The following is a 72,089-nucleotide window of genomic DNA, read 5'->3' on the forward strand; positions in this document are numbered from 1 at the left end:
AAAACTTCATTGATATCATCTGGCTTAGTAACAGATATTCCTTCCATAGACTAAATAGCAGGAATTAGTGCAGACATTTCTCTTTGTTTGATATAGTTTTCCAGAAGCTTGCCTGCTTTTTCAAAATATTTCCGCCTGAACAATCCAAACTCCACCTTTTTAGATAGTAAATCCTTATACCTATTTAAATTGTTATTTATCTCCAACCTTCATGTCATCGTCTCTGATTCCCTCTTTTTGATTTCTCTTTCCAAAGTAGCCAGATCTTTAATGTTTTGTTGTTGTTGTTGTTGTTGTTTACTCTATAATGCATACTGAATAATATAAACCCTTAACTCAACCTTTAACGCTTCCCTAAATGTTCCTGCAGAGGGCGCATTCACCACATTCACCTCCTCATTTATTTTAATTTCAGTTCTCAAAGATCTCTGTAGATGGAAATAATTTAATCTCCATCTAAAAGTACTCTGCTTATACTGATGTGGAGAAATGTTCATCCATTACCAAGCATGAAATTATGATGAACCAATAGAGTAGTTAGAGAAAGAGACAAGAGATGTTCATATCAAATAATAATTTATTCTAGAGTACATGTGATGAGAAGCAGAAGAAAATGTATAATCTCTCCCATCCGGATTCAAAATCCTCAGAATTTCTACTAATCTAAACACTTTAGACATATTTATTAACTTTACACTAGCTTTTGACATATTACCTCTAATCAGACTACTCTGATCAAGCACTGTGTCCAACACCAAATTCAGATCACCATCTAAAACAATACCATACTGCCCAGCTGCATATAACACCCTCCAGATTGAAAAAGAATGCTGGATCGTCTCTATTTGTTGCATAAACATTGGCTAGTATGATATTCTGCTCCATCATTTCCCCAAGCAAAGCAAGAATTCTCCCCTCTGTATCCTTCAATTGCTAAATACGTTTCAATTGTAACTTACAATTTAGCAAATTATCAACCCCATACTATTGCTTTTACCCTCACTAGAGAATATTTCACCGTTGTAGCTTCTCTGCTTTCTTCTGTAACAGGTGATTTTCTTGAAGAAACACAACGTTACATTTTTCTGCCCTAAGTTGAGAAATAACCTTTAATTGGGTGACCTAACCCCTTGATATTCCATGTAGTGAGACGTAGTACTCGATAATTGCAATACCAACTTTTAAAAAAGTAATTAACTGTGCTTGAATGAGAACAGAGCGAATATTTATCCAAACATTGTCAATAAATGTCCTTTCAATCAACAACTTGACCTCCATGACTCGCATGCAGGTCCAAGGCAGCAAACCACTGATGCACATCGCCGCAAAATACTCATTGACAGTCAGTCAGTACTCAGTAGGCAGAACCTAGTATGCAATAGCCTACTCAAATAGGTGACATAACCAATATTAATCAACTACTTAAGCTGCAAAAAAAAAAAAAAATCTTACATTACTCAGACACATTCTTGCATATAAAATGGCTTGAGTTGTAATAATAAAATAAAACCAAAAGCAGATTAAACATGGATGATCAGTCCAGTCACTGCTCCATGGCAGAAACATATTTCAACACTTCTTTTAGGCAAATAAAACTTTTATATCATTAAATTGTCCCAAAAGAGCTGCAAGGATCCAATACACACACGTTTACTTTGGACTACACCGCTGCACTTCCTGCTGTGATGACGTCACTAGAACCGTTTGTTGACTAAAGCTCCGCCCACAAGAACACGCAAAATAGGGGGCGTGGTCTCGTTGCTCTCCCACGTAAAGAAGAGCGCGCATTCAGCACTTGCATCGCCCCGTTATGGTAAGAGGCGGGACCTTTCCGGGCAAAGTGCGCTAAGCTGCTGTCCAATCACAACACAATAAAGCTCATAAAAGTGCATCCATCCATTATAAAAGTGCTCCACTTCGAAGCTAATCGATGTGTTTGTAAAGTTTTAAATATCCAGAATCCTGGTGGACAGCATTCTGTATTCAATTTAAGCACTATTCGCACAGGATTAGTATTATCTAGGGTCCTCTGTGATTTAGACATTACTCCACATCTGAGTTTTGTGTGGCGCATTCGCACGGGATCAGCAAAGCCTGTGATTTAACTCAAATTTACTGACTTCTCCCGGATATGATGTCAAGACTTTGTTATAGATATAGCTGTATGAAATCATAAACAGGCATCGATATCGTTTTAATTATTTTATAGTAATAAATAAACATAACTTTGTTCAGTTAGAGAACAGGCGCCATGAACTGAGCTCAGACCGGCGGCAGGAGTCAGATTTCATTCATCACGAGTGAGAAGCTGACACACGGCGGATGATTCAATTTCAATGCTAAATGTAAAAGGGCCTATTTAAACGAGCTTGTCATTGTACTGTTCTGTTCTGTTTTTCATTAAAAATAGTATTGATGTTAATATTAAACACACCATTCAATCAGTTTACTCCCAAATTGATACTCATTCTAAACTGAAAGTGTAATCCGCGCGGGAATTCATAACGGTGCACATTATGAATGCAGGCTCCATTCTTCGTGAAAAATAAAGATAGAAAGTCTCACAGGGGAAAAAAACCCTTGCAAAAAGTATATATGATCGCACAGGACTACTATTATCACAGGACCTCGGTGTTCGGCGAAATATGGTAGGTAATTTGTGGGGGAATTTTTACTTTACAAATTATAGACATGGCCGATTCGCACAGGATTAAGATCACAGACATTTTCTGCAATTATTACAAATCCCCAGAGGTCCCCTAGATATTACTAGTCTTGTGCGAATAAAAACTGGGGAGATCGTACTTTCCTGTCATAAATATCCACACAAAAATGTATATAGTCAGTTACAACTTGATATGGTTCATCTCGATCCTCACTGGTGTCAATAAAGACGTTCCATGCTGTACAGTCAAAACATCCTATATAACAGCAGATAAACGACTAGCAACAGAAACATTATGAAATGCGTCCTTCTGGCTCTAATTGTTTTCAAATACCAAATAATAACAAATGCAGTGCCAGGATGTAGAAGCCTACTAGAAGTGACGGCTGGCAGGGCGGCCGCAGAACACGCATGCAGACGCTTCTACACACATTAGTGGAAGAATGGGTCGCTCTCAGGAGCTCAGTGAACTCAAGCGTGGGGCCGTGATAGGCTGACACCTGTGCAATAAGTCCATTCCTGACATTTCATCACTACTAAATATTCCACGCTCAACTGTTAGTGGGATTATAACAAAGTGGAAGCCATTGGGAACAACAGCAACTCAGCCACAAAGTGTTAGACCACGTGAAATCATAGAGGGGGGTTAGCACATGCTGAGGGTCACAGTGTTGCAGAAGTTGGCACTGCAGCCACAGAACATGCAGCAGGTGTGGCCAATGAGATTGTGCGAAGATTACCCAGAGCCACTTTTGTTCAAGGCGTACCAGGCAATGGCACAATCCTGGGTCTCTCCGGCAGCACAGCAGCTCCAGGATTGCCAAACAATGGAGCCGTTTCTGACCATCTTGGCAACACGGCAGTTCCAGGTTTGCCTAGGAATGATTTAAATAAATCTGTCTCTTCCGTGATACCCTGAAAATTTTGAATAATCCGATCTAATATGATTTCCGACCTGTAAGGTTGCCAGAATAATAATCTTACACGGTGTGTTAATAGGCCAGAGGAGAACTGGCACCCCGACTGAGTCTGGTTTCTCCCAAGGTTTATTTTTCTCCATCATGCCCCGATGGAGTTTTGGTTCCTTGCCACTGTCGCCTTTGGCTTGGCTTGCTCAGTTGGGGACACTAAAAATATGATTAAAGTTATTCAACTTATTATACAAATAAAATGTATGAATTAGGTCTTATTTAATTCTATAAACTATAATACTGATCTGCCAACATTGTCGCTATATGATAAATTAAAATAAGCTGATAACATCACTGTTTTCTCCAGTACGACTGCACAGCCAAATCTGATTTTGTCGCAATATTATCCTGTTTGACACTGTGAAGCTGCTTTGACACAATCGTGATTGTAAAAGCGCTATATAAATAAAGTTGATTGATTGATTGATTAGGAATGGTGTCATGTCTAGAGGACCAGGCAACCATGGACAGCAGCTTGGCATCACTGGAACTGGTCCAAATTCTGGAATACCCTTCCAAAACATTGCATCTCCATATTCTGGACCTCTAAGCTTCCTACTGGCCAGCGACAGTCGAGCTGAAGTCTTTGCTGACAGTTTCCTATTCTGGTTGGACACGGTAGAGATGGTTTGTGTAGCAGGCCACACACGGCTGTGCATTTTTCAGGCTGGGCATTTCCAGTTTACCTTTTCTGCTTCCTCTCTACAATGCGATTGATCCTGAAGCCTCACAGTCCTCTCCTCTCGCCTCTGGGGGTGGTCTATCAATCAGTATATGGGAATTATTAGGAGGCCATGATGGACAGAGGCTATTGGGCAAATTTGGCCAGGATAGCAGGGTTACACCCCTACTCTTTATTGAAGGACATCCTGGGATTATGAATGACTACAGAGACTCAAGACCTTGGTTTAATGTTTAATCCGAAGGATGGTTCTTGTTACAGTATAGTGTCCTTATCAATACTGCGGTATTAGGACCCACACAGACCACAGGGTGAGCGCCCCCTGCTGGCCTCAATAACACCTCTACCAGCAGCTACCTAGTTTTCCCATGAGGTCTTCCTTTCAGGTATTGACCAGTTTTATCCCTGCAAAGTGGAAGCAATTGGGAGCCACAGCAACTCTTTGGCCCTTTATTTTTTAGGGGTTGGGCTTTGCCCCTTAGTTTCAGTGAAAGGAACTCTTAATGCTTCACCAAGACATATTGGACAATTTCATGCTCCCAACTTTGTGGGATCAGTTTGTGGACGGCCCCTTCCTGTCCCAGCATGACTGCGCTCCAGTGAACAAAGCGTCGCTCCATAAAGACATGGATGAGGAGTTTGGTGTGGAGGAACTGGACTGGCCTGCACAGAGTCCTGAGCTCAACCCGATAGAACAGCTTTGGGATGAATTAGAGCGGAGACTGAGAGCCAGGCCTTCTCGTCCAACATCAGTGCCTGACCTCACAAATGAGCTTCTAGAAGAATGGGCAAAAGTCCCCATAAACACACTCCTAAACCTTGAGGAAATCCTTCCCAGAAGAGCTGGAGCTGCTAGAGCTGTAAAGGGTGGGCCGACTTCATATTAAACCCTACGGATTAAGAATTGTGTGGCAAATTGGACGAGCGAGAGACGTGGGAGGAGCGAGCGAGATCGGTGCGTGATTGAGAATGAGCGTCTCGAGTCCCCTCATGAGGGAGCCCGGGGGCATACAGTGTGTCAAAAAAGTATTTAGTCAGCCACCAATTGTGCAAGTTCTACCATTTACAAAGATGAGAGAGGCTTGTAATTTTCATCATAGGTACACTTAAACTACCGTATTTCCTCAAATTAAAGCCTGTAGTCAAATAAATGCCTGGGCCTCTGCTAGTGGCCGGGAGCGTGGTCAGAACGGAAAAAAAAAGTCCGGTCTCAAATAAAGGCCGGGGGGAAATGAGTGGATAATCTCCTAGATGCCGTTAATTTAATGCGAAACCATCCTGCTGCCACGCGCCCCGATGCGAGTCCTGCCAGTGGGACACACACTAATCCTGGTCTCTTCTATAGTAACCCTAAAGACTTTACAGGGATTGCTTTGTAAATTAAATTGAGAATGTAACGGATGCATGTGCCATTTTAAATGGGCTACTGTAGTCGATGAGAGATGCGACGTCTGTGAAAATGCCGTGTCAGGCAAATATCGATCTTCACTATGCGTGCATCTCAATCTGCTCCGTCAGTAGTCAGGGCACTGATCAGGGATCAGCCCATTGACTTACCGGTATGTCCTGATCAGTGTCCTGACTACTGAACTAGAGCTGATTAAGACGCACCTAATATTAGCCTCTTGTCTCTTTTATGTCTTAAGGGTGTCGCACCCAAGCCTCGAAGCTCAGCTCCGCTCAGCCCCGTCTCGCCTGTCTCCGCTGACTGCGTGCCGCGCTCCTCCCCAAACGGACGAGGCGTTTATACTCGCTGTGCTCGCCGTTGTGCTACTCTTTGAAACGACAGAGGGCGATTCGGAGTAATTGTTCTATAAGCCATCAGGAAAAAGTGTAGAGAAGAAGTGGGCTAATGTGCACAATTGATGATATTTATTTTAGTACATTTCACCAGAAACACACTACAAAAGAATCGTGTAAAACTCAGTAAACCTTGGCTTGATATTATTACTTGTGACAGGAGAACAAAATATGCACTAAATTAACAATCTCGTAAATATTTCCTAATTTCACTAAACTTTAATGTCGTGATTCATTTATTTATTTGCTTAAACCTGGATCTTTATTTAAAATGGCCTATTTCTGCTTTAGTAGCTCATTCAGTAAATATAAGCAGCTAATGTGCAAACTGGGGGCCGGTGTGATGAGACGTCAACTCGTTCATCTTCAAATGCGGAGCTGCGCGCGGAGTTACAAAAAAATGTGTATTATGTTGTTGTATGGGGATATTTTTGCAAATGTTTCTTAAAAAAATCAATCTTTAAAAAAAATTTTCACTGGAACGATCACTTTAAATTGAAAACGGTTTACATAAAGCAATTATATTTCAAACATATGGAATTAGAAATACAGGCCTGCCCCCAATAAAAGCCTGCTTCAAATAAACCCGGTTCCCATCGGCAGTTCAGGTAAATAAAGGCCCCGGTCTCTATTTGAGGAATTACGGTATGAGAGACAGAATGAGGAAAACAATCCAGAAAATCACATTGTCTGATTTTTAAAGAATTCATTAGCAAATTATAGTGGAAAATAAGCATTTGGTCAATAACAAAAGTTCACCTCAATACTTTGTTATACACCTTTTGTTGGCGATGATAGAGGTCAAACGTTTTTTGTAAGTCGTCAGTGTAAGTTTTTACACACGGGGTGAGATCTTGCGTGGAGCCCCAGATCGAGGGAGATTATCAGTGGTCTTGTGTCCATTGTTTGTTTTTCATTTTCTAATAACTGCTCCCACAGTTGATTTCTTCACCAAGCTGCTTACCTATTGCAGATTCAGTCTTCTCAGCCTGGTGCGGGTCTACAATTTAGTTTCTGGTGTCCTTTGACAGCTCTTTGGTCTTGGCCATAGTGGAGTTTAGAGTCTGACTGTTTGAGGTTGTGGACAGGTGTCTTTTATACTGATAACCAGTTCAAACAGGAGCCATTAATACAGGGAACGAGTGGAGGACAGAGGAGCCTCTTAAAGAAGAAGTTACAGGTCTGTGGGAGCCAGAAATCTTGTGTTTTTGTAAAGGTGAACAAATTTGCAAATACATTTTTTTTAAATCAGACAGGGATTTTTGGGATGTTTTTCCCTTCTTTCTGTCTCTGATAGTTGAAGTGTAGCTAAGATGAAAATGACAGGCCTCGCTCATCTTCTTAAGTTTGGAGAACTTGCACAATTGGTGGCTGACTAAATACTTTTTTTTAGAGCGATACCAGCAAAGGAGGAGAGGACCAGGCCTGGCCAGGTGTGTGTGTGTGTGTGTGTGTGTGTGTGTGTGTGTGTGTGTGTGTGTGTGTGTGTGTGTGTGTGTGTGTGTGTGTGTGTGTGTGTGTGTGTGTGTGTGTGTGTGTGTGTGTGTCAGTCATCCGCGAGGGGCTGCCTGTTTATTTATTTAATAAAGTTTGTTGAACATTCTCCATCTCCTTCTTCCCATAACAACGAACAGTATTAATAAAATGGCATGACATTAAAGTTCATGTGCATGTAAAGGCAGGCGTCCCAAAACTTTTAGAATAGTGGCAGTATAATGTAAGTATTTATACACTGATGAACCTCTAAATAAGCTAATGAGAGTGTGCATTGTAATTTAAAAGAATTACAAAAGTGGCAAAAGTGGCCATGGTTTAAGAAAAACTCTGAAAATGTGCCACTGTCACATGTCATGTTAGTTGTATTTTTTCACCTTGCCTTTCATTTCCTTCTTTCTGATGTTTTGTGCCATTTCAGGGACTGGTCTTCACTGGGCTCGATTCTTTCTTACGCTCGGCAGGAAACAGGATTTCCCTATGACCAAATTTCAGACCTCTGAAAGCTTGCACCTCTCATTTCCTTCTTGCTGAGCTTTATTTTCTCCAGAATTGCCATTGTGTCTCTGTTCGACCAAATCAGCATTTTTCACATTGGAGAGAAAAATAACAAGTGATGTTCAATGTTTCTCCCTTTAATAGCAACCATTGCACTTCAACACTAATTGCACAATTCTTTAAGCTGACTAGAATGGCTAAGAAATACGCCAAACACTTTATAAAACATATTGCTTGGCATCATTAGTTGAGCACCCCATGGGGTAAACACGAGCAGAGAGAACCAAATTGAGTGACATTTAGAAACTGACACTTGTCTCTGTCTGTGAAGTAACTAAACTAGCTAGATTGTACAGGTTTTTTAAGAAATAGTTGTTGAAGTGAGTCAAGTCAAGGTGTTTGACATACAGGTCCAGCTGTAAATGCAGGATAGGGATGCATATGCCACGGCATCACAGTGCTCATCCCCTTCATCCCCCAACACCCCCAGACGCATGACAGGATGCAGTAATCTAACGGGGAGAAAGGTGTATATAAGTCTCACACACTTCAAACACACACTGGGTTTCTGCATGCTTGGATTACTGGTTAAAGGACAAACATGACGAAATGTGCCGGCCCATCTTTTGTGTTGCTCTCTTTATTTGTTGCTTTAAAACCTTCAGTTCAAACAGGTATGTCACTGATTTAATGCTTATTAATGGGAATGTCACACTTCCCTAGAATTAAATTGCATTGTTATACTATTTAGTTGAGTAAATTCACATGCCAGTTATGCTAGTCGTTATTTTCTCTAATGTAGGATTATTCTGGGTCAAAAACAACCCAAGTGTAGTTGAAAATGGACAAACCCAGAAATTGGGTTGTTTTGGGGTCCATTCACTGGGTTCAAACAACCCAATTTCTGGGTTTGTCAATTTTCAGCCCAACTTGGGTTGTTTTTAACCCAGCATTTTTTAGAGTGTTATAGCAATATAATGCGTTTCAGACATATTCACGTATATTTTGTGGGATTTGTTTAGTCTCATTATGTTTATTGCGGATGTTTATGAAAAAATTCCTAGGATATTTACAGCTCTGGAGAAAATTAAGAGACCACTCAACATTGATTTCTCAACGTTAAGTGGTCTCTTCATTTTTTCCACAGCTACATAAATCAGCTGTTGCCATGCATGTGGATAGCATAAGTCAAATTAAATGGTCTGGGTGAATTTTCGAGTTTATATGATTCAAGTTTGAGTGACTTTTAGACCACAGAATCAGGACAGCCTCAAGATGTTGAGGCCTGATGTAGACACCGTGGAGGTCATTGAACCCTGATCATATCCTCCTAAAAAAAAGAAAAAAAAGTTTTGTGAATTTAGTATTTTTTTTAGAGCACAAGAAAAAAATGGCAAAAATAATATTTTATTAATATTTAATTTTTATTTTAAAACTTTTTATTTTAAATATTTTATTTTAAGAATATTTTATTCATATCTTATGCTATGTCCTTTATAGAGGACACCAGGACTCAATTCTTTTTCAAATGACAAATTACAGAATTGTTTTGAACCAAACTTTGTATAAAGATGATTCTCAATTATGTTATGAAAGATTTAACAGAATAATTTGATATACCATTTTGCAATATGTGGGTAAAATGGCCATAAGCGGGTTTTCCCATTATATACAGTACAACGGGGCCACGTATAATGTAAAGTGTGATAACGGCAGTAGTAATTGGCAAGATTTTGATAAAAATATCAATTTTTTCATAGGAATATTGAAACATAATTTCGTCCCCTATTCACTTGTTGTGTCTGATAATGATTTAACATGATTACAGTCTAAAGTGGACATGTATGAAATAAATCCCCTGTTTCTTATATTCAAGTCATATTTTGATTTGAAAACGATAAAATTTTCCTGAAATGTTGATCTATAATAAATGATAAAAAAAATTTCAGATTTAAATAATTGCAAAATATTATCATATTCCAGTAAGAGTGCTAAATTTGATGACTAAATTATTGTCCTGTTGTCCTGGTGGAACTTCTCTGAAAAGCCCTGAATGTGCTCTTTACAGGACATTCAGACTCAAAATTAAATGTCCACTACAGAGGACAAAAGCCTATTTTAGATATGAAATGATCCTCTGTATTCTTGTTTTCAGTTTTCTTGGAAAGAAAGATGTATAGACAACACAGTTTCTGTGGGCCTAATCTTTGCACCTGTTTGACTCATGTTTGATTAAGGTCTCCTCTGGTGAAGTAAAACCTACTAGGTGGCGCTGTCACACAATAAACTAGGGTCCTGAAACTCTGGTTCTGAGAGATGGAAATACTTTAGTGAGCAAACATTTTTACATTAATTACCCCAAATAACCACAATTTCTTCTCCTTAACGAGAAGTGTGTGGATGTGTCCCAGTTTTTGACACCAGATGATCTTGTGTGTTTATTGTCTGGGTGAAGGGCACACACGGGCCGTTTTTGAGGGATGTTCATTTCCTGAAGAAAATGTGAGTGGCAAAACTCGGGACCTGGTTGCTACTGTGATACAAAAAAGCCAGGTTTCCCAGATGGGAAGAGTTTGAGAATGGTGTAAATCTCTTTCGATGAGAGAGATCTGCTGGAAGAGGATGTGTTGTCTCTTACATCCTCTGATCCGGCAGCGAAGGCTCTACTGGTGCTTTGCACACGAGGGCTGAGATCTGCTGAAGGATTTGGACCAGGGTCAAATGCATTCCGCCAGCAAACCTGACGTGATCCCCTTTGGTTATGTCTTTGGTAACCAATTCCTCTGGAGCTGTTCTACAGAAGAGAAAGAGAATCAACCATGAGAGGGATGATGTGATGTGACAAATGCTTTGAAAAGTTCAATCAAATATCTGTGTTGCTGTCAATGTGAGTCTCTCAGAAATCAGAGTTTGTCAAGTGTAATTTGAACTAAGATTTGCATTTTATATGTAAACATTGCATTGGTGACGCTTTGCAATTGCCTTCTCAACCTAAGAGTTGGTGGGAAACAGTCTGAAGGGAGTTATTGCAAATAAGGGAGAGAAGGCCATATTTTAATGATCTGAGCGCATGTTCTAGAGCTCTTAGGGTGTCTCCGAATCCACTTTTGCTAGTTTAACGACGGGACAAACGGTCTGCGCTCTGGCTTAGAAATGTATATAATTTTCTCCCGCCCGCAAAATCCCGGGGGTAAACGTATTTACCGTATTTACGTTTTAAAATGTTTTTTTTTTTTTTAAATACATGCATATTCTGCCTGTTGAATATAAAAAAAAGAGGAAAATAAACAAAAGTTTCATTTTATTTGTGTTTAATTAAATGGATGAACACGAACAAGGAACTTAGAAATACAGTAAAAAAAAAAGTATGAAATGTAAATAAAAAAATACTCTCACCTAAAGGATTATTAGGAACAAACACTAATACTGTGTTTGACCCTTTCTCCTCCAGAACTGCCTTAACTCTGCGTGGCATTGATCAACAAGCTGCTGAAAGCATTCTTTAGAAATGTCGGCCCATATTGATAGGAGAGCATCTTGCAGTTGATGGAGATTTGTGGGATGCATATCCAGGGCACGAAGCTCCCGTTCCACCACATCCCAAAGATGCTCTATTGGGTTGAGATCTGGGGACTGTGGCGGCCATTTTAGTTCAGTCAACTCATTGTCATGTTCAAGAAACCAATCTGAAATGATTGGAGCTTTGTGACATGGTGCATTATCCTGCTGGAAGTAGCCATCAGAGGATGGGGACATGGTGGTCATAAAGGGATGGACATGGTCAGAAACAATGCTCAGGTAGGCCGTGGCATTTAAACGATGCCCAATTGGCACTAAGGGGCCTAAAGTGTGCCAAGAAAACATCCCCCACACCATTACACCACCACCACCAGCCTGCACAGTGGTAACAAGGCATGATGGATCCATGTTCTCATTCTGTTTACGCCAAATTCTGACTCTACCATCTGAATGTCTCAACAGAAATCGAGACTCATCAGACCAGGCTACATTTTTCCAGTCTTCAACCGTCCAATTTTGGTGAGCTTGTGCAGATTGTCGCCTCTTTTTCCTATTTGTAGTGGAGATGAGTGGTCCCCGGTGGTGTCTTCTGCTGCTGTAGCCCATCCGCCTCAAGGTTGTGTGTGTTGTGGCTTCACAAATGCTTTGCTGCATACCTCGGTTGTAATGAGTGGTTATTTCAGTCAAAGTTGCTCTTCTATCAGCTTGAATCAGTCGGCCCATTCTCCTCTGACCTCGAGCATCAACAAGGCATTTTCTCCCACAGGACTGCTGCATACTGGATGCTCTTCCCTTTTCACACCATTCTCTGTAAACCCTAGAAATGGTTGTGTGTGTAAATCCCAGTAACTGAGCAGATTGTGAAATACTCAGACCGGCCCGTCTGGCACCAACAACCATGCCACGCTCAAAACGGCTTAAATCACCTTTCTTTCCCATTCTGACATTCAGTTTGAAGTTCAGGAGATTGTCTTGACCAGGACCTATAATAATAATTAGGCTATAGTATAGCCTAATAAATTATATAATACAGTTTTTCTCGATTGCTTAAACACATTTCTTGAAACTTTGCCTCATATTCTCAAAACTATAAACACAAATCCATAACGTCTCACCCAGTTTCCCAAACAACCTATTTTCAGGTCAAAATGAAGCTCTAAGATCAAAACCATTCACTCTTGCTGAAAAACCAAACTTTGCCCTCAGACAAGACACACAAGCCCTCAAAATCACACACACTACAATATAGTCTAACACACTGGTGCAATAAATTCAAAACAACATTTCCAAAACTGGTAAGTTATGTTACTTGTGGTTCCCCTCCTCACAAACCTTTTCACATGATGAACAAAAGACACAACCAATGGATACATTGGCACATTTTTATTCATTCATTCATACTACACAGTACAAAAAAAAAAACAAAGCAAAAATTGTATTCCGCCTCAGCCTCCCGTCTTTGGTCTGGGTCAGGCCAGAGAATCTCATCCACATCACAGGCTATATTAGCCCTAGCCTGGCAGCGGGGGTAAAATCCTCTTGCATGCCTGATCCACCCCTGGCACGCATCTACTGACACATGGCCTGGGCGAGGTGAACAAGCATATAAGGTTCTTGATCATACACTTTCCACTAGTGTTGTAGTCAAGACCACCTAAACCGAGACCAAGACAAGACCAAGACTTTGAAGGGCCGAGACTGAGTCAAGACCAAGACCAAGACCAGTGCATGTCCCCACACTTATGATAAAATGTGAAATATGCATCTGATTGGCACTTCTCTCGTATGATCAACTAAACTGGCTCTAATTTCATCCGAGACTGCTTGTCTTCCTCCTCCTCCTCCTCCTCCTCCTCCTCGATAACAAAAGAGACCAGTAGTTTTGCATGTTCCTTTCTTTAATAACTTACTAATATCTGTAGCACTAAGAGTGCAGGTCTCTACTTCCATGCACTTATATAGGGATTAGTAAAGGAGTTATTTCAGACAAAGCATGAATGTACAAGCAGTGTTAAAAGTTAAACAGTGAAAAGTCCGGGTTGAGCTTTATATCATCACTCTTGGAACTCCAGACTAAATTAGCTTTTCAGTTCAGTTTAAATGTTTAGATCAGGTGTGTACACATTTGGTCCTGGAGGACCACTGTCCTGTAGAGTTTAGCTCCAACTCGCCTGGAAGTTTCTAGTATAACTTGATTAGCTGAATCAGGTGTGTTTGGTTGGGGTCGGAGCTGAAGTCTGCAGAACAGCGGATCTTTCCTGATCTGAAGTTAATATTGAAGTCCAGTATGGAATGTGTTGCCTTTGCCTGATCTAATTTTCCATACGTTCAGACACCAGCTCCTTCCTCATCTACAACGCGGACCACAACAGATGTGTGAATGCCGTGAGCACTACTGTCGTACAGACGGCACCATGTGACGTATCTTCTGAGGCTCAGCGTTTCCGATGGATTTCCTCATCACGGATTGTCAGCCTCTCTTTCAAACTCTGCCTGGGGACCCAGGATATCAAAGACTGGGTCAAGATCCTCCTTCTGCCCTGCAAGGAACTGAGTCCCCTACAAACCTGGGAGTGTAAGAACGAGACCTTGTTTGGCTTAAAGGGACAGCCACTGCATCTGAACTATGGGAATAGAAATGAGCCGAGTATGATGTTGTATTCGGGAGCAGGTATTTGGAGTCATTGGCAGGTTTTTGGGACCAAGGAAGATTTGTGTTCTCGTGGATATCAAGGTAGGACCAAAAGGTCTACCTAAGACCTTTTAAAAGAGTTATGCATTCACATCTAATGTTTCTATTATGAATTTCCCAATATGGAACTTCTTTCTAGTAATTTCAAACACATAATCCATTTTCTCACTGTTTTCTTTTCTTAATGCCCTGCAGAGACATATACACTGAGTGGTAATTCGTTTGGGAAACCGTGCCAGTTCCCATTTAAATATGGAGAGAAGTGGTACGTTGAGTGCACTGTGGAGGGAAGAGCCGACGGTCATCTTTGGTGCTCCACTGAGACGGACTACGAGACGGACAAGAAGTGGGGCTTCTGCCCGACCACAAGTAAGGCACAGAAACATCTGTCACCATCATTGAGTACAGTACTTTCTACAGGATTGTGTGGCATTTTAATGAATTCTGTATTTATGATACAATAAAATGGTATTTTAAGACATCCAAATGAACCATATTAAATGTTACGTAAAGACAGAAGCAATTGGTCACATTAAACAATGTACTTTGTAACAATAGATTTTTTAGAGCAAATGCAAAAAAGTTGACAAACCCGATTCCAAAAAAGTTGGGACACTGTACCAATTGTGAATAAAACAGAATGCAATGATGTGGAAGTTTCAATATTTTATTTAGAATACAACATAGATGACATATCAAATGTTTAAACTGAGAAAATGTATAATTTTAAGGGAAAAATAAGTTGATTTTAAATTTCTCAAAAAAGTTGAGCCAAGGCCATGTTTCCCCCTGTGTGTCATCCCCTCTTCTTTTTATATCAGTCTGCAAACGTCTGGGGACTGAGGAGACGAGCTGCTCAAGTTTAGGAATAGGAATGTTGTCCCATTCTTGTCTAATACAGGCTTCTAGTTGCTCAACTGTCTTAGGTCTTCTTTATCGCATCTTCCTCTTTATGATGCGCCAAATGTTTTCTAATGGTGAAAGATCTGGACTGCAGTCTGGCCATTTCCGTGCCCAGATCGTTTTTCTACGCAGCCATGATGTTGTAATTGATGCAGTGTGTGATCTGGCATTGTCATGTTGGAGAATGCAAGGTCTTCCCTGAAAGAGACAACGTCTGGATGGAGCAGATGTTGTTCTAGAACTTGGATAGACCTTTCAGCATTGATGGAGCCTTTCCAGATGTGTAAGCTGCCCATGCCACACACACTCATGAACCCCAGACCATCAGAGATCAGCTTCTGAACTGAGCGCTGAGAACAACTTGGGTTGTCCTCTTAGTCCGGATGGCGTCCCAGTTTTCCAAAAAGAACTTCACATTTTGATTGGTCTGACCCCAGAACAGTTTTCCACTTTGCCACAGTCCATTTTAAATGAGCCTTGGCCCAGAGGAAACGCCTGCGCTTCTGGATCATGTTTAGATACGGCTTCTTGTTTTACCTGTAGAGTTTTAGCCGGCGACGGCGAATGGCGCGGTGGATTGTGTTCACCAATGTTTTCTGGAAGTATTCCTGAGCCCATGTTGTGATGTCCATTACAGTAGCATTCCTGTGTGTGATGCAGTGCCGTCTAAGGGCTGAAGATCATGGGCATCCAGTTTGGTTTTGGCCCTTGACCCTTACGCACAGAGATTGTTCCAGATTCTCTGAATCTTTGGATGATATTATGCGCTGTAGATGATGATAACTTCAAACTCTTTGCAGTGTTCCTCAGAGAAACTCCTTTCTGATATCGCTCCACTATTGTCCGCCGCAGCATTGGGGGAATTGGTGATCCTCTGCCCATCTTGCCTTCTGAGAGACGCTGCCACTCTAAGAGGCTCTTTTATACCCAATCATGTTGCCAATTGACCTAATAAGCTGCAAATTGGTCCTCCAGCTGTTCCTTATATGAACATTTAACTTCTCCGGCCTCTTATTGCTCCCTGTCCCAACTTTTTTGAATGTGTAGCTCTCATGAAATCAAAAATGAGCCAATATCTGGCATGCCATTTCAAAATGTCTCACTCTCAATATTTGATATGTTATCTATATTATAGGTTTATGAGATTTGCAAATTATTGCATTCCTTTTTTATTCACAATTTCTACAGTGTCCCAACTTTTTTGGAATTTGGTTTGTAATATATATATATATATATATATATATATATATATATATATATATATATATATATATATATATATATATATATATATATATATATATATATACATTTTAGAGATGTCACATGCATGTATGTGAGAATAAAATGGCTATTTATACAGTAATACTAATAACTGTGTCCTCCCTCTGTGGATTTGAAAAAGAGACAGAGGAAGGAAGAGAAAATGAGAGAAATGCTGCTGTTGTGACATTCCTTCATTTTCCTGTTTTCCTTTGTCCTGTCCAAGAGTAAGAAAATGCAAGCAGGATAACTGGAATCTGCTGACAAACACATCCTATCACACACAAACACACACACACACACACACACACACACACACACACACACACACACACACACACACACACACACACACACACACACACACACACACACACACACACACACATTGTCTACTGTAAGTTTTAGGCATGTCTCTCTAAACTCTTCTCCTTTTCTTGTATCGCTCACTGTGTGTAATAGCAATCTCTGGCTGGGACAGTGATCCAGTGACTGGTGTGTTATATCAGAGGAACACACAGTCGGTTCTGACCTGGTTTCAGGCGCGAGCAAGCTGTCAGCAGCAGGGAGCTGATCTCCTCAGCATCACAGAGCTGCACGAACAGAGCTATATATCAGGTAGACACGAGTAAATGCATGTTGTGCACAAAAGGAAACTATAATTGCATGCTCATGTATACACACACAGATCTCATAACCATCCTGAAATTATTAAATATTATGGTATAAACAGAGTAGCATTTCAATATATAGTATACTTTATCCTTTAGGTCTGACAAATACTTTCGGCTCCACACTGTGGATTGGACTGAACAGTCTTGACTTTGAGAGTGGCTGGCAGTGGAGTAATGGACACCCATTCCGATATCTCAACTGGGCTCCTGGTAAATAAACCCCCTGCGCACAACTTTATATACACACCCATTGGTATTGATCAAATGCACTTTTTATAAACTTCAGGGCACCCGTCTCTGGAACCCGGCCTGAACTGTGCCACACTGAATGCTGGGAAAGCCTCAAAGTGGGAGAGTATGGCCTGCAGTAAGAAACTGGGCTACATCTGTCGCAAAGGCAACATTACAGACATCACACCTCCACCAGGTACCATATGATACACACCTCCACCTGGTACCATATGATACACACCTCCACCAGGTACCATATGATACACACCTCCACAAGGTACCATATGATACACACCTATACCATAGCATATGATACACACCTACACCATGTACCATATGATACACACCTATACCATACCATATGATACACACCTGCACCAGGTACCATATGATACACACCTATACCATACCATATGATACACAGCTACACCATGTACCATATGATACACACCTATACCATACCATATGATACACACCTACACCATGTACCATATGATAAATACCTATACCATACCACATGATATGATATGTAAGTGATAATGTACACCCAGCTGGATATTTTTGCAGAATAAACCCTGACAGAGTGATTAGGACTTGAGGTCTTGTGTCACTCTGAAGTTGTTTGTTCTGCGATAAAAACCGGCTGGATGTGTATTATCCCACTTATTACACGGCTACTTGTCTCAAGTAAATTAGACACAAAATATTGTCTTGAGTTTAAATATTTTATTAGCTCTTCCGTAAACCTTCCGCAAAGAAAAACAGTTATAAACTGCTTTAAGCCTTTATCTATTGCTGAAAAGATTTGTTTTTACCATATATGTTGAAATTAATGCTGAAAGGGATAACTCACCCAAAAATGAAAATCAGCCCATGATTTATTCACCCTCAAGTCATCCTAGTTGTGTATGACATTCTTTTTTCAGACAAATACAATCTGAGTTATATTTAAAAAGTCCTGGCTAATCCAAGTTTGTAGTTGTAGCTCTATTTTTGAAGTCCATAAAAATACAGCTGTCAGTCAAATAATGTGTTCCACAGAGCTCTGGGGGCTTCTGAAGCGAATTGATGAGTTTGTGTAAAAAACAATATCCATATTTAAAACTTTCTAAAGTAAAGTTCCAGCCGAAAGCCTTCCGTGGAAAAAGTGTTGAAAGTGCCTTCTCACAATTCAAGATGCTTATGCTACTAGTCTTGAATTGCGAGAAGGCACTTTTAACACTTTTAGACAGCCCCCAGACACTAACCTAATTGAAAAGCTTTCTTTTTCTCTTGCAGGTAAAGATCAGGTTAGCTTCTGTCCTTCTGTTGAGTGGGTGCCGTACGCCAGCCACTGTTATAATCTCCAGCGCGGCAAAAAAACGTGGAGCGACGCACTAGCGGCGTGTCACAAGGAAGGCGCAGACTTAGCCAGTGTTCACAACATCGAGGAGCACAGCTTCATTATATCACAGATGGGGTACTGTAAGTATGAGCCATCTCAATGTGCATTAAGCAACACACACATCAAACAAACACATAAAGGTCTAGGGGTTTGATTCTTACTTCAGGCATGAGAGTTCCCGGGTTCAGATCCCGGACGAGCCCCCACATTTGACAAAGGAGAGGAGGACATAGTCAAACCTTTTAAAGCATTTTAACAGAAACAGAAAAATATATAAAACAAGAAAACAACATGCCTCCTACCCATGCCCACTGGCTGGCCATAGAAGAAAGATCTAGTCACACATGTTTTGGATTCTAAGCGGACCTGTTTATTTCACTAACCGTTGTGAGTGTTTGCTCTGTAGTGCCTACTGATGAACTGTGGATTGGACTCAATGATCAGAGGACTCAGAACCTGTTTGAGTGGTCAGACAGAACTCATGTCACCTTCACCAAGTGGATAGTTGGAGAACCTTCACACGCCATCAATCGCATGGAGGATTGTGTTCTTATCAAAGGAAAGGTGGGTGTTTTTTAAAGTGTTAAAGCGTGTTAAGATTTTTATTATTATTGTTACACAAAAAAAACTGTTTGTGCAGCCTGAACCATTAAGGCCTAGAGACTTAAAACTTGGCCAGATGGCAGGTCTCAATTCGAGGAGAGATTGACATGATATTACCCCAGTCGGCCAATCGGGCGCATAACTCCTAAACCGTTTGTTGTAGACTCAAGTGTGAAATAGGTTTAGATTTGCCATCCCATCTGAACCAAGCCACTGCAGACATATTTTCTGGAGTCTGAATATATCAATAATTATCTTACAAAAATTTCAATTTCAATTCACAGTCGCTAACTAAAAAATTTTATGTGGGCGGGGCCACTTTGAAAAAAATGGCTATAGCTCTTGAACTGAAAGAGACATTTCCCACAAACTCTGAACACCTACAAACAACATGACGATTGACCACCTGGTGGTGCTATAACCACCCAGCTGAATGCCGTGATTGCCTAGTAAGACTAATGAAGTCTTTTTTGAAGTGTGGTCCTAGGTTTTTTGCTCAACATCCATAAAACCACTGCAGTACAACTTTCTGGACTCTCTTGGTCAATAAATTTCAGTAAAAAGGTTTAACATTACCCTTTGGATAGCTATAGCAGGATCCCTTAGAAAATGGGTGTGGTCAATTATACCACAAAGTCTATATCTCCTAAATGAAAACTCAAAACTTCACAAAATTAGGTGAGCACATGTAACGTGATTCTAAAAGAGCATCCAAACTTTTGTGGAGCTCAGACCAGAGGTGGCACTTTAACTGTTAAAAAGCTATATAAAAAAACATAATTTCCTTAGTAAATTACCTGTATTGGTGTAAATGGTCTTTTCCATCTATGATCTATTCTAGATGGTCACAGTCTTCCTAATTTAACCATAATACCTTTTTACGCATCTGTTTAAAGGTTTTAAAGTGCTTAAATCCTGATAACTGCTGCTTGCAGCTATATTTATTATTGTTTTCCCCCTATACTTTTGTAACAGATCCGACCGAGTATGAGGATCCACGTGTAACATGATTCAGAATGATGATATTTTAATATTATTGAATTCATTTAGTCTTTTGTCTCTGTAATAGGAGGGCAGATGGGCAGATCATGTGTGTGAGACGGAGCTCGGCTACATCTGCAAAAAGAAATCAACCAACAAACCTGATGGAGCCCCGGAGCGCATCAGTCCCGGATGTCAAGCTGTGAGTCGAGATAGGTTTATACTTTCATAAACAAAAGATAAATATTTAAATAATAAATGAGTCCATCTGTCCATGTCACATCACAGACAAAGGAAAAGGTGCGAGGACTCAAGTGCAGAGAAAGATAATTTATTACAAAATAAACATAAACTCAAAACAAAACCCACGAGGGGGAAAAACACACAATAGAATAATAAAATATAAACTTAAACAAACCAACAGAATCACAGGGAGAACGGGAGACGCAGACATTACACAAGGATCCAACACAGACTGACAAACACAAGGAGATTATAAAGGGAACAAACAAGGCAGATAATGAGGGAGAACAGGTGGGGCAAATTAACCAATAATCCGATAACAAGGGGGAGGGAACTGACAGGGACACGAGCACATGCTCAACATAACAAAACCCACAAGTGCACACACGACAGGACAGGCATGTGACATTACCCCCTCCTTAAGGAGCGGCTACCAGACGCTCCACTAGGGACGGGAGGGACAGACCCGGGCGGGACGGGAGGGACAGACCAGGGAGGGACGGGAGGGACAGACCAGGGAGGAACGGGAGGGACAGACCAGGGAGGGACGGGAGGGACAGACCAGGGAGGGACGGGAGGGACAGACCAGGGAGGGACGGGAGGGACAGACCAGGGGGGCACGGGAGGGACAGACCAGGGGGGCACGGGAGGGACAGACCAGGGGGGCACGGGAGGGACAGACCAGGGGGGCACGGGAGGGACAGACCAGGGGGGAACGGGAGGGACAGACAAAGAAGGTACAGACAAGGGAGGGGTAAACAAGGGAGGAACGAGGAAAACAAAAAGTTCAGGAGGCCATGGTGGCCCACAAAGTTCGAATGGCCAGGGCGGCCCACCGAGTTCGGGAGGCCCACCCAGTTCAAGCGGCCGGGGCGGCCCATAGAGTTCAGGCAGCCAGGGCAGTGCGGGTAGAGCAGGGCGCCAGGGAGGCGCGGTGAGAGCAGGGCGCCAGAGAGGCGCGGTGAGTGCAGGGGGCGCCAGGGAGGCGCGGTGAGAGCAGCACGCTTCAGTGGCGCGGTGAGAGCAGGACGCCTCAGCGGCGCGGTGAGAGCAGGACGCCTCAGCGGCGCGGTGAGAGCAGGACGCCTCAGCGGCGCGGTGAGAGCAGGACGCCTCAGCGGCGCACGGAGAGCAGGACGCCTCAGCGGCGCACGGAGAGCAGGACGCCTCAGTGGCGCACGGAGAGCAGGACGCCTCAGCGGCGCACGGAGAGCAGGACGCCTCAGCGGCGCACGGAGAGCAGGACGCCTCAGCGGCGCACGGAGAGCAGGACGCCTCAGCGGCGCACGGAGAGCAGGACGCCTCAGCGGCGCACGGAGAGCAGGACGCCTCAGCGGCGCACGGAGAGCAGGACGCCTCAGCGGCGCACGGAGAGCAGGACGCCTCAGCGGCGCACGGAGAGCAGGACGCCTCAGCGGCGCACGGAGAGCAGGACGCCTCAGCGGCGCACGGAGGGCAGGACGCCTCAGCGGCGCACGGAGAGCAGGACGCCTCAGCGGCGCACGGAGAGCAGGACGCCTCAGCGGCGCAGGGAGAGCAGGACGCCTCAGCGGCGCAGGGAGAGCAGGACGCCTCAGCGGCGCAGGGAGAGCAGGACTGCTCAGGGGCGCAGGGAGAGCTGGGCGCCTCAGGGGCGCAGGGAGAGCAGGGCGCCTCAGCGGCGCAGGGAGAGCAGGGCGCCTCAGCGGCGCAGGCAGGGCGTTGGGGAAACTTCTCCAGTCCAGCAGTATCCACCGGCACTGGGACCACCGGAATACGATCTGCTGGCATTGGGACCACCGGAACATGATCTGCCGGAACTGGGACCACCGGAACACGATCCACCGGCACAGGGACCACCGGAACACGATCCACCGGAACTGAGACCACCGGCACACGATCCACCGGAACTGGGACCACCGGAACTGCCTCCGGGGCTTCGGATAAAGCCCTGTGCTCCTTCCACGCATGCAGGACTGCCACCACAAAGCATCCCATCACAGCCCTCCAGGCCGTTTCCGGACTCGGGACCACCGGAACACGATCCACCGGCACAGGGACCACCGGAACACGATCCACCGGCACAGGGACCACCGGAACACGATCCACCGGCACAGGGACCACCGGAACACGATCCACCGGCACAGGGACCACCGGAACACGATCCACCGGCACAGGGACCACCGGAACACGATCCACCGGCACAGGGACCACCGGAACACGATCCACCGGCACAGGGACCACCGGAACACGATCCACCGGCACAGGGACCACCGGAACACGATCCACCGGCACAGGGACCACCGGAACACGATCCACCGGCACAGGGACCACCGGAACACGATCCACCGGCACAGGGACCACCGGAACACGATCCACCGGCACAGGGACCACCGGAACACGATCCACCGGCACAGGGACCACCGGAACACGATCCACCGGCACAGGGACCACCGGAACACGATCCACCGGCACAGGGACCACCGGAGCACGATCCACCGGCACAGGGACCACCGGAACATGATCCACCGGCACAGGGACCACCGGCGCACGCTCCGCCGGTACTGGAACCACCGGAATACGATCCGCCAGCATAGGGACCACCGGAATACGATCCGCCGGCAAAGAGACCACCGGAATCCGATCCACCGGTACTGGGACCCCTGGAATCGGGACCACCGGAGCAGGTACGGAGGGAGCCTTTCTCCTCCTCCTCCGTTTCGGGACCACCGGAGCAGGGACCACCGGAACACGGTCCACCGGCATAGGGACCACCGGAACACGATCCACCGGTACAGGGACCTCCGGAACACGATCCACCGGAATAGGGACCACCGGAACACAGTCCACCGGCATAGGGACCACCGGAATACGATCCGCCAGCATTGGGACCACCGGCACAGGGACCACCGGCACAGGCACGGAGGGAGACTTCCTTCTCCTCCTCCGTTTCAGGACCACTGGAGCAGGGACCACCGATCTTGGGACTGCCAGGGCAGGGGCCATCTCCCTGGCAGCTCTCTCCTGCTGGCAGGCGATAGCTTCCACCATTGCCTCAAATGTGCCTCCGTCATATGCCCTTCTGAGCCACCACTCCATGGGATCATCTAGGGCATAATTAAAAAGGTCCTTGAGTGCAGAGTCACTGAGCCTCAGCCCCTTGGCGGTCTCCAGGAACTTCTTTGCAAAATTCCTAATCTCCATTCCCTCCTGGTGAAGTAGGTGGAGGACTCGAAACCGTAGAATCCGCTCATAGTGAGGACAGGTGGTGAGCGATTGCGGGATCGAGTCCTCTCTCTGCTGAGTCCTCAACATGGTTGGATCCTTCTGTCACGTCACAGACAAAGGAAAAGGTGCGAGGACTCAAGTGCAGAGAAAGATAATTTATTACAAAATAAACATAAACTCAAAACAAAACCCACGAGGGGGAAAAACACACAATAGAATAATAAAATATAAACTTAAACAAACCAACAGAATCACAGGGAGAACGGGAGACGCAGACATTACACAAGGATCCAACACAGACTGACAAACACAAGGAGATTATAAAGGGAACAAACAAGGCAGATAATGAGGGAGAACAGGTGGGGCAAATTAACCAATAATCAGATAACAAGGGGGAGGGAACTGACAGGGACACGAGCACATGCTCAACATAACAAAACCCACAAGTGCACACACGACAGGACAGGCATGTGACAGTCCATCCATCTATCATTATTTGTCTTCAGTCTTGCTATCTTGTGTATTTATAAATAGTATTTTGAGCATTTTTAAATAAAAATTAATTTGATAACTTTTTTTATTTAACAAAAAAAATGAAATTTACTTTTTTCACTTCAGAAATTATCTGGCAGTGTCTTCTTTAAAATGAGACCAAACTTCAGTCTGTGCACTAAAACATTCAAGATTAACATTTGGAAATTTAATGTTCAGGTCCATGCTCAAAAGGTGATAATGTAATAAATAATGGATCATAACTATTCCATAAATATCATTTAGTACCATAAATCATAAAACTATTTTTATAGACAGCCCTGAAGCATGTCAAAAAAACGCAATATCCCGTTCCCTGATTTCAGTGAACCAGGTTTATAGTCATAACCCGAGACATTCCCATTCAAAGGGAACTCGCATTGCGTCAATCGCTATTGGGAAAGAGAATACCCACGCCGCCATTCTGAGGGGATGCACTGTCAACATTGGCTGTTACAAGCATAAGAGGCTAACTTCATGGAAAGTTCCAAGGTTAACTCCCCCCACGGGTACGCATCAGCCTGGCTGTCAGTGACACTACTCCCTTCAGCCAGTTTGCCCAAGCTACATGCTTCAAAGAAGAGTCTAATTCCAACAATGAAGGTCTCCTTCCAGGGAGCTAGCTCAAAGGCCTGGAAACCTCAACCTTACCTTAAAGGCGGGCTAGTTTAAGGGAGTATGGCCCAGGCTCAAGGACTCTGGCCTGCCCCTTTTAAGAGGGACCCAAAGAGGGACTATTAACTAGACTAAACACTGATAACCGCTTAGCCAAAAATGGGCAAGCGTAAGGATTTGAGCGAGTTTGGACAAATTGTGATGGCTAGACGACTGTGTCAGAGCATCTCCAAAACTGCAGCTCTTGTGGGCTGTTCCCGGTCTGCAGTGGTCAGTATCTATCTAAAGTGCTCCAAGGAAGGAACAGTGGAGAACCGGCCACAGGGTCATGGGCGGCCAAGGCTCATTGATGCACGTGAGGAGCGAAGGCTGGCCCGTGTGGTCCGATCAAACAGACAGAGTAACATTTTTGCTCGACCAAAGTATGCTCATATTATATGAAGCTCTAAAGAGTGGAGGCCTCAACAGAAATTCAGTCAAAAGAGGAAGCCTACAACACACTATCACAAGCTCATATTAGCTCTAACAGAGAATGTTCTAAACAAGAGCAACCTCCTCGCCACAATCCTCACTCTAGCAGTCCAAAGTCTAGATAAGCTCCATGCCAAGCAGTGGCACAGCAACTTTAAAAACATGCCACAAACTCTCCAGAGGAGTGGAGGCTCTAAAGAGAGCGAAGTCCTCGGCAGCAGGACCCTCACACCAAAGGGGCCTACAACACTCACACATTACAAACTCATAAGATTGAGATAAATAATCAGACCGAAAATATTCTCAGCAAGTGGAGGCTTCAGCAAAACGACTCCCAAATCGAGAGGAAACCTACCATACTCATCATCCATACCGTCTAACCCAGGGGTGGGCAATTCTAGTCCTGGAGGGCCACTGTCCTGCAGAGTTTAGCTCCAACCCTAATCAAACACACCTGAATGTCTTCAGGATTACTAGAAGGCTACAGGCGGATGAGCTTGATCAGGGTCGGAGCTAAACTCTGCAGGACTGGAATTGCCCACCCCTGGTCTAACCTGTGCTAATTCCAAAAATCAACAGCAGGATGAGCCGAGGCCTCAGCAAACTCTCACACGAGAGGAGGCCTACAGAGCTCACAATCATTTACTTGAGTACCATAGAGAGCGTCAGCAAAATGAGTCCCCGACTGAGAGGAAACCACTCAACATCCTCCCAACTTCTGTGTGCACAGAGAATGGTGTCTAGCTAACCAACAACTAACAAAGCTTAATAAACAAGAGGCGTACAATAAATCTGCCTTCTCTACTATAATAATATTTTGTTTTGAACTCCACAAACCGAGAGGAAGTATATATACCAATGGTTCCACACATAACACTTAGTAAACCTGATGAAATGAAGGCCCATTATACTCCCCCTTTAAGGGGATCTACGGCCTAACTACGCCCCCTAGAGGCCAGCTATAGGAGGCCAAAAAAACAACAACAACAACATTTGATCACATATTTAATCAGTCTAGTGGCACGAGTAGCCTACTAGGTTACACATCAACAATCCACTTCAGTCATTCTACTATCTATAAGTAACTTTGCATCTACATGTCAACTTACTCTCATTACAGTATTAGTAGACTGTTAGGGCTAGTCGACATGTAGTTGCAAAGTTACTTATTGTTAGTAGAATGCCTAAAGTAACCATCGAAACAAAGTGTAACACTATACTTCACAAGTCAGCGACTCAGCATTTTTGATTAACTGTTAAAAGTCTTATATTTTAATTTAAATCAAGACATTTAAAGCTGATGAGGTCTGTTTCTCTGTTCTAATGGTATGAGACGTGTGATGAAGTTATGTGTGTCTGGTTCTCACAGGGATGGGTTCGGTATGGATCTTACTGTTATAATATTGCCGTGGAGAGCAAGACGTTTAATGAGGCCAAACTGCAGTGTGAGAAGACTGGAGCTCGTCTGGTGGATGTTGCCAACAGGTAATTCAGATGAGATGGGGATCATAAAGTCTCCAACGGAACAATAGGTCTGTAATCCAGCCTTAACACTAGTGTTTAGATGTCCAGGTAGGATTCCTTCTCCATATCATTGTTTCCTGAGATTTCACCTCTTAAGCAGGTGTTGGGATGCATTTCAGTATCAGCAGCAGGGAGTGATCCCCACACACAACCATAGACCATTTAACGATCACTTAAAAGCCATGTGTAATGTAACTGCTCGGAGACAAAAAGGCTGAGAATCCAAATGCAGTTTTATTTAAAGGCTAATCCACAATCGTAGTCAACAATATTAGTTACTTTAAGATTTGCTCTGTCCATGTGGCATAATAATGTTTCGTTTTAATATTTAATTCCACACATACATCACATTATTTTAACGTTTTGTCTTCAATTAGGTATGAGAGCGCTTTTCTCATTAGCCTGGTCGGTCTCAGGCCTGAGAAGTATTTCTGGATCGGCCTGAGTAACACCGAGCGCCTGGAACGCTTCCAGTGGAGTAATGGGGATAAAGTCAAATTCACACACTTTAATGTAGGCATGCCAGGTATGTTGATACATAATCACAGTTTTTATGAAATGTGAATATTATGCTTACACTGTGTGTCACGTCTGAATCTGCCTGAATGTGTTCTCCTATGTTCACCTCCTAGAAAGACACCAAGGTTGTGTGGCCACGTTAACAGGAACTTCAGCAGGATTATGGGATGTTCTGGACTGTAATAGTAAACAGAAGTTCATCTGTAAAAAAATGGCAGAGGGTGTTACTACAACGCGAGTGCCACCAACAACGCAGCCACTCAGCTGTTCAGCTGGCTGGATTAAGAAAGATCCAGGCAGTTGTGTTAAGGTAAATCTGAATGATACACTCCTTCCTGAAACTGTGACATCTGACAGCTCAGACCAAAGACTGCGTTACCAAGCGGAAAGCACAACCAAACATGCATAATCTTTAATTTGTTGAAATAGCAACTCCCCTACAATGCGCATGAACACACCCGGTTTTCAGAACAGATGCACCAGTGCATTTGATATTTAAACAACGAGGAGTTGGACGTGAAAATGAGAACTAGCAGAAAACTAGTGTATGATAGGGCTCTAAATTTTCTTTTTTCTTTTGTGACAATCACACCTTTAATTTCTACTTTTTAGTTATACCAGAAGCAAAAGGATGAGAAAAAGACTTGGCTCGAGTCTCGTGATTTCTGTCGAGCCATTGGCGGTGACTTGGCGAGCTTCCACTCTTCACGAGAAATCAGCATGCTACCGTGAGTGTTTTGTACTGATATAAATCTGTGGTTATTCGTCTGCCATTACTACATTATGATTTTGTGGCACTGCATATATGTCTTTATTCTGCAGGTATAGGAACGGAGATCCGGCATGGATAGGCTTCAGTATGCTGAGTAATTCTGGTTTTGTGTGGTCTGATGAAACCCCTGTGAGTGTTTTCCCAATAATGCTCCCTCTGCTGGCCATTTTTATGTGGTTCCCTTTTGTATTGAAGTCTGTTTCTGCCACAGTCAAAATATGATTCTGCAAGTCATAATAATTAGACAAAGAAACCATAAAAGGGCACTTGCGTCATCACATCCCCAGATTCTGTCACGTCACCTGACCTTTCGTCTGCCAATGAGATTTGCACATTTCAACAAGGAAATAATAACTTGTCAAAATGTTCCAGCATTATGTTCATGTGGTGTGAGGCTAAACTCCAAACCCTAACCCTTCCCTTAAAACAAAATATAATGTTGGTCACATATCCTGATAGGTAGCATATATTGTCAGAACCACGGCTAACTGTACAATATCCTGTTTATTGCATGGCTACTCAACAAATAGACATACAGACATATATTGATTTGAGTTGGAATTATTTGAGAATCTTCTCCATGTTGTATTGTCCACTTCACCATACCTACGGTCTACTCTGTGAATGTGTGTTTGCATTTCTTTTCAGTCTGATTTTGAGAACTGGGCGTTTGGAGAACCGAACAACCACAATGATCAAGAGCACTGTGCAGAAAGTGGATTTTATTATGGACGCAAGTGGAACGATCGTGATTGTGAAGCCTATAATGACTGGATTTGCCAGATATCAATAGGTACACATGCATGGATCTGATACTACATATGTGTCAAATGTGCATTAAGTCTTGGAGTGTAAATTTAAACTAACACGTGTGTGATGTGTCAATGTGTTTCTTTGTTCTTTCAAGATCTTGCTTTGTTGTTGCAACAACCACAGATTTTTCTAGGAAGATTGCATTTGGTTAATCGGTCAGTCCTAGGTTGTATTAGCGAATTTCAGAGCCAAATAAGAGCATTGTATAAAGCACAGCACAACCAGAAATCTTGGAATTTTCTTGGACTACAAAACAGAATGTCAATTGTCCAAGCGTAAAGTGTTTCTCAATCTCATTCATTATGCAAAATCACACATTAATTAGTTCAGTGTCCAAAAGATATATGGTTCCCTGTTGTGTGTAATTGTCAGAAAATATACTAGTGTTAGTAAAGGCTTTTTTGATTTATATTTTGACATATCTAGTTCCATACAACAAGCACATGCACTTAACAACTGCTAGCACAATAACACTATATTGATTGTTTGCTCAATAGGCACAACTCCAAAACCTCCACCAACTACTGCAACCCAAGGTTAGTAACTGTTTCCTGTCCAGTATTCCTTAGCATTCATCTCTTTTCAAGTATTCCCTACCACAATTGTAATGTTTAGGGATGGACCGGGACTAATTAAAACACACTGACTCATTAAGTCCAGAGCAATTTTTAACCCCAGAGAGCAACATACTGTCGGCCCCGATCCGTGTCCAATCCACATGAACCAGATCTGGGCCGACACTATGTGGGTGTCTGGGACATAATTAACTAACTTAAGATGAGATACTCCAGACAAAAACACTGTTTCATGTACCAGTCAATTTTGAGATTTGGACCTTTGTTCAAACTAGTGAAAAGAAAACATCCAAAATACTTAAAAGTGTTTGATTTACACTTTATCTATTTACATATGTAGATTTAAATTGTAATACACTATATTGCCAAAAGTTTTGGGACACCTGACTTTACATGCACATGAACTTTAATTTCATCGCATTGTTAATCCGTATGGTTTAATATCGAATCGGCCCACCCTTTGCAGCTCTAACAGCTCCAGCTCTTCTGGGAAGGCTTTCCTCAAGGTTTAGGAGTGTGTTTATGGGGACTTTTGCCCATTCTTCTAGAAGCTCATTTGTGAGGTCAGGCACTGATGTTGGACGAGAAGGCCTGGCTCTCAGTCTCCGCTCTAATTTATCCCAAAGCTGTTCTATCGGGTTGAGCTCAGGACTCTGTGCAGGCCAGTCCAGTTCCTCCACTGCATCCCACGCTTTGCATTGCTCTTGGTGATGTAACACCTCTTTTTGTTTGTTAGATGTTACTCTGAGGTAGCCTAGAAATCTAGACGCACCCTAGCGGCAGCAAATTTAATCTGCCCGCAAGTGTCGTCTAGGAACTCTCAATACCCATCTGAGCTGTATTCCTCACAATCTGGACGGGCCAATCACGTCGTGTATAGAGTCGGCGGGCGGGGCCATAATGACGACGGCCGAGTTGTGTTTGCGTGCTTCTAGTAACACAGAAACTGGCGAACGGTGGTCTTTCGAATCAACTTTGACCGCGACTCTGGAAGACTTGGAGTTAAGCTTTTCTCTGAGAAAAGGAACAAAGAACGGCACTGAAGTCATTCTTAAAAAGGGAAGATGTGTTCGGAGTTTTGCCGACCGGATACGGTGAATGTTTAATCTATCAACAAGCTCTGTTTCACCTTCGTTGCTCTGGTTGGTGGTAGTGCTATCCTATCGCGTGCAGAGGGAGTTTGGAAGACAACCGTTTATCCCGCCCCTCGGATTAAGCCCTGTCTATGGTGAGTTTCCAGACCAAACATCTTGATGTGGGTCTGGCTTGTCAGGCTAACTCTGAGGGGTTCAACAGAAACAATTCTGACATGTACTGATAAATAAACCTCTTCACAAACCAAGTGATCTTTTAAACTCTTTTTATTTGCTTCACCAGTGCTTATATCCCAATGCAAGACACTCAATGTATACCAGGAATCAACCCCCAAATGTCTTTGTCTCTTAAATTAGTCAAATGGATGAAGTGAACTTATCATTTGAAATGCTTAGTCTTTCGAAGTGATGATGCAATGAATTTCAAATCCTGGTTACTGGGGTGCGATGCAATGATTGTGATCCACAACATGGTGGCAGAATGATGGCAGTTAATGATGGTACATGTAGACCTCAGGATTGGGTTGGTTAAGATCACATGCTGTAGCTTCCTTGCACTAGAATGTAACACCTCTAGTATCCAGTGGAGGATTTAATCTGCTCAGTGCTCATGTGGGAAATTCGTGACAAAGGACATGAAGACATTAAAAAGTCCTTTAGTTGAGCAGAAACTCAAAGAGTTCTCAACAAAGGACTTTAGAAGAGGCCGAAGGCAGTGAGAGTTCACAATGTGATTTTCTACCAAATGAACTCTTCCTCTATGGTAGCTGAGCTTATATATCCTGTTACCTCCAGGCAATAGTGCCCCCTAGCTGCTCCTTCAGGAACTACATGTGATTTATATAAATCACTCTAAGGCATCAACTAAACCAATTATGAGAATAAAAAAAACAAGTAACAGTTTGACTGTTACAGTGATGTAAGGCTTTGATGAGCTGCTCGGCCATGGAAACCCATTCCATGAAGCTCTCTACGCTGTTTTTCAGCTCATCTGAAGGCCACAGAAGTTTGGAGGTCTGGAGCTGTTGACTCGGCAGAAAGTTGGTGATTTCTGCGCCCTGTGACCCTCAGCATGCGCTGACCCCGTTTCAGGAATGGACTTATTGCACAGGTGGCAACCTATCACGGCACCACGCTTGAGTTCACTGAGCTCCTAAAAGAGCGACCCATTCTTTCACTAATGTGTGTAGAGCGTCTGCAGACCTAGAGCTTGATTTATACACCTGTGGCCATGAAGGGACTGAACACCTGAACTCAGTGATTTGGTGGGGTGGCACAATACTTTTGGCTATATAGTGTATTTGGGAGTATTTTGCACACTTTACTTGCAGTAGCTGACTAGTACAACTCACATAATCACAGATGAAGCCAATTATATGTTATGTCTTTTCATTCTGTAGTGGAATATAACATAACATCTGACGGCTGGATCCAGTACAACGGCAGTCAGTACTTCATTAATGATGACCTCCTGTCTATGGAAGATGCTCGTTCCTTCTGCAAGAAGAATCATGCTGATCTTGTTGTCATTACCGGTCAAACAGAGAGGAAGTTTTTATGGAAGCAGGTAAATTACTGTAATGAGCTTACAGGGGAATCACTCAAATTCTATTATAACATTTATTGTGTTATCATTCAGTATGGCCACTGACACTCTTTTACAGATATCTAGGAGGTCAGAGGGTCAATACTACATTGGGATGAGGGTGGAGCTGGATAAATCATTCAGGTGATTATGCAAGAGTTGGATACAGTGTGCATAAACAAGTTACTGTTAGCAAGGAATTGCTTAAAGGGGCGGTGAAATGCTGTTTCCTGCATACTGAGCTTTCCACTGTTAAAGACTTGGATTCCCATCCTAAACATAGACAAAGTTTCAAAAACTAATGTTGGACGTTTGATGGAGTATTTCTGTGTCAAAAATACTCCTTCCGGTTTCTCACAAGTTTCGGCGAGTTTTTTTCGAGTATGGGTCTACTTGACGTTAATAAGAGCGGAAGGTCCTTGTATGGGCTGTACGGGCTCTTCTCCCGGTAGGGTGCGCGCGCGTGACTAGAGCACGCCGTAAACAGTCTCTCAGATGCAGATCCAGTCGTCCGTGAACACTTATGTGGCGCCGTGCTTCTCTTTATTCCTATGGGTGACGTCGAGCGACTTCAACGCTTCAGCACAGCATTCCGGGAAGGCAGCACTGCATTTGAACCGATTTGAACGCAGAAATGACGGGAAGCTTCACAACATCGTTTCAGTTGCGTCTCAAAATGGATTTACACGCCACTGCTGTCAGGACTTCACCAAATCATACCAAAGAAGTGTTTTTGACGGAGCAGTCCCAGCGATAAAGGTTCGGTCCTGCTTTGGAAGCAGCCGGTGAGTTAACTTAAACTGCTTCAAATGTCTCTGCTTTTGGCTACGGACGCATGAGTAAACATCAGTAAACGACACGATCGCGTGCTTCGTCATTCAAATGCGCTAACGGTTACTCCATTGTTGTTCTGTATAACGTTACAGTATTCTGACGTGCAAAACCGTTTTGCTTGCTACTTCTAAGGTCTAGTCGCATACAATAGTCCATAAACCGAATCATGTCCTCATACACTGCGAGTAAAGACACAGAAATGTGGAGAGGCCACTAAATACAGTAACTTACATACCACAGAGACGGACGTCCTGATGTTGCCGTTTCTCCTGTTCAATTTATTTCTCCCTCAGATTTGATTCTGGATCATTATCTGTATTAGCTGAGATAGCCATGGGTTTCTCCACGCTTGAGGACGTCACCGCTTTGCGCGCTTGTCATTCTTTAGCTCCGCCCACTCGATACGCCTCCAGGCGCTCGGTTTTTTCCGGAAAGACTCGGTACAGCCCATATTTCTTTTATAAATATGATAAAACTAAAGACTTTTCGGAGATATGAAGGATGCAATACTACTCTATAGGTACTCAAGAGTGACATGAGATTGACTGAAACTGAGTGTTTCACCCCCCCTTTAATTTAAGTACATTTGTGCTGGTTTTATAACAGGATTTATTTTGTTCTATTTATAGCTGGGTGGATGGTTCGCCTGTTGTATACACGTCATGGGATCAAAATGAACCGAATTTTGCCAATAATGATGAAAACTGTGTGACTATTTACAAGAGTATGGGTAAGGACTCCTCATCAGTTTTTTTTTTTATATATACAGAAAAATATGTCAGTGTGGCGTAAAGCAAGGGTGTTCAATCCTGCTCCTGCAGATCCCCATTCACACTGATAAAGTGATTTAAACAACAACAAAATTCTGCTGCCAGGTCAGTTGATGGTAAAGAATATGGTAATATCACTTTGTAAAGAAACGCATGCGCATGACATCACCGTTTTTACAAATTTGCATTTTTGTATTTTACAAAGAGACATATTTCACGGGTTCCGCCAGTAGTGGACACTCATGCAACTTAAGCAATAACATACATCCAAGAGAATGAGAGGGAGGCAAGATAAAATGACATAAAAAATGGACTTAAATGCTTCCTAAGCCCTTAACACATCAAACACTAGCAATGTTGGGGCTCCAGGAGCAGGTTTTGGAGACCACTACCTTCAGTCATGCTTGTGATGACAGGAACTGAAGTTTAATTTCAATACGTTAATGCATTCTTGAAATCAGTTTTCCAGTCTATAATGTCATAAAGAGCAACGCAAAAAGCAAAATATAACTCGAGGTATATGGATAGACAAGCAGTATGGTTGACAGTATGCTTTAGGTTTATACTTCTATTACTGCAATTAATATTAATTAATGGGTATAGTTTTACAAAAGCTTTTAAGATCAATTCAGTGTTCTTATACTGCACCAACAATCTTATTTGATATATTTGCCAAGACATCAAGTTTTTATAGCTGGATTATTCACTATTCTCTGCAGAAAGTATTAGCAATATATTTTATTTTAAAGGATTCTGGAATGATATTAACTGTGGTGTGGCGTTGCCCTCTATCTGTAAAAGAAGTTCAGACTTTGTCAATGTCACCATGTCACCTTCTACTGTGGCACCAGGAGGCTGTACTCCAGAATGGACCAGGTTTCAGGGCAGAGTGAGTCATTTCATCATAAATCATATATTACCAGGCCCACATGGAATCTGCACATTCTGATTAAAACACTTGTATTTTCAAATAGTGTTACAAGTATTTTAAGGATGAGATGACATGGCATAAAGCTCGGGACCACTGCATTTCACATGGAGGCAACTTGGTGTCCATTCGGAGTCATGAAGAGCAAGGTGAGAATTACACTTTTGACACTTTTAAATACATACCAAAAGCTGGTTACTGTGACAAATCTGCTTAACAAGAAGCGCCATTTGTCTTTGCATGTAATGTTAGCGGCATAACTGTACACATGCAGCATTGACAGTAAGCAAGTTGTTCCATACATTTCTGTAATATGAAAACATTATTTTTAAAAAAGAGTTTCCAGACTCAGCCATCATGCCCACAGTTTTCTCCATCCACCAAGCCTGTCCTGGTCCTCTGTTCCTCCAGCTCCACAATAGCCCTCCAAGCCTGCTTGGCCCTGTGCTCCTCTGGCTCCAATGTGGTCCACCGAGCCTGCTCTTTTCTTCTGTTCCTCTGGCTTCACTTTGGTCCACTGAGCCTGCCCTAATCTTATGTTCCTCTGCCTCCACTTTGGTCCACTGAGCCTGCCCTAATCTTATGTTCCTCTGCCTCCACTTTGGTCCTCTCAGCCTGCCCTTTTCTTCTGTTCCTCTGGCTCCACTTTGGTCCACTGAGTCTGCCCTGATCTTCTGTTCCTCTGTCTCCACTTTGGTCCTCTGAGCCTGCCCTGATCTTCTGTTCCTCTGGCTCCACTTTGGTCCACTAAGCCTGCCCTGATCTTCTGTTCCTCTGCCTCCACTTTGGTCCTCTCAGCCTGCTCTTTTCTTCTGTTCCTCTGACTCCACTTTGGTCCACTGAGCCTACCCTGATCTTCTGTTCCTCTGGCTCCACTTTGGTCCCCTCAGCCTGCACTTTTCTTCTGTTCCTCTGGCTCCACTTTGGTCCACTGAGCCTGCCCTGTTCTTCTGTTACTCTGGCTCCACTTTGGTCCTCTGAGCCTGCCCTGATCTTCTGTTCCTCCAGCTTGACCTTGGTCCTCAGAGCCCGCACTGGTCCTCTATTCCTCCAGCTTGACCTTGGTCCCAGAGCCTGCCCTGATCTTCTGTTCCTCTGGCTCCACTTTGGTCCTCTCAGCCTGCCCTTTTCTTCTGTTCCTCTGGCTCCACTTTGGTCCACTGAGCCTGCCCTGTTCTTCTGTTCCTCTGGCTCCACTTTGGTCCTCTGAGCCTGCCCTGATCTTCTGTTCCTCTGGCTCCACTTTGGTCCACTGAGCCTGCCCTGATCTTCTGTTCCTCTTGCTCCACTTTGGTCCACTGAGCCTGCCCTGTTCTTCTGTTCCTCTGGCTCCACTTTGGTCCTCTGAGCCTGCCCTGATCTTCTGTTCCTCTGGCTCCACTTTGGTCCTCTCAGCCTGCCATTTTCTTCTGTTCCTCTGGCTCCACTTTGGTCCACTGAGCCTGCCCTGTTCTTCTGTTCCTCTGGCTCCACTTTGGTCCACTGAGCCTGCCCTGTTCTTCTGTTCCTCTGGCTCCACTTTGGTCCTCTGAGCCTGTCCTGTTCTTCTGTTCCTCTGGCTTGACCTTGGTCCTCAGAGCCTGCCCTGGTCCTCTATTCCTCCAGCTTGACCTTGGTCCTCAGAGCCTGCCCTGGTCCTCTATTCCTGCTGCTTGACCTTGGTCCTCTGATACCGCACTGGTCCTCTATTCCTCCAGCTTGACCTTGGTCCTCTGTGCCTGCACTAGTCCTCTATTCCTCAAGCTTGACCTTGGTCCTCAGAGCCTGCCCTGGTCCTCTATTCCTCAAGCTTGACCTTGGTCCTCAGAGCCTGCCCTGGTCCTCTATTCCTCCAGCTTAACCTTGGTCCTCTGAGCCCGCACTGTTCCTCTATTCCTCCATCTTGACCTTGGTCCTCTGAACCTGCCCTGGTCCTCTATTCCTCCAGCTTGACCTTGGTCCTCTGATACCGCACTGGTCTTCTTTTCCTCCAGCTTGACCTTGGTCCTCTGAACCTGCCCTGGTCTTCTGTTCCTCTGGCTTCACCTTTGGTCTCCGAGCCTGCCCAGGTCCTCTGTTTCTCCATCTTCACCTTAGTCCTCCAAGACTTCCCTGGTCATCTGTTCCTCTGGCTTAACCTTGGTCCTCTGAACCAGCCCTGGTCTTCTGTTCCTCTGGCCTACCTTGGTCCTCCAGGCCTACCCTGGTCCTCTGTTCCTCTAGCTTCATCTTGGCCTTTCAAGCCTTTCCTTGTCCTTTGTTCCTCTGGCTCCACCTTGATTTTTCGAGCGTGTCCTGGTCCTCTGTTCCTCTAGCTTTATCTTAGTCCTTCAAGCCTTTCCTTGTCCTTTGTTCTTTCGGTTCCACCTTGATCCTTCAAGCTTGCCCTGGTCCTCTGTTCCTCAGGCTCATCCTTGGTCTCCATCTTAGTCCTCCATACCGCAGACTCTGCCATGGTCATTGGTCTAGCGTGCCTCTCCCTTATGTCTATATCTGCCTTTGGTTTTGCTGTGGTGATCCACTCCTCTTACTCCACTGTGGCCCCTACCACCACTGGCCCAACTGTGGTCCCTTCCTCTGCTAACTCCACCAGGGTCATCTCCTCCATTGGTTGTCACGTCATGTCTTGTTTGTGTCTTTTTAGTTCTTTAGTTTCTTTACCTGTGTTTAGTAGGGATGTAACAATTCATTCAGAACTGGCTGAAAATTGATACAAATATGTGATGATTCAAGTCTGTTGAGATGTTAAATGAATCGCGATATTCGTTTTCAAAAGCAGGGACGCTGAAACCATATACTGTGACCTCGCTTTACAGGCACGATAGCAACAAACAAGTTGTAGCTAGCGTTTTGGACTGTGTGAGCACACTGGCGCGAAGAAGAGTGAAATCAATGAGTTGTTTTCAGTAACAGTTCATAAATATGGAAGTTGAGCGTGAGCGCACCTGTGTGCACGCACCTTCAAATAGAAGCATGGCAACAGCACGCGTGTAGTTTACATTGACTCATTCAAATCTGAGCTGTGGCGGCATTTTGACTTTCTAAAGACTAATAATCACCACAGTGAGAGGCTCCAGTCACCTCCGTCTGAATGTAAAAAGATAATAGGCTAAATCACACTGACCGGTGGATTTGCAGCAAAAGATACAAGGCTGTTTTCTGCTGTAGTAAATGGATTTCAGGCTCTTCCTCATCAAGAAAAAGACCAGCGCGTTACAGAACGAGGTGTTGTATTTATTTTACTATCTTTCTCTAAATGTTTTTTTTTTTTTTCAAAATTTGTTGATTATTATGGCATATGTATCTAAATATGTTCTGCTTTGTCTAACTCTTGCAAGTGTAATGATACAAATAATAATTAAAATCTTGCCTTTATAGCAACGATGTCAAAGTTGTACTTAAATTTTACAGAGTCTTTTTATCTCTGCTATTCCTCATTGCAGGATGAGGGTGAAGAAGCTAAAACAACCCCCTCCCAAGAAAACACCATAGGAAGATCTCATTGAAGTAATTTGTGTAAAATTTTCATTATTTGCCATAAAATACTTATTTATATATTTTTTTTCACAAAGAAATATGTAGAATTTTGTCAGAGAAATAAAAGGACATATTCATTTTATAATTTGTCTTAAATCTCATTTTGTAAAAAAATTGTGAGAAAATCATATCGTGAAATTAGTATCATGAATTGTATCGAATCGTGAGTGAATCGTTACATCCCTAGTGTTTAGTCCTGGTGCCCTTTGCTACAATTGTTACTGATTTGTTACCGGTTTAGTTTATTCTGAATTTGTTCTCATCTGCATTAAACTTCTGTGGGGTTCACACTCACACTCTCCTTTAAAGGATAATACTCGATTGTTACAGAACACTGCTTTCTTCAAAAACTTTAGAATAAGCCATTTTCATAAATGCATGTAACTGTAAATGACTGTAAGTGACATAAAGAACTCTTTAAACTTGAACTTCAATGTAATGCCATGTTCTTACCAGGCACAACAGGTAAGTTTACAACAATATTAAATTCGTCTGTCCACACAGAAAACAAAAATTCTGCTAAGAAACCAACTGGTCACAAAATTAATTAATTATGGCCTTTTGATTTATTTATTTATTTATTTTTTGCAGCATTCCTTACTACTCTAATTCTTGGTTCGGATGATGACGTATGGATTGGTTTTAACGACGTCAACTGGGATATGAGGTTTTTATGGACTGATGGAAAAGGTGTCACCTTCACAAACTGGGCCAAAGGTCAACCTTCATCACTTCCAGATGTGTCTTCCAGGATGTATGGATACTTTGATTCAGAGGCAGGTATTCACACTATATTGCTGACAAAGGCTATCCTGTAACTATAAAGATGACCATAATCATCACTTTGTCTTTTTGTTTATATTAGTTTGAGTGCTGCTAATAAAATTCCTAACAGAGCATGCAACACAGTCTCTCGTGCAAGCATTGGTCATATACAGTCCCTGACAAAAGTCTTGTCGCTAATCTATTTTCTAGAAATACCTGATATTAACCTGACTTTTAATTAATTAATTGGTGTTAGAAATAGCTCATATGAAATGCTAAAACCCTCCCAAATTATGTTTAATGCACTGAAATAAATAATTTTCACAGAAGAAATATTTATCATTTAATCGAGACAGAAAGGTCAAATTTTGGCAAGACAAAAGTTTTGTCGTCTATACAGAAATGGAACAAATTTACTGCAAATACAAAAATATGTCAGCAAATTAAGTTGTGGTGCTGTGAGATCCAAATTGAATATCTTGTATGACTTCCATGAGCTTGAAGGACTGCATCCTTGCCAAATCCTTGCCAAACCGCATTGGCAAGGATTCATACAATTTATTGATGAAGTCATCAGGAATAGCTAAGAAAGCAGTCTTGCATGCCTCCCAGAGTTCATCAATATTCTTTGGTTTCGTCTTCCATGCGTCCTCTTTCATCCTACCCCACATATGCTCAATGATGTTCATGTCTGGTGACTGGGCTGGCCAATCCTGGAGCATCTTGATCTTCTTCGCCTGAGGAACTTTGATGTGGAGATGGAAGTATGCGATGGAGCACCGTCCTGCTGCAGAATTTGGCCTCTTTTATGGTTGGGAATATAAGAGGTAGCTAAGATTTCTTGGTATTTTAGACTATTAAAAGTTGCCTTCCACCCTGCAGATCTCTCACACACCCCCATACTGGATGTAACCCCAGACCATGATTTTTCCGCCACCAAACTTCACTGTTTTCTGGGTGAATCTCGGATCCATTCTGGCTCCAGTAGGTCTCCTGCAATATTTGCGGCGACTGTGGTGTAATTCAACAGAAGATTCATCTGAAAAATCCACCTTCTGCCACTTTTCCAGCAAATGCCACACGGTTTTTCAATTGTCTTTTGTTTAGTGCTGGCTTCTGGGCACTGATTCGACCATGGAGGCCATTTCGAGACAGAATCCGACAAACTGTTCTGGTTGATACAGGGACTTCAGGTGACCAGGTCTCGTGGAGCTCTGCTGCAGTGGAAAATGGGCTGGCCTTGGATTTTCGAGCCAACAAACGGTCCTCTCGAGCAGTTGTCTTGCGGGGTCTGCCTGACCTGGGCTTGTCAAAAATGTCTCCAGTCTCTTCAAATCTTTTTTTTATCCTCTGTACTTGACGCTGAGACACATTGAAGGTGTCTGCCACATCAGCAGTGGATCTGGTCTTCAGCCTCTTGATAATCAAAACTTTAGTCTCAGGGTGAATCTTAGGCATGTTTGCAGAGGTCTAGTTGCAGTTGATGTGAAGGTCTAGCGTACTGGGGTTCTTTTTATACACACTTGAGACCTAATTGATCCATTATTAGTAACAGGTGAAGCTCATATGACAAGGCGACAACACTTATGTCTTTGCAAAAATTGACTCAATGGGCTTTACCAAGCTGTGAATATTAGAATACTTTTTGAAAGTTTAGTTTTTCACTGAAACATTATCACAAAAGCTGGTGGGATTAAAATGAGCCATTTCTTGTAAAAAAAAATCTTGATTAGAAATATATTTCAGTGGCACTTTAGGTCAATTTGTACACAAGCGACAAGACTTTTGTCAGGGACTGTAGGCTTGACTACTGTGATGCGCTTCTGGCTGGACTTCCATCACATGCAATCATAACGCTTCCAAAGATTCAGAATGCAGCGGCACGTTTTGTCTTCAACAAGCCCAAAAGGGCTCATGTCACACCTCTCTTCATCTCTCTGCACTGGCTACCTCTCGTTGCCCACATCAAGTTCAATGTGTTGACTCTTGCTTACAGATCCACCACAAGCTTGCATACTTCGACTCACTCATACGAGTCTACATCCCCACCAGAAGCCTTTGCTCAGTAAAGGAGCGATGGTTCGTGGTACCACAGAGCGACGTGAAATCCTCTGTTCTTTGCTGGTGGAACTATCGCCCCACCTCCATCCAGAATGGAGAATCACTGACAACATTCAAAAGACAGCTGGAAAAAAAACCCTTTCCTCTATTCCCTTCCTACTCTAGCTTATGCTACTTTAAGTAATGTCCAAAACTTAGTATTTCAGGCACTTTTTGTGATTTTGAACCTCTTCTTGACGGATCGCTTCCTGTATTCCTCAGTTGTAAGTCGCTTTGGATAAAAGCGTCTGCTAAAGGAATAAATTAATGCAAATGTTAAATCAGTACACACCCTTTTTCGATTTCTTCTGATTCAGTCTCAAATATATACGACTCTATCACACTCAAATTTAGCCTGGCTCTGCCCTCCTACGTACTTCCGCTCAATTTTCATTTTCCTTCAGTACAACGTCTGGGATTGCGGTGTGTTCTTAGGTTTTCTCTGAACAAATTTTAACCGGTCCAATCAGAACAGAGGGAGTGTCTGAGAATGATTACGTTGATGTCGTGTGCTAGTTTGAGTTGTAGTTCAATAATGGCGGCGGACAAAGATGCGAACGAAACCATTCATTCCGTTGTGGCACCACTGCCGAAAATCCAGAAGTTAAAGCCGGAGCAAGAACAATCTTTGCTGAGGTTTGTTGGTAGCCCTTCTCCCCAACACGGTGAATTCGGGAAAAGTTTGATTTTCCAGCTCGCTCTGTTATTGGTGAAGGAGTTGCTGAAGCCCTATTCAGACGGTAACTGTTCCTCGCGGTGTTGGAAGGTATTGCCATCATCTAAGTTGCAGGGACTGGTCAGTGATTTTATTGCCGTCCGTCTCTCACCACCCACGTTAAAATCTGCGGCCAAGTTACCGAGTGCTTTTGAAAAACACCGGGTCATGTGGTGATGTAACTGCTGTCCGAATCCACATCTCTGTGTTTTCAAGAATATATCACTTCAAAATTCACTGTTTATAATCCTTTTTGACCATTGCAGGGCAGCATACGGTTGCGCTTTACCGTTATTTGGATGCTTTTCTAGACTTGTATTTCTTTAAAATGCTGGCAAGTATTTACAAGAGCAATATATTTTATTACCGCTCAAATAAATTAAAATAAAAGCACGTAAAGATTTGAATTGGTTATTTATAGCAGCATTTATTATCAGACCAAGCATACAACATTTTATTTATAGCATTAAATCATGTTACGGACCAAATGAGCAGTGCATTCCCGATCACAAAACTCTCCTCTCCATCATGGCGTGAATAAATCACAATCCGAATGCACGAGTTTTAGGTTTAATCCTATAGTTTTATCACTGAAGTAGCCTGCACAAGTGCACGTTTATTTTGAGGGATTTCCATGTGTGGATTGAAACAGGTGAAGGGCGCATGACATCCGTCACGACCAAACATTAGCGATTGGTTATGACAGATCCAGAGTGGCTCAGGGCAGATCCAATAGTTTTAAACCTCAACAGAGTGCCCGGCTCCATGGAAATACAGTAAAATGCTTGTCAATGGAGAGTGGCCTGACTCTATGTACAAATGAAATGTACGAGAGTCTGGTAAGACCAGGCTAAGTGCAATTGCCATCTCCAGTATCAAAACACACAACATGTTGTGAAACAGGGCATGGATAGCAATGGGTGTTTACTTCAGTTTCTGCAAGAGGTCAGGCCCCTTAAGATCGAATAAAAATGAGGATGGAAAATTATAATTTTATAAATATTAGAATTATAAATTTATTGGTGCAAAACACTTTATAAAATAACCTTGAGAAACAGTTGCAGTAAGCCGTAAAAACTACAGCGAGAGAGAGTTTTGCTCATCAGGTGTGTTGTTTAACCCAGTTGTGAATGTGAACTCATATCTTCTACAAAGTAATCTTGCTACAGTTACAACAATTTATGCTTGTTTGTTTTTAAATGCTGAGTTAATGAATCTGAACTCTGTTCCTTCCAGAACTTTGACTGTGTCGTCATGGTTAGAAACCCAGGAAAGATGACAGGTCTGTGGAAAGTCGATATGTGTGGAGCTCAAAAAGGTTTCATCTGCAAGAGGTCAACAGGTTAGAGAGGAAACACTGCAAACATTGTACCTGAAATAACAAAACATTAACACAACTGGTAACACTTTAAAATACGGGTGGACTAATAGGCAATAATTCATGCTTATGTGGCGGGGCGGTAATTGGTAAAGATTCACACTAGTGTACAACTAGAACAAAGCAGACTACGCCACCCCGTTTCTATGAACGGGGAAATTTAGACCCAAAAATAAAGCACACAGGTTAGTTTCCACTAAGCACAAGAGACGGGGGTATAAATACAAAACACTTTTATTTCACAATAATAATAGTTAAAAATGTAGAAAAACGATTGACCAGACAAATGAAATCAAGAGAATCAAACACTTTTCAGGCTGAGGCTTACCAGTAGGGTGGTTAGCTGCACAGTGAGTATCTTAGGGCACACCACTCGCCCAAGTATGCTCCACACAAAACACTCACACCACACACACACACACTCTAAGTGAGGGAGATGCAATGGTCACGGCAAAAACACTCTGTGAGAGAAACACCACCACCACAGGGTCAAACAGCTAGCTTCCCTCACTGGAGGCCTACAGCTCCTGAAATAAACAAAAAAACAAACAACAATTAATCAACACACAGAATTCACAATTTGTATTGGATCAAGCTCAAACCATAGATGATGAATATGGACAAGTCACTGGCCACAATGGTTCAAACGAAGATAGAACCTGTTACGTTTAAACCAAAAGCTCATGAACCTAATCACAATGACAAATCTTGAGAAGGAACAAAACAAAAACAATCGGAGTTCAAATCAAGAAATCACAAATTAATCAAGAAGAAAACATTAAAGACATTAACAAATACTCAAATCAGTACATTTAAACCAAAAAAACAATAAATTAAACCTCCCAAGAACCAGATAATAAATGTTCTTCCAAGGCGTCCCTAGGAAGAACACAGGCCAAGAGAAAAATAAAAACAAATCAACACGCTGCGGATGGCGATTACCAGTGGAGCTAATGTGCTCTATTAACGGCACATCTCTCGTTAAATGACGGCTCGAACTGGCCACCGTTCTCAAGCCACCAGCATCAGCGCGAAGCAACAAAACAAACAAAAAAACAGAAAGCAAATGCCAATGGTCACAAAAATACTACAAATATAGCAGCAGAACAAACAATGCAGTCTTCAATGTTGTATAAGGAGTAACTTATTCGCCCTGCAGTCCACAGTGACGAGATGTTGAGCGTGTTGTATAAGGGGTAATTTATTTGCCCCTGCAGTCCAGTTACGAAATGCTCACAAGAAATTGCCCCCACTAAAATAGACACAAATGAAGACAGATCAGTCAGACATCAACCCAATAATGCTCAAGGGACTCGATATACATACCCAGAAGTAGATTGCTAAACACACAGGTTCAGTTTACTCGCGGTTTTTATCCCAAAACTCAACGAACGGCAAATATGCGGGTGTTCCATCAGCGCATACACAGACTGCAATATGATCGAGGCATAAGTTACAAATCACACCACAAATGTTAAATCCACCGGAATCAACATACCTGGAGTGAAAGACAGCCCGTACCCAACAGCAACGTCGCGCCAATCCTAAACACAACCTGGCTGCAAACAAATACACACACTTAACAGTGCATAAACACCAGAAGCAACATTAGCCAAACAGCTACATACCTCCCGCAAAGCTGCGTGCACACAGCCACAAATGACAATGATTGTATCATGCCCATTCAGGTGCGTAAACTACGTCTTAAATACACATGGAGCGGCAGCCAATAGGCTGTCACACCAGTCATTCAGGCGATAGTCGCGTTAAAAAGGGGCGGTACCCAGACTGCCCCACTACACTTAACTAATGCACAGATAACCATGAGTTAATGTATGACTCATAAAGAACTAACACATTTATTAATGATTAATTTACTTGTTCAGGCACATGACTATTAAATAATTCAATGTTAATTTAAAACCCATAGCCACAATTACATATTACTTAACAATTAGTTAATAGTCATGTGCCTCAACAAGCAAAGTCAATGAAACCTTTATAAATCATCAGCTAATGATTCATTAAAGCAGAAAACTGGAAGCTGAAAACCATGGCTTTGACCCCTTGTGGTAATTAACACATTTATTTACATTATTAGTTTATATAATGTTATTAAGGAATCAATACATCATGACACATTTAACTAATAACAATTAAATGATTACTTAATCTATCAATCATATATAATCTTCATTAGTGCATTAGTTAAGCATGAATTAATGCATATTAGTGCAACCGTATTGCAAAGCGTTACCGTTTAACTCCTTCACAAATGCGCTGGTCACAGCTCAAGGTAAACTCTGCAGTAAAATGTTATCAATTACATTAAAACACAAATCCGTTTATTGGTAACACTTCAGCAGGTCAATGCTAATTTCAAAGCAGATTTCACCTAATGTATGTAACCTGTGGAACTTTGTGTTCTAGACTCCCAGCTGGCTCATCCTGTGACCACAGCATTGTCGCAACATTTTTTCTCACTGGGAAATGATTCATACAAGGTGCAGATGGAGAAAATGAGCTGGGATGAAGCAAGGAGGCAGTGTAAAGCAGATGATGCTGACCTTGCCAGTGTGCTGGATTCCATCAGCCAGGCTTACACCACCCTTAAAGTCAGCAAACTGAAGGAGCCTTTGTGGATCGGCCTCAACAGCAACCTGGTACAGAATCACATTTGAACATCTTTTGGAACTAGTGGGACTTATGAATAAAAATGCCTTCCAAAAATCAAGCTATATGTTCCTGTATGAGTTCTTGTTTTTATAAAACCGATTCCAAAAAATGTGGGACACTGTACAGATTGTGAATATAAACAGAATGCAATGATGTGGAAGTTTAAAATGTCAATAATTTATTCATAATACAACCTAGATGACAAATCATAAATGTTTAAACTGAGAAATTATTTTAAGGGGAAAATAAGTTGATTTTAAATTTCATGGCATCAACACATCTCATGAAGTTGTGCCAAGGCCATGTTTTCCTCTGTGTGTCATCCCCTCTTCTTTTTATATCAGTCTGCAAACGTCTGGGGACTGAGGAGACGAGCTGCTCAAGTTTAGGAATAGGAATGTTGTCCCGTTCTTGTCTAATACAGGCTTCTAGTTGCTCAACTGTCTTAGGTCTTCTTTGTCGCATCTTCCTCTTTATGATGCACCAAATGTTTTCTATTGGTGAAAGATCTGGACTGCAGGCTGGACTTTCCAGATGTGTAAGCTGCCCATGCCACACACACTCATGAACCCCATACCATCAGAGATGCAGCTTCTGAACTGAGTGCTGAGAACAACTTGGGTTGTCCTTGTCCTCTTTAGTCCGGATGACATGGCGGCCCAGTTTTCCAAAAAGAACTTCAAATTTTGATTGTCTGACCACAGAACAGTTTTCCACTTTGCCACAATCCATTTTAAATGAGCCTTGGCCCAGAGAAAACGCCTGCGCTTCTGGATCATGTTTAGATATGGCTTCTTTTTTGACCAAGAAACTGGATGTTGTTAGTATCAGTCCAGGGGAAATTAAAAACTCACCAATTAATTTCCCTGACAGTGAGCAGCTGATGGAGGTTTTGAATCGTACTGTGGTCATGTTGAGTTTAGATTGGGCACAAGAGATACAAGAGCTTTTATTAAAGAGAAACAAGTTGAATGAACATTTCCTGCCCATATGTATGGCTCAGCCTCCACATTGGAGCCTACCATTCTTTCCCGATCTTGACACCTCTGTAAAGACCTGTATCGTGTATAGCCCACAGACATCAACCTACAATAACATTGTAGGGCTTAAAAAATATGGATATGGGTTAATGCCAAGGGTAGAGGAGACGCTTGTGAGCCATCTGTCTCCGACATTGCCCATCAAGCCTCTTAGAGCCACTTAAGAACTGGTGGGCAAAGTGTATTTGGCAGCAGGTCAGGTGGTGGCATGCTTGCACACTATGTCCATCGTGCAAGCACAACTGGCTGACCTACTAAGGGACCTGGGGATAGTGAGGAGATTGGAGCTAATGTCATCAGACAGCTCAGGTCATCAGCTGATTTAGCTCTCTGTGCCACCAAGGAGACAGTTGTGGCTGGGAGTGGTGCTCTCATGGGTCTGAGGACCGTCATTATATCTAAAAAGGCTGCGTCTAAGAAATCCTGACGGTGGCTTGCACCCTATGAGGAGGGCTGGAGCACAGTCAAGCCAGAATTGTTCCCTGCCGGTTATCCGCTTAAGGGCGCTGCCCTTGCTGTTCAAAGTACACCAGAGGCCAGACTCGAGAGACTGGTATCCCTAGTGGATTTTTTGGTAGAGTGGGAGAATCTTCCAAATATATCTTGTTGGATCCTGCAGATAGTAGAAAGGGAGGCTATAGAAAGGGCCTCTTCCCAGCAGGGAATCAGGGTTTTACAGCCGGTACTTCATTGTACCAAAGAAGGGTGAGGGGTTGCATCCAATTTTAGATCTCAATCACGCTGTAGCAAAGCTCAAGTTCAAGATGCTTACACACAAACAGATTGTGTCACAAAGCAGGTCCGAGGACATACTTCCATGTATCCATCATCCCACAGCACAGGAAGTTCATGAGGTTCGCTTTCGGGGGAGAAGCACACCTATATCAGGTCCCTCTGTTCGGTCTAGCTTTGTCACACAGCACTTACATGAAATGTGTGGATGTGGATGGTTTCTTTGCGTATGCAGGGTATCCACATTCTCAATTACATAGACAACTGGCTAATCCTAGCACAGTCAGCACAAATGACATTTCAACATTGAGATGTTGTTTTCGCGCAGATGAGAAAATTGGGGCTGAGGTTAAATGCAAAGAAAAGTGTGCTTTCTCCGGCACAGAGGATCACTTAAATGGCTGTGAGTTGGAATTCGATAACCATGCAAGGTCATCTATCGACGCCTCGCATTTTGTCGATTATATCAGCAGTAAAGCGGGTGAAGCTAGAGCAGTCACTCACTGTCTAGCAGCTTCAGAGACAGTTTGGTCTGATGGCAGCAGCATTCAACATGATAACTTTCTGTACATGAGGCCGTTGCAGTGGTGGCTCAAAACCAAGGGATTTTTCTCATGTGGAAATCCTTTTGGCATGATCAGGGTCAAGCAGCAATGGCCATGCCCTGGTTTTTGAGAAGGAGCCTTGGTTTCTGTCACAAGATGCTGTTGCGTCACGTTAACAATGGATGCTTCCCTCACTGGTTGGGGGGCGATCATGAGTGGTTGCTCAGCTTGAGGTCTGTGGCAGGACCATCAACTATCCTGGCGCATACACCGATCAGGCTTAACATTATGACCACTGACAGGTGAAGTGAATAACACTGATGATCTCTTCATCACGGCTCCTGTTAGTGGGTTGGATATATTAGGCAGCAAGTTACCTTTTGTCCTCAAAGTTGATGTGTTAGAAGCAGAAAAATGGGCAAGCGTAAGGATTTGAATGAGTTTGACAAGGGCCAAATTGTGATGGCTAGACGACTGGGTCAGAGCATCTCCAAAACTGCAACTCTTGTGGGGTGTTCCCGGTCTGAAGTGGTCAGAATCTATCAATGGTCATGGGCGGCCAAGGATCATTTATGCATGGGGTCCGATTAAACAGACAAATTTTCTCAAATTGCTCAAGAAATTAAAGTTGATAATGCTAATGGCTAGTGGAGTCCATGCCTTGACATTTTAGAACTGTTTTGGAAGCAACAGGGGGACCAACACAATATTATAAAGGTAGTCATAATGTTATGCCTGATCAGTGTAAATTGTGGTGTTTCTGGCTTGAAGCACTCACTTCCAGACCTGGTTTAGCTACTGTGGGAGGATTTTGGCAGAGCAGAAGTAGATCTGTTCGCATCATCAGAAACTTCTCACTGTCGTCTGTGGTTCTCCCTATCTCATCCATCTCCTCTTGGACTGGACACCATGGTACAAGAGGGGCTGAGGATGCCCCTGTATGCATTTCCTCCGATTGCTCTGCTTCCGGGAGTTCTAGAGAGAGTTCGCCAGGACCCGTCTGTTGCTAGTAGCCCTATACTGGCAGGCCCGAGTATGGTTCTCAGATATAGTGTCTCTCCTCGACAGATCTCCGATGGAGATTCCGATCAGGAGGGACCTGCTCTCTCAGGTTAGGGTGTCTATTCTGCACCCTCCCCCCGAGCTGTGGAAACTGTGGGCTTGGCCTCGGAGGGGGCCCATAAATTTTGGTCCATAAGTTCTGGTCTCTCAACTGAGGTTGTGGAGAACATTCTGCAATCTAGAGCTCCCTCCATGAGGAAACTTTATGCACAGATGTGGAGAATATTCTCTTCGTGGTGTAAGAATCACCAGTTGGACCTAGTGAACTGCCCAGTGGGTGCAGTGCTGGACTTCCTTTTTTTCTATTTTTTTCTCCATTCTGGCCATGAGGGAGTTTTGGTTCCTTGCCACTGTTGCTTTTGGCTTTTTGCTTGCTCAGTTGGGGTCACTACATTTTCAACTAGATTACCGTTGTATTACGAGGTCTTTCTGAGGCTCCCTTTGAGCCAATTGAAGAAGTTCCTGAAAAGTTTCTCTCTCTAAAGACTATCTTTCTGCTGGCTATTACATCTCTCAAGAGAAGAGGAGACATTCAAGCCCTTTCGTTAACACCCTCATGCTTGGAATTTGTGCCCAGCATAGTTAAGGCCTTCCTACACCCTAGGCCGGGATATATTCCTAAGGTTCCTACTAATATTGTAAGACCAGTTATACTGCAGGCCTTTTTTCCTTCTCCCTTCTCGACATCAGACCACTAAAAAAGCTTAATCTGCTCTGTTTAGATGCTTATGTCCATAGAGCTTCCCTGTGGATGAAAGAACAAATCTTTGTGTATTTCAGGGCACTTAGAAAGGGGTGCCTGGCATCTAAGCAGAGAATTAGCAAGTGGGTGGTTGAGGCCATTTCACTTGCTTATGAGGTGGCATGTCAGCCTTCACCTTTGGCTGTATGGACCCACTCTACTAGGAGTATGAGTGCTTCAAAAGCTTTAATGTCAGGGGTTTCCCTTCAGGAAATGTGTGGTGCGTCAGGCTGGTTCTCACCACACACGTTTGTGAGGTTTTAGGAACTTGATCTTAGCTCTACACCAGGGGCACAGGTGCTCGCTTCTTAATGCCCAATGTTCACATGGACGGGCTTCTGGCTCCTATGGCGACATGGGTATTGCGGTGATTCTGTATGTATGTATGTAACCTTAGTTCCCTGAAGGTTGAACAAGACGCTACGCCTTACTCCATTGCATACACTTGATCTTCTTGCTTCAGTCTTATCAGAAGCTAAATGTGTTTGGTGCAGGTGTGCTTTATAGCTTTTCGGTTGATGACATCACCCATCTATGACATTCCGTCACTCAGGCCATGTCCACACTAATACGTTTTCATTTGAAAACGTATATTTTTCTCTCCGTTTTGGCCTTTCATCCACACTGAGACAGTGTTTTAAGTCAATGAAAATGTATCGTTTTAAAAACGCTCTCCAAAAATTTGAAAACGCCGTTTTCACGTCGTAGTGTGGACTGTGAAAACTTAATACGATGATGCATTTTTAGCCATGTGATGCAGTCATATGACCAATTCAGCCAAGATGGTGAACGACATTGTACAGCAGAATATAAAAACACTTTATATTCATGTGTTACTCGCAGCAACAACTCCACCTCACTGTCGGCCCCTTTAAAAAACTCAGTGCCTTTTCTCGACATTTCCGCAAAATTTCAAAGAGTAAATAAACGAGTAGAAATTACGCAAGTTGTAGCGTCTTGGATTTGCTAATGCGCAGTACGGGGATGCAAGCGTTTCAGACATTTCAGTGTAGATTAAATTTTTTTGGAAAACGATTGAAAATGATAGTGTGGACGCGGAGCGTTTTTAGACGAAAACTCCGTTTTTAAAATTATCCTGATTAGTGTAGACGTAGCCTCAATTAGACTGATTCCGCTCCCGCCTGAAACTTTCCCGTTTTGTACCGTTTCCACCAGTGGCGAGGAACCCAAACTCCACTAGGAGACAGAAATGGAAAAAAAAGCACATTAGGAGAAATCCAAGGTTGTAGTTATATGTTATGGTTAGGATTAGGGTTAAGACTTGACAAGAATGTTGTTCCAGGACCAACAATATATGTTGAACATGTTTTACATGACAAAATCATGATAGAATGATAAGCCATTGTTTAATTGTAAAGATCCTTACAAATGACATTTGTTTGCTTCAGACAAGTGGACGTTACCGGTGGGTGGACAACTGGCTTATGAGATACAGCAAATGGGCAACAGGAGAGCCCAAAAACAACTTAGCTTGTGTATATATTGATACGGATGGTGACTGGAAAACGGCTACATGCAACAACACATATTATTCCCTGTGCAAGCGCTCTCCAGGTATTTAATTCAATATTAATCCAAGAAATATCTAGATCAGGGGTTTTCAAACTTTATGATGTCAAGGACCCCCAAATATATTAATTGTATGTGCAACTTTCACAATAATGTATGTATGCAGCTTACGTACCGCGTTAAGACTACTGCTCTACAACCCCAGTGAGCGAGATAAAGGGGACTATTGTGAGAAAAACTCACTAGAAACATACAAAGCACACATATACAATTCTGGAAAGTATGAATATGGCAAACAAGGAGAGAAACAGTTAGAAATGAAATAGTAAGATTGTTTGGAAGACTTTATATTTTTTTGCTCTGTCTTTTAATCCTCTGAAATTTTCTGGAGGACCCCATGGAATCTTTTGGAGGACCCCTGTGTCCCCGGACCCCCGTTTGAAAACCCCTGACCTAGATCATCTTGCATAATTTAACTTAAGAACTGGTGTGTTATTAATTTTGTGACCATTTCCTTCACACACTAAACTCAACTATAGAAAAAAGAAAATAATTTACTTTATATGATGGTCTGTCTGAATATTCGATTCTGATTGGCTGGAAGGTATGCATTAAAACTGCTTAATTTAATATGCTAATGTCCTTCCGCTGTCCCGCAGACGTCGCTCCCACAGATCCTCCTCAGATGCCTGGGAACTGCCCCGAGTCAAAGAAGCGCAAAACCTGGATCCCTTTCAGAGGACACTGTTACTCCTTCATGGCCTCCATGTCGGACAACTGGGCTCATGCCACAGTGGAATGCATGAGGATAGGTAGGCATTACTTTTTGTTTAGTAGATCTTCACAGTGTTTAACAGGACATTATTGCAACAAAATTTGAGTAAAGAAAATTGAGAAAGAATTTGAGAAAGAAAAAATTATTAGAGTGTTATATCAATACAGTGATACTATATTATGATACTCATTCACTATCATTTCACACAGCATTGGAATAAAATTTAAAGGGGTCATGACCTTGAGGTTTACTTATTATGTTTATAGTACAATAAGGAAAAAATATTATTTTTAACCCCCTGTGGCAAGCAGCGAGGTGAGAGACCGGTGTGTCGCGCAGCTGGCGCTCATTATCACTCGCCACCGGCCCGCTCTCACAGTCCCGCTTCCCCCCCCCCCCCCCCCCCCAAATAACCTATCTGCTGAGGGGGCTGTTGCTCTGGTGTTATCGGAAGCTGAAATATGCTATCCTGGCTTCACTTGCCATTTTCCAGAAAATCACCCTTAGGTGCTGAATCTTGGAGCATTTCTAATCTGTCACAGTCTGTGGTGAGCTCTGTGGGCAGGGCTCAGCTGAGAGTGTGTCTGTGAGCAATGGTTGTTGTGGCTGCGTGGTCTTATCATTGCCCTTGTGGGATGAGTTAGGGCTAGGGTTAGGGTTAGAAATGAAGTGAAATGAAGTCCTGTGGTCATCCATACTCTGTACAGATGTGTGTGTGCCATCCAGGTTGAGTGGGTTGGCACACACAGCTGAAGGATGATGAAGGGAAAAATAAACATTGTCCTTTAACACTCTTGCACCAAATTTGTTTGGGTGGAGACCATTTGATTTAAACAGTTGTCTCTGACTCCAGAAGAGATTAAAGTTGTTGATGAAGTTCACTCCCTTCATGTTGAACTTTCAGTTTTCTAAGTGTTTCAAAAAGTTAATTGAAATCCCTTTTAATAGGTTCTTACCGCTCTCTCTGAATATCGTTTTTCCCCACATGAATGAGAAGTCGATTTGCAATCTTATGTTTCATCAGGATGTTCTGAATTTCCCTTTTTACATCAGAAGTTGTTGCTTGTGGAAGGCAGCACGTAGTTGTATCTCTGCTGCCAATGTTTCTGACTGTGGAGTCACCCACTTTCAAAGTCCTGGGCTCGGCTGTGTTCTGAGCTAAATGTGCCGATGTCTTGCTCCTGAGGCATGCAAATATAATTGCCTGTGTGATGTCACAGATCACCCAATATCAAAACAGGATGTTCTAGATTAAATAAATGCTGCATTTTTATAATGAGGAGGATATTTTAAGCTCTGAAACTTGCAGGGTGTTTTAAAGGTACAATTACCTCTAATATGTCAAAAGATCAAGGCAGTGCTGATTTCTCACGGATGAAAATTTGATTACAGATTAGTAAAAACTGTATAATTTCAGGGGCATCGTTGCTGAGTATCGAGGACTCAGTAGAATCCCAGTTTATTGTTCAGAACTTGGAGATCATGCAGGATGGAATCAAATCGTTCTGGATCGGCATGCACCGCAGTCATTCAGGTTAGAAATGAATCCAGACAAACACAATACTCAAAATGATCTCAGAAACACCGTCTCATAGTGTGTGTGTCACAGGTGAATGGATGTGGATTGATAATACAGTGGTAGATTACACAAACTGGAAGCCCCGGATGCCTAATGATGTTGGCTTTTGTGTGGAGATCCAGTCGAGCACTGGGATGTGGAACACCGCACACTGCAATGGTTACAGGCCTTATATCTGCAAGACTCCCAAAGGTTAGTTATCCAAGCAGATATACAAATGCAACTTTAATAGATTATTATGCCATTCAGTTTAATACTATAGTCTACCTTTCGTAAACATGTACACCTACGTGTTTGTATTTCAGTTATACCACCAACAGAGAAACCTGCAATACCACGTACGTATCTACATTTAATTAATTGAATTGGATATAGTTAGGGCTGTCATAAGATGAATGTTTAATGCTGTTTAATTCTGCAGTTGCGGTGGTGGAGGAGGCTCCTCATGGCTCCGCGGGCATCGCTATTGGGGTCGTCCTGGTCATCATCGCTGTGGCAGGGCTCGGCACATTTCTGTTCTTCAAGAGAAGCCCTAGGCCTGTGTTCGGAGAGTGTACATTTGACAACAGACTCTATAGCAACTCTGACACGACACGATCTCCTGTCACTGTCGACACTAAAGGACTCGTTGCCAACATTGAACAGAATGAGCATGCCTAATACACTCACACAAACTCACACACACACACACACACACACAGTTCTCCCTAAGCCTGAAAGTAATTTCGGAACTGAATATGTTGCACATCTCCAAGAGCTCTTTATCTGGAAACTATCTGTTGTATAAAAAACATCCATATAATAACAAACTGCATAAAAAGCAGTTTTATAGTTTTTTATTTTATTTTAAATATCCTGAACGATACAGTGTCTAGCACTTCAATGTAACAATATGTTTTAATCCAGTCTAAAAAAGGGTAGGACAAATGGAGCTTTGGGAAACTCTGAATCAATTGAACCCATTGCTTCGTAAAATTATTTTGTCTTTAGAAGAAAAAAATTAAATGCCACTCACTGGCTGGTCAAAACTGTAAATGCGATGAGAACACAGCTCAAACACGTATTTTTACATTTTACAATCTAAAAAAATTCAAATGCTTTCATGAAAGTGTATCCATTATATGTTATCTACAAATCATTAAATACCATTAAATATAAAGTTTCTGTATAATTTGTGTTCTTTTATGATTTTTTAGGGCTTGTTTTGTTTTTGTTTTTTGTTTTTTTGAGGACTTGGCTAATCAGGACATTAAATATCATTATGATTCTGGAAGTCCTGGGGCCTCGAGATGATTTATAACCAATTGGAGTGTGTAGAAATGATCACGTCAGGACAGCACATGGCAATTAAACAATGCAAATCCCAAAACTTTATTTAGAATATAGTTAATGTTTTTTGAAAGAAGTCTCATGCTAAAAAAACAGCAATATCTTTACAGTAATATTATTGAACACAATACAGTATTCAGTATACAAATAACTGAATAATTGGTTAATGATGAATGTTATAAGTAAGATATTTGGGATTTAAAACAACAATGCAATGCAATTATGATTTCATAGAACATATGGTTCAGGTTGATTGGCACACTTCTTTCCCAGTCATTTAAAAAAAATCGGAATCAGTTGATTTTAACTATTCAATACACATAATAATCGAATATCATTTTGAGTTTCGGTTCATTTATGAAATGCACTGTGCACTGCATGATCACACCGGTGCCTATTAAAGGCTACTGTCGGCCATATTTGCTTTTTATTTATTAAATCCAGGCAATTGGCTGATGAAATATTTATTAAAATTAAGAAACAATTTATCTAAACAAAATTCGCTTTTAAGAAAGGATTTCTACAAAACAAAACTTAATGAAGTGGTCAAAATCATGTCTGACCATGTGTTCCGACATATTGCGCATAATCTTATTATGTGTCCTATCTTACTCATGTTGTTTACTCATCAACATAAATTAAATAAAAAAATATCATTAGACTATAATATTTACAAAAAGACCCTAACCCTTACAAGACCTATTGTACACAACACATTTGACTGGTAGGCTTTTTTGGTAGGCTCACTGGTTAGGGCACGGTCATGGCGGCCGCTTTGCGAGAGGTCTGTGGGAAGCCCAGCATTCTTCATGGCACATAAATTGCCTGGAGATGCTAGCGGTGTTCAAAGCTCTGATGAGCTTTTTCCCTGCGGCCACAATGTCCTGATACGCTCCGACAATACGTCGGTAGTCGCATATCTAAACCATCAGGGGGGTCTGAGGTCGTGCCCACTAATGCAAGCTGGCCCACCAGATCCCCCTGTGGTCCCAAGGGAGACTGTCATCTCTCAGGGCGATGTATGTCCCCGGGGACCAAAATCAGGGAGCAGACATCCTGTCGAGGCAGGGGCTGAGGCCCGGGAAATGGCGCCTTCACCCCGAGGTGGTGGAGGCCATGTGCGAGAGGTTCGGCCCAGTGGAAGTGGATCTGTTCGCGTCTCGAGAGACATCCCACTGCCCACTGTGGTTTTCCCTCACGCATCCAGCCCCGCTGGGGTTGGATGCCATGGTGCAGACGTGGCCGAGGCTGTGTCTGTATGCATTTCCCCCGATCGCTTTGCTCCTGGGAGAGGGTCCGTCAAGAAGAGATCAGCCTCCTGTTAGTAGCACCATGTTGGCCGACCCGGGTATGGTTCTCAGACATTGCAAAGCACTGCTGGCAGATCCTCCCTGGCAGATCCCTCAGAGGAGGGACCTGCTGTCTCAGGCCGGAGGCACAATATTTCACCCCAGGCCAGAGCTGTGGGACCTGTGGATTCCTAGAGGCAGGACTGTCGGCAGGTGTGGTTGAGACATAGCTCAGCTCATGAGCTCCGGCTACCAGGAGACTGTACAGCCTCAAGTGGAATGTGTTTACCACTTGGTGTAGAGAGTGTGAGGTGGACCCAGTTAACTGTCCAGTGGCTTCAGTGCTGGAGTTCCTCCAAGATCGTTTCTCTGCAGGGCTTACCCCGTCCACACTTAAGGTGTACGTGGCTGCCGTTGCGGCTTTCCATGCGCTGCTGAGTGATGGGCCTCTGGGGAAGCACCATCTGGTTGTACATTTCCTCCATGGGGCCCGGAAGATGCGGCCTGCGACTCGGTCCAGGGTTCCGACCTGGAATCTGGCTGTGGTGCTCCAGGGGTTGGCCGAGGCCCCCTTTGAATTACTCGAGTCGGCCAAGGTGAAGAACCTGACCCTTTAGGTGGCCTTTCTCCTAGTTTTCACTTCTATGAGGAGAGTGGGGGACCTCCAGGCCTTGGCGGTGACGCCAACTTGCCTGGAGTTTGCCCCGGGCGGAGTTAAGGCTGTCCAACATAAGCCGGGCTACATGCCCAAAGTGCCATCTAGCATGGGTTTGTGGTTCTTCAGGCATTCATCCTCCACCTCATGTGATGGCGGAAGAAGGGAGAATTCACCTGCTCTGCCCATCAGAGCGCTAAGAATTTACTTAGAGAAGTCCTCGCAGTGGAGAAAGTCGGAACAATTATTGGTGTGCTTTGGCGCTTTGGTGCGCAATTTGCCTTCACCCATAGCTGTGAGGGTGCATTCCACCAGAGGCATGGCATCCTCTGAAGCCCTCCTTTCTGGGGTCCCACTTCACGAGATATGTGAGGCGGCAGGGTGAGCCACCCCGCACACCTTCATCAGACGTTACAGTCTGCATCTCTCTGCAACGCCCGGCACCAGAGTGCTCGCCTCCTAAGTTTGCCCGGACTCCAGCTTCACACTAGGTTGGGCGTCAGCCTCTGTGTGGCATAGTGGGTACTCGTTCCCTGAAGTGTCGTAGACGCAGTTCAAGTTCCTTCGAAAGGGAACGTCTCGGGTTACTACTGTAACCCATGTTCCCTGAGAAAGGGAATGAGACACTGCGTCTCGTCGCCACACTCATCTGGGACAGAGCGCTCACTTCATCGCGAAGAGCTTTCTGTGTTATGTGCCGGCATCACTTTGTACCTTCTGGGAATGCCATCACATACTACATCGTGACGCAACACCAATCAGGATTGGACTAGACTTCATTCATGCTCCAGTGACGCTACAATAGGGGCGTTTCCCGAAGTGTCGTAGACGCAGTGTCTCGTTCCGTTTCTCAGGGAACATGGGTTACATTTATAACCCGAGATGTTTTGAAGATGCTAGAAACCTTGCCTTTCAAATGAAAGATTGGAGGAAATATCAGAAATGTGTATTATACACACTCCTGCAGTAGGTTTATTCTGTTCTTGTGATGTGTGAGCAGTTTTCAGATGTGTTTGTTTGACACTATGGCAGCTTCTGACTATGTTTATGGTGAGAATTTTTTTGAAAACTATATTAGGTGTTTGATTATTTAATTTTTTTGTTGCTAAAAACTCGAAAACTATATTTGGTTAAACTTTGTTAAAAATGAATTTATCTAACTAAAAAAAGGTTCCTCACAAGGTTAAACCTATCCTGAAGGGTGCTTCAGAAAAGACAGAGAGTTTCAACATAGTCTTTATTAACAAAATAAAAAAACACCCTGAACAAAGGAAACAGGGGGGTATAAATATATGCAGTCTTATGTGTATTTATTTTAACAGGCTGTAATGTCCTAATGAAGACATCCTCGAGATTCTGTTCATCGAGCTTTGGGTTAAACTAGAACCAGATTAACTCACCAGTCACATCCATTCACATGACAAGTGTGTGAGAGATGATATTTGACTAAAGGCAGAATTAACTGAGCTTTTACCATCACATGACACACAAAGAGAACGAACGGCTGCACAAACACAGTAAATCCTCAAATCAGATGCTCCTCATGAGGAAAAGAGCTCTCGTCAAAATTAATGTGGGACTTTCTTTCTACTGTCAAACACAGAATAATTTCTGAATAATGTTAAAGCATTATAAAAGTGGACCTTGAACTACTCCTTAAAAAAACAGTTGATGTGGAAATCAAGGTTTGCATGAGTTTGTTACTAAAGGATAAACAATAGAAGCCTGTGGAAATAAGTGTGTGTGCGTAAGAGAGAGAGAGAGAGAGAGAGAGAGAGAGAGAGAGAGAGAGAGAGAGAGAGAGAGAGAGAGAGAGAGAGAGAGAGAGAGAGAGAGAGAGAGAGAGAGAGAGAGAGAGAGAGAGAGAGAGAGATGGATTAGCTTCCTCACATGACTTTTAAACGAGGAAACACAGCAGGACTCAAATCCCAATAATTAATCAGGGGTTAGATTTACAACATTATACAAACACTCATTTCTATCCAACAACATCAATAATTTACCTTTTCTCACACACAAAAAAAAAACAAAAAACGTAAAAGTCCTAAAGTGAGCTGATGTTGTGGCCTTCAGTATCTCAGGAAAGCTCCTGACCCCAGTGAGCGAATGAAACGTCACTAACTGCAGCTGAATGAAAGCATAAGAACGACTGAAGAACAGTCAGCCTGCGTAAACCTCAGTAATGCTGCGTAATATAATAATGCACTGTGTCTGTTCTCTGATTGGCCCTCACAGACAGCCAATGAGCTGAAGCATGGGCTGCAAAAATATCCCAACATTCCATTAAGTTACGAACATTTCAGAATTTTCTCTGTATGTTTTAAACATCCATTTAAATGTTTTTTGAAAAACAATTCTTGGTTAAGCAAAAATTATTGGAACATTGTATAATTCTTCAAACATTATGGGAACGTTTATCCAACAATAACATTAGTGTTCCATTAACAATGTATAAATAATATTTCTGAGCAAACATTTTGATAAAATTACTAAAGACCAGATAACTTTGAACGAACCTTCAATAAATGTCACCGGAAGAACGCTTGTTCAACACGTTGAGCCAAACCTAAGCCAATGTTCTGAGCATTCCCTGTTCGCTGGGTCCTTGACTCGCATTTAAGGGCTGAATTGAGAAACGTGAATTATTAAATCACAGAGGGAACTGTTGTTGTTGTTGTTTTTTTGTAAATGGATCAGGCCGTCAGCTCAGCCTTAATGCCAGTAACACTCACATTATGTGTCATCAGACCTTCATCAGGCCAACCATCGGCCCGGAGCCGGAGCCGGAGCTCCACAGTGAGTCAATCCTGCCCACACCATTTTAGGGTGAGCTCCAGCTGACCTCTGCAAATAGTTATTAGGATTTGCAAAGATTTCCCTGAATTTCCCGTCTCTGCTGGATCAGCCCCGCTCAAAGTCTCCTGTGGATAAGTTCCCACCCAGCCTCCCTCTCCTCTTCCAGAATCAGTTCTGCCTCCGATGGCTCCCTTCGGCCCATAGACTGTAAAAAAAGATGGATGACAAAAAAAAAGATGGATGACACAACTTCACTTTCTTCCGTTGCCATAAGTGAAGCCACTCGTGTCCAAATATGGCGCTTCTCATCTTGGGTCTAGTGAGCGTGAAGTGGAGCCTCAATATCAAGTCCCGCTCATATTCCCACCTAATCAATCACACGAGGTTTTGTGAAATAAACCATTATGGAAATGTTGAAATTTAAGTTAAACCTCCAATCTCCACCAGAAGTTCCCGAAAATTTCCGTTGGTGCCTTCGGGACTATTTCACTCAGAGAAGCTGTCCATCTCAGCTGTCAATCATGACGATTTTAATAGCATCAACTAACTAACTGAGACAAAACTTATTTGAAGAACATACAAATAGCCTAAAATGACAGAAACCATCTTGGGGAAAAAATTATTTGAAGTAAAATTTGATTGATGGAGAGGGCGGGGTTGATGAGCTACCCTGCATCCAGGCAGCGGGAGGTGATGGAAGCACATTGGCTTCACTTTTCAGGACTCGTGTGGCACACTCGCTTCAGCGCCTTGGCAATCTGATGCCATTCTATGGTGTTGAATTACCTCTGGTCTTCTGGTCTTGACCATGGCTCCTCCCACTCATGGCTCCTCCCACATATGGTTCATCTCTCCATTGGCTCCTCCCACGTATGACTCCTCCCACTCATAGTTCCTTCTTCCCTTGGCTCCTCCCACTCCTTGCTCCTCCCACTCCTCGCTCCTTCCTCCATTGGCTCCTCCCACTCCTGACTCCTTTCTCCATTGGCTCCTCCCATGTATGGGTCCTTCTTCACTTGGCCCCTCCCACTCTTGGCTCCTCCCTCCATTGGCTCCTCCCACTTATGGCTCCTTCTTCCCTTGGCTCCTCCCACTCCTGACTCCTCCTATGTATGGCTCCTCCCTCCCTAATCTCCGCCCTGGTTTCTGCTGCCGTCTATGAGTCCTACACATATATTACACATAGATATATAACGTGTATAAACAGCATAAAATGTGTCCGTATATTTCACTTGTATGTATATATTTCAGGTGTAACAAACGCACTTTGTTTTGTTTCTCTTATTTTAATGGGATGTTGTAATATTTATTATACATTATAATTCAATGCATTAAAAAATAGTCTATAGGCTTTGTGATATATATGTGTGTAAATAATCTAAAAGTATATTATTCTGAATACTGGCCAGCTAAAACCCTTAGATAAGGCAACACAATAAAGATGAAGAGTGACATTTATCATATCTATAGGTGCGTTTACATGGAGCACTGTAAAAGTCCAATCCGAATGAAAATGCTCGATATAAACACCTCAATCGTAATAAAATGCCCAAACCGAATGAGATTGTAATGGGTTGGAGAGGGGTGGGATAAACTCTTTTCATGAACCGATCAAACGAAACATTTCACCATGTAAACGACCTGACCCGATTGCTTTTCAGTGTGTGTCCTTATGTGACGCGATACACAGCCTTCACCACTGAAGAGCTCACACACAGGCGATAATGTTGAGAGGAAACTTCATTTTTCTGAGGAGTAAACTTTTCATTTCGTAAGAAGTCATGAAGATAATGTTGGCATAATGACACTGCCCGGCTACACCCTCTCATCTTGACAGCGTTTGTCCCAGGCACTTTTTACTTCAACTGCGCCTGACAGAATCATTTATTTTTTCTGAGATGATTACACTTTACAACAAATACATAGCTTTTATAAAACCGTGTAAGTCCTGATGGCCGTTGAGAGTATGGTATCCGTGAACACATTCAGCTGCTGGAGAGGACGGCGCCGACATGAAGCGGCAGACAAACGGCTCTCTGATGATCGCGATTGGCAGTAAACCTCAGATCGGTTTGGATAACGTCCACTAAATCTTTCAATCGGAATTACTTTAATCGGAATGACAAAAAAGTGTGCATGTAAACGTGTCTAATGTCATATTTAGTGTTGGCTGGTATATAAAGGAGCATCTTTATTCTCTGATATGATTATGAATGACAGATAACAGCCCGAGGTCAGGTGGATGTGAGCTAAAAAGGAAATGAGTGTTGTGTTTAGAAGCCTTTGGGATGATCAGATGAAGATGTGCTGATGTAAAGGCAGTGTGTTCAGTGTGGAGGGTTAGACCCTTTGGGATGATCAGATGAAGATGAGCTGATGTAAAGGCAGTGTGTGGAGGGTTAGTGGAGTGTGAGGCGGTCATGCGGGGATCAGAGAGTCACGCGCCCGCACTCAGCCCTATTTAAACTCCTCCAGGATTAATCCACACACACTGGATCTGATGACCACACTACAAGCTGTCCTATTCACAGAGAGCACTGACTGAGTTTGGACATCATGTGGGAGCTTTTGCTTTAGGAAGAGTTTAGTTTGTCACTATTTGTGAGACAACCTTTTTGAAGGTTTCTTGGAGACTTTTTGGAAACTTTTTGGAGACTTTTATAAATTTTGGAACTTTTTGGAGATTTCTCTGAGATTTTTGGAAACGTTTTGGAGACTTTTCTGGAAAAAAAATTGAACCTTTTTGGAGGTTTCTTGGAGACTTTTTGGATTGCTTTTTGATTGCTTTTGAGATTGTCCTATTTTGTCCACGATGTGGCGATTGTGTGGCGGTTTGCTGCTGCTCGTGCACGCGCTGGTGCTCGTTAGCGCGCAGTTCCCACGCGTGTGCGTAACGCCGGAGGGCCTCAGGAGCGCGCAGTGCTGCCCGTCCCCGCGCGCTCTGGAGAACGACCCGTGCGGCGCGAGCTCCGGGCGCGGGCAGTGCGTGGATGTGAGTGCTGATGCGCGTGCACACGGGCCTCAGTACCCCTACGACGGCCGCGATGATCGCGAGCGCTGGCCACTGCGCTTCTTCACGCGCGCGTGCCGCTGTAACGGGAACTTCAGTGGCTTCGACTGCGGCCGCTGCAGACACGGACTCACCGGAGACGCGTGCGAGCAGCGCGTGCCCGTGGGTGAGTCAGAGACATCTATGATGTCATTATGCACTGATGTTCAAAAGTTTCTGATCGGTAAGATTTTAAGAGTTTTAGAAGAAGTATCTTCTGCTCACCAAGGCTGTATTTATTGTATTAATGTATATATATATATATATATGTGAACATATAGTAAAGTGCGATTTATTTCTGTGATCAAAGCTGAATTTATCATCATTACTCCAGTCTTCAGTGTCCCATGATCCTTCACTACTCACTCTCATATGGGGATCTGATGATCAAAACACATTTATGATTATTATCAGTGATGAACACATATTCTTTGATTAATAGACATTTTAAAAGAACAGTATTTATCTGAAATAGAAAGCAGCCTTATTCTATTATTCAAAGGGTTTGGGTCAGTAAGAATTAGTTTTTGTTTTTTTAAAGAACGAATACATTTATTCACCGAGGATGCCTTTAATTGATCAAAAGTAACAGCAAAGACATTTATAATGTTACAAAATATTCTATTTTATCCGAATCCGGCCGACTGCAGTAAACCTCGGGATAAACAGAGACTAACCGGTTCCCGGTGTTCCCGGTTCCGGCTGACCTAGGTAATGCAGCCGAACAATCAGTCAATTGATCTGAATAATGAGAGTTAATAATGTTCTGTGTGTATGCCATAGTAAAGAGATGTGTTTTTAGTCTAGATTTAAACTGACAGAGTGTGTCTGCTTCCCGAACAATGCTAGGAAGACTATTCCAGAGTTTAGGAGCTAAATAGGAAAATGATCGACCGCCTGCAGTTGATTTAGATATTCTAGGTATGATCAACTGGCCAGAGTTTAGAGACCGCAATAGACGTGATGGAGTATAACTGTGGTCGGATGATAAGAGTTAATCATTTGTAACAGTGATAAGAGCAGTCTCAGTAATATGATACGGTCTAAAAAACAGTCTAAATCCTCACAGATATTTTTCTAAGGAGCATAGTTGTGAGGACACTGCCTTTTCTAGTATTTTTATTCTTGTAGATTCATCAAAAAATCCTGAAAAAAACTATTTTGAACAATGGTAATAATTGTAAATGTTTGTTAAGCATCAAATCCTTATATTAGAACGATTTCTGATGGATGTGACACTGGAAACTGGAGTAATGATGCTGAAAATTTACAGAAATAAATTACATTTTAAAATATATTCACATGGAGAACAGCTGTTTTATATTTTAATAATATTTCACAATATTACTGTGTATGTCTCTTATTTAATTCTTAAAAAAGAACATGATTTTAAATAGTATTTATCTTTGCATTTATATAGGCATGTGTTATGTTCTCTAAATGTTAATAAGTGTGAATTCTACTTGTTAATGATGGTTGTCCTCCAGTGCGGAGGAATGTGATGCAGCTGAGCGCGGAGGAGAAGCGGGCCTTCGTGAACGCTCTGGACCGGGCCAAGCGCACTCCACACCCGGACCTGGTGATCGTGACCCGCCGCTACGCCGAGCTCTTCGGGCCGGACAACAGCACACTACAGCTCCAGAACATCAGTATCTATAACCTGTTCGTGTGGACGCACTATTACTCCGTCAGCAAGACCTTCCTGGGGCCGGATCAGGGCAGCTTCGGCGGGGTGGACTTCAGCCACGAGGGGCCCGGGTTCCTCAGCTGGCACCGCTACCATTTACTGCAGCTGGAGCGAGACATGCAGGCACGGCTCTCTCGTTATATGCTTCATTTTAACTTTTTAAGATTGTGTTGCGAAGAAAATTTCATGACAAACTATTAAACGGTATGAATCAATAAAAGTTAAAAAAGAAAAAAGAAAAAAATTAATGGCAAGATTCAAGATATTGAATCTAATATTCAAGATATTTATTTAATCAATAAATTAAAATAAATACATATTAGTTAGAGGAGAGCTTTCTGTCTTTCTCAATTTGTCTAAATCCATTTGGGGTTCAGAATATTTATTTTTCCTCACATTAATTTCACACATGTCTTGTACAATCATGTGGTTTTGTTTTTATTAATACAGTATTTACTTTTTTTCTTGATTTACCCCCAAAGAATGGAAGTGAAATGTGACAACATGCCCCATAGGTGACCATACAACAGCTTAAAATGTTCAATCAATCAATCAATCAATCAATCAATCAATCAATCAGTCATCTTTATTTCTATCGCTCTTCTCCAGCGCCGATTGTGTCAGAGCAGCTTCAGTGTTAAACAGGACAATACTGCAGCAGAATTAGATTTGGCTGTACAGTCGTTCTGGAGTAAACAGTGATGTTATCAGCTTATTTTAATTTATCACAGAGAGACAATGCTGGCAGATCGGTATTAGAGTTTATAGAATCAAATAAGACAGAAATAATAAATTGTTTTTGTATATTTAGTTGAATAAATCAGATCATAATGTTAGTGTCCCCAACTGAGCAAGCCAAGCCAAAGGCGACCAAAGGAACCGAAACTAAATAAACATTGGGAGGGCTATATTGTCCCAATAAGGCGGCATCCATTTAATGATTTTATTAAATATAATAATTTACACTGTTATTATTGCATACCGTTTAATGTACAACAATAATGAGGTGCAAATAGTATTTGTTACTATTTATAAGTATAAATCATCAAACTACTTATTTTATTTACTTTCTAACACTTATTGCAGAGAAAACACTACCGTTTTTACAGTGTAAAGAGAATCTCTCGATATTTTCATTTAGAGCAAATAGCCACAGTCTAAATAAAAATAGATTAAAATTAAATAAATAAATGGTGGATTTAACAGAAAAATATAGAATAACATAACTTAATAGAGATCAATTTAAGACATAACACTAGTTTTTCAGTGCATAAATTGGGTGTTTATAAAAGAGAGATTTCCCTGATCTGTTCTTCACACTCGTTTATTTTTGGATCGGTTGCAAATATGATTTCAGTGTTTATTGTTTGATAAAGGATAAACTCTAGTGATTGTAGACGATAATCACACATGATTTGTGAACCGTTATATAATCAGAGTAATGGAAACCAACACACAGATTCGCCCTTTATATGCGGAACATGTGATTAAGCGTGTGATGAGCTTCACACAAACACTCGTCTGTCTCAGAGCCCAAGCATTCAGTCAGATGAAGAACGTCAAACCTACACTGCGGTCAGAAGGTTGTTTGTGTCACGTTCTCCCTGTTTTTGGGCACTAGTATTGGCCGCTCTTGGTTGACTCGCATGTCCGCATCAGATGTGAATCTGGGCATAATCACTGTGATCTGACGGCTTTCTCTCAGGACATGTTAGGAGAGCCGAGCTTCGCGCTGCCGTACTGGGACTTCGCAATCGGTGGCAGTGTGTGTGACGTGTGTACGGACGATCTGATGGGCGCTCGCAGCTCCTTCGACATCAACTCCATCAGCTCCAACTCCATCTTCTCACGCTGGAGGGTCGTGTGTGAGAGCGTGGAGGAGTACGATACACTGGGGACCATCTGCAACAGTGAGAGCCCAAAGAGAACTATAACTATAACCATAACTATAAACAGAACCAGAACTACAACCATAACTATAACCATAACCAAAACTACTAGCAGAACTATAACCATAACTAGAATTATAACCATAACTACAACCATAACTATTACCATAACTACAACTACAACCAAAACTATAACTAGAACCCGAACTACAACCAGAACTATAACCAAAACTACTACCAGAACTATAATCATGACCAGAATAATAACCATAACTATTACCATAACTACAACCAGAATTACAACCAAAACTATAACTATAGCCTGAACTATAACCAGAACTACAGCCAAAATTATAACTACAACCAGAACTATAACCAGAACTTTGACTATAACCAGAAATACATCTAGAACTATAACCACAACCACAACCAGAAATACAACCAGAACAATTACTATAACCTACAACCAGATATAACCAGATATAACCAGATACAACCTACAATTACTATAACCTATAACTACAACCAGAACTATAACCAGAACTATGACCAAAGCTATAACCAGAACTATAACCAGAACTACAAACAGAACTATAACCAAAGCTATAACCAGAACTATAACCAGAACTATAACCAAAGCTATAACCAGAACTACAAACAGAACTATAACCAAAGCTATAACCAGAACTATAACCAGCACTACAACCAAAGCTATTACCAGAACTATAACCAGAACTACAACCAAAGCTATTTCCAGAACTATAACCAGAACAATGACCAAAGCTATAACCAAAGCTATTACCAGAACTATAACCAGAACTACAACCAAAGCTATTTCCAGAACTATAACCAGAACAATGACCAAAGCTATAACCAAAGCTATTACCAGAACTATAACCAGAACTACAACCAAAGCTATTACCAGAACTATAACCAGAACTACAACCAAAGCTATTACCAGAACTACAACCAGAACTATAACTAGAACAATGACCAAAGCTATAACCAGAACTACAACCAGAACTATAACCAAAGCTATAACCAGAACTAAAACCAAAGCTATAACCAGAACTACAACCAAAGCTATAACCAGAACTATAACCAGAACTACAACCAAAGCTATTACTAGAACTACAACCAGAACTATAAACAGAACTAAAACCAAAGCTATAACCAGAACTATAACCAGAACTACCACCAGAACTATAACCAAAGCTATAACCAGAACTACAAACAGAACTATAACCAAAGCTATAACCAGAACTATAACCATAACTACAAACAGAACTATAACCAAAGCTATAACCAGAACTATAACCAGAACTACCACCAGAACTATAACCAAAGCTATAACCAGAACTATAACCAGAACTACAAACAGACCTATAACCAGACCTATAACCAGAACTACAAACAGAACTATAACCAGAACTATAACCAGAACTATAACCAGAACTATAACCAGAACTACAACCAAAGCTATAACCAGAACTACAACCAGAACTTTAACCAGAACTACAACCAAAGCTATAACCAGAACTTTGACTATAACCAGAAATACATCTAGAACTATAACCACAACCACAAACAGAAATACAACCAGAACAATTACTATAACCTACAACCAGATATAACCAGATAAAACCTACAATTACTATAACCTATAACTACAACCAGAACAATGACCAAAGCTATAACCAGAACTACAACCAGGACTACAACCAGAACTTTAACCAAAGCTATAACCAGAACTACAACCAAAGCTATAACCAGAAATATAACCAGAACTACAACCAAAGCTATTACCAGAACTACAACCAGAACTATAACCAGAACCATAACCAAAGCTATAACCAGAACTATAACCAGAACTACAAACAGAATTATAACCAGAACTACAAACAGAACTATAACCAGAACTACATCCAAAGCTATAACCAGAACTATAACCAAAGCTATAACCAGAACTATAACCAGAACTACAACCAGAACTATAACCAAAGCCATAGCCAGAACTATAACCAGAACTACAACCAAAACTTTTACCAGAACTACAAACCGAACTATAACCAGAACTACAACCAAAGCTATAACCAGAACTACAACCAAAGCTATAACCAGAACTATAACCAGAAATACAACCAAAGCTATAACCAGAACTACAAACAGAACTATAACCAGAACTGAACTACAACCAAAGCTATAACCAGAACTATAACCAGAACTACAACCAAAGCTATAACCAGAACTACAAACCGAACTATAACCAGAACTACAACCAAAGCTATAACCAGAACTATAACCAGAACTACAACCAAAGCTATAACCAGAACTACAAACAGAACTATAACCAGAACTGAACTACAAACAGAACTATAACCAGAACTACAACCAAAGCTATAACCAGAACTATAAACAGAACTACAACCAGAACTATAACCAGAACTATAACCAGAACTATAACCAGAACTACAACCAAAGCTATAACCAGAACTATAAACAGAACTACAACCAGAACTATAACCAGAACTATAACCAGAACTATAACCAGAAGTATATCAGCGCTCACGTTGTTGTTTATTCTGCAGTCTGTCGCTTTAAATGCATATTGAAACATTAAACATTAACTGTTATTAATCTGGCTGTTGTTGTTGTTGTGAGGTTCGGAGAGCAGTCCGATCCGCAGGAATCCTGCTGGTAATGCGGCTCGTCCGATGGTGCAGCGTCTGCCGGAGCCCAAAGATGTGGCGGCGTGTCTGGAGATCAGCGGGTTCGACTCTCCACCATACTACTCCACCTCATCCCAGAGCTTCAGGAACAGCATTGAGGGTGAGTGTGTGTGTGTGTGTGTGTGTGTGTGTGTGTGTGTGTGTGTGTGTGTGTGTGTGTGTGTGTGTGTGTGTGTGTGTGTGTGTGTGAGTGTGTGTGTGTCTACTTCACCTCATCCCAGAGCTTCAGGAACAGCATTGAGGGTGAGTGTGTGTGTGTGTGTGTGTGTGTGTGTGTGTGTGTGTGTGTGTGTGTGTGTGTGTGTGTGTGTGTGTGTGTGTGTGTGTGTGTGTGTGTGTGTGTGTGTGTACTTCACCTCATCCCAGAGCTTCAGGAACAGCATTGAGGGTGAGTGTGTGTGTGTGTGTGTGTGTGTGTGTGTGTGTGTGTGTGTGTGTGTGTGTGTGTGTGTGTGTGTGTGTGTGTGTGTGTGTGTGTGTCTACTCCACCTCATCCCAGAGCTTCAGGAACAGCATTGAGGGTGTGTGTGTGTGTGTGTGTGTGTGTGTGTGTGTGTGTGTGTGTGTGTGTGTGTGTGTGTGTGTGTGTGTGTGTGTGTGTGTGTGTGTGTGTGTGTGTGTGTGTGTGTGCACTGCAAAAAATGCTCTTCTTACTCAGTAATGTTGTCTTGTTTCCAGTCTAAATATCTAACAATTCTTAAATCAAGATGCATTTACTAGATCAGTAAAACCACATGAGATATTTTTTCTTGTTTTGTTGAAAATCAAATCTAAATGAAGAGAGTTTTTGCTTAACACAGGCGAAATGATCTGCCAATGGGGTGAGGAGAATAATCTTATTTGTGATTGAAATCTTGTTTCTCGTTTCCGTCCCGAACAGAAATCAGATTATTTCTCTGAGGTGTGCTGTTGTTTTGTCAGGTTACAGCGCCCCTGAAGGGAACTATGACCCTGCGGTGCGCAGTCTTCATAATCTGGCTCACCTGTTTCTGAACGGGACGGGCGGACAGACGCACCTCTCCCCAAACGACCCCATATTCGTGCTGCTGCACACCTTCACGGACGCCATCTTTGACGAATGGCTGCGCAGACACAGTCCAGGTGAGCAGCCTCCGTCCCCGTCAGTCCCCGTCAGCTTTGGCTGGATGTTAATCTGTGTGTGTGTGTGTGTGTGTGTGTGTGTGTGTGTGTGTGTGTGTGTGTGTGTGTGTGTGTGTGTGTGTGTGTGTGTGTGTGTGTCTCCAGACGCCTCCGTCTATCCGCTGGAAAATGCCCCCATCGGTCACAACAGGCAGTTTAACATGGTGCCGTTCTGGCCGCCGGTGACCAACGCAGAGATGTTTATCGCAGCGCCGGAGCACCTGGGCTACTCCTATGAGGTGCAGTGGCCAGGTCAGCAGCAACAGCATTAATGAGGAGGATTATTATTATTATTATTATTATTATTATTATTAATATTATTATTGTTATTATTATTATTATTATTTACCATCTTCATTATTATGTTTATTAGTTTGCTCTAGTCAACTCTAGTGAACTCAACTCTAGTGAACTCAACTCTAGTGAACTCAACTCTAGTGAACTCAACTCTAGTCAACTCAACTCTAGTGAACTCAACTCTAGTGAACTCAACTCTAGTCAACTCAACTCTAGTGAACTCAACTCTAGTGAACTCAACTCTAGTCAACTCAACTCTAGTGAACTCAACTCTAGTGAACTCTAGTGAACTCAACTCTAGTGAACTCAACTCTTGTGAACTCAACTCTAGTCAACTCAACTCTTGTGAACTCAACTCTAGTCAACTCAACTCTAGTTAACTCAACTCTAGTGAACTCAACTCTAGTGAACTCAACTCTAGTTAACTCAACTCTAGTGAACTCAACTCTAGTCAACTCAACTCTAGTCAACTCAATTCTAGTCAACTCAACTCTAGTCAACTCAACTCTAGTCAACTCAACTCTAGTGAACTCAACTCTAGTCAACTCTAGTGAACTCAACTCTAGTCAACTCAACTCTAGTGAACTCAATTCTAGTCAACTCAACTCTAGTCAACTCAACTCTAGTCAACTCAACTCTAGTGAACTCAACTCTAGTCAACTCAGCTCTAGTGAACTCAACTCTAGTGAACACAACTCTAGTGAACTCAACTCTAGTGAACTCAACTCTAGTCAACTCAACTCTAGTGAACTCAACTCTAGTCAACTCAACTCTAGTCAACTCTAGTCAACTCAACTCTAGTCAACTCAACTCTAGTGAACTCAACTCTAGTCAACTCAACTCTAGTGAACTCAACTCTAGTCAACTCAACTCTAGTGAACTCAACTCTAGTAAACTCAACTCTAGTCAACTCAACTAGTGAACTCAACTCAAGTCAACTCAACTCTAGTCAACTCAACTCTAGTCAACTCAAGTCAACTCAACTCTAGTCAACTCAACTCTAGTGAACTCTAGTGAACTCAACTCTAGTGAACTCAACTCTAGTCAACTCAACTCAAGTCAACTCAACTCTAGTGAACTCAACTCTAGTCAACTCTAGTGAACTCAACTCTAGTGAACTCAACTCTAGTGAACTCAGCTCTAGTCAACTCAACTCTAGTCAACTCAACTCTAGTGAACTCAACTCTAGTGAACTCAACTCTAGTGAACTCAGCTCTAGTCAACTCTAGTGAA

The 72,089-nt window shown here is 42.5% G+C and overlaps 2 protein-coding genes across 2 annotated transcripts in view; both read left to right on the forward strand.

The window, feature by feature from the left end:
* Positions 1-8,664: 8,664 nt before the first annotated feature.
* LOC137078934 (macrophage mannose receptor 1-like) lies at positions 8,665-55,167 on the forward strand. The gene is made up of 30 exons (XM_067446818.1): positions 8,665-8,784; positions 13,962-14,363; positions 14,517-14,690; positions 16,950-17,105; positions 17,258-17,371; positions 17,448-17,588; positions 18,671-18,856; positions 19,183-19,340; positions 20,449-20,562; positions 26,797-26,912; positions 27,329-27,477; positions 27,584-27,780; positions 28,083-28,198; positions 28,293-28,371; positions 28,891-29,035; positions 29,553-29,591; positions 32,125-32,291; positions 32,389-32,453; positions 33,773-33,873; positions 34,663-34,802; positions 34,888-34,990; positions 38,949-39,133; positions 43,174-43,279; positions 45,746-45,978; positions 51,522-51,687; positions 52,302-52,454; positions 53,835-53,951; positions 54,027-54,188; positions 54,302-54,334; positions 54,418-55,167. The coding sequence occupies exons 1-30, from the start codon at positions 8,712-8,714 to the stop codon at positions 54,654-54,656; spliced, it is 4,329 nt and encodes a 1,442-aa protein (XP_067302919.1). The 5' UTR covers positions 8,665-8,711; the 3' UTR covers positions 54,657-55,167.
* Positions 55,168-62,678: 7,511 nt separating this feature from the next.
* tyrp1a (tyrosinase-related protein 1a) overlaps positions 62,679-72,089 on the forward strand; it is a 12,605-nt gene continuing 3,194 nt past the window's right edge. Inside the window, exons 1-6 of the mRNA XM_067447992.1 lie at positions 62,679-63,241; positions 64,602-64,924; positions 66,507-66,711; positions 69,352-69,519; positions 70,341-70,520; positions 70,665-70,811. Coding sequence (XP_067304093.1) covers positions 62,878-63,241; positions 64,602-64,924; positions 66,507-66,711; positions 69,352-69,519; positions 70,341-70,520; positions 70,665-70,811 — 1,387 coding nt within the window. The 5' untranslated portion in view covers positions 62,679-62,877. The remainder of the gene's footprint in view (positions 63,242-64,601; positions 64,925-66,506; positions 66,712-69,351; positions 69,520-70,340; positions 70,521-70,664; positions 70,812-72,089) is intronic.

This window comes from Pseudorasbora parva, chromosome 1 (assembly GCF_024679245.1).
Source record: "Pseudorasbora parva isolate DD20220531a chromosome 1, ASM2467924v1, whole genome shotgun sequence".
NCBI classification, from domain to species: domain Eukaryota; kingdom Metazoa; phylum Chordata; class Actinopteri; order Cypriniformes; family Gobionidae; genus Pseudorasbora; species Pseudorasbora parva.

Coding starts and splice junctions, on each gene's coding strand:
- LOC137078934 (XM_067446818.1), top strand. CDS start 8,712: ATGACGAAATGTGCCGGCCCATCTTTTGTGTTGCTCTCTTTATTTGTT. Junction 26,913..27,328: donor CTGGTGGATGTTGCCAACAG/GTAATTCAGATG, acceptor GTCTTCAATTAG/GTATGAGAGCGCTTTTCTCA. Junction 45,979..51,521: donor TCGGCCTCAACAGCAACCTG/GTACAGAATCAC, acceptor TGTTTGCTTCAG/ACAAGTGGACGTTACCGGTG.